This window comes from Gadus macrocephalus, chromosome 7 (assembly GCF_031168955.1).
Source record: "Gadus macrocephalus chromosome 7, ASM3116895v1".
NCBI lineage: Eukaryota > Metazoa > Chordata > Actinopteri > Gadiformes > Gadidae > Gadus > Gadus macrocephalus.
In genome coordinates this window covers 4,689,161-4,761,249 of record NC_082388.1, presented here as the reverse complement: position 1 = coordinate 4,761,249, position 72,089 = coordinate 4,689,161, and the positions used below count along the sequence as shown (strand labels likewise).

The 72,089-nt window shown below is 44.4% G+C and overlaps 2 protein-coding genes across 3 annotated transcripts; one reads left to right on the top strand and one right to left on the bottom strand.

The window, feature by feature from the left end:
* Positions 1–44,941: 44,941 nt before the first annotated feature.
* Positions 44,942–47,915, top strand: LOC132461266 (polycystin-1-like protein 3). Its single transcript, XM_060056317.1, has 3 exons — positions 44,942–45,241; positions 45,850–46,100; positions 46,548–47,915. The coding sequence occupies exons 1-3, from the start codon at positions 44,980–44,982 to the stop codon at positions 47,877–47,879; spliced, it is 1,845 nt and encodes a 614-aa protein (XP_059912300.1). The 5' UTR covers positions 44,942–44,979; the 3' UTR covers positions 47,880–47,915.
* Positions 47,916–49,929: 2,014 nt separating this feature from the next.
* Positions 49,930–64,566, bottom strand: LOC132461265 (protein downstream neighbor of son homolog). 2 transcript variants are annotated; one of them, XM_060056314.1, is made up of 13 exons: positions 63,934–64,524; positions 58,241–58,315; positions 57,448–57,477; positions 57,168–57,368; positions 55,449–55,627; positions 54,889–54,964; positions 54,310–54,412; positions 53,747–53,831; positions 53,261–53,467; positions 52,712–52,910; positions 52,416–52,485; positions 52,015–52,145; positions 49,930–50,327 (listed from the first exon to the last, which is right to left on the bottom strand). In XM_060056314.1, exons 1-13 carry the CDS (start codon positions 64,402–64,404, stop codon positions 50,184–50,186), a joined length of 1,971 nt encoding a protein of 656 aa, XP_059912297.1. In that variant the 5' UTR covers positions 64,405–64,524; the 3' UTR covers positions 49,930–50,183. The 2 variants fall into 2 exon arrangements, with proteins under 2 accessions (XP_059912297.1, XP_059912299.1); XM_060056316.1 differs by lacking the exon at positions 57,448–57,477 and having other exon boundaries at positions 63,934–64,566.
* Positions 64,567–72,089: the final 7,523 nt, after the last annotated feature.

The window sequence follows — 72,089 nt, the reverse complement described above, 5'->3', positions numbered from 1 at the left end:
GGACTTGCTTGAGACTTCAAGGTTATGACTTGAGACTTGCTTGTGACTTGCACATGAGTGACTTACCCCCACCTCTGCCCTTTATACCACAGATACTCTAGGATCTATAGCAGTGGTTTTCAAACTGTGGGGCGCGCCCCCCCTGGGGGGCGCCAGAGTACTTTAGGGGGGGCGCGACGTGAGAAAAAAATAAACCCGAAAAAAACCCTGAAAGTCGATGATTCAAATCATCAGTCGTACTTCAACTGTAGAAGTAACATAACTAAATCATTTTTCAACCGTTTATCTTCGTGCAAACCATTTAACAAATCTATACACTTGTATCTTCAATAATATCTAAACAGAATTTCGATATCATTTAAAATTTCTTCAGAATCAGTTTTAGTTTCATACCGCTTCGTTTTCAGCTGTTTTCATTGAAGACGTCAGCCCATTCTGATACACCTATTTCTAGACATCGTAACTCATTCCTTTTTCAACCGTTTACCATCGTTCAAACCATTAAGCAAATCTACACACTTGTATCTTCAAGTGTGTATGCTATCAAAATTATCTTCAACGGAATTTTGATAGCATTTATACTTTTTTCAGAATCACAGTTTTAGTTTCAAACAGGCATCGTTTTCAGTTGCTTATAATAATTTAGGTCACCATAGCAACGCCGGTAAACAAACCCCGCCGAATAGTAGAATCTCTGGACTGAAAAGGCAGATCTGATTCAACTGGCAGTTTACACAGATTAAGATGTTCAAATGAATTTAAAAAAGGTTAAGCTAAAACATGCTTAGATAAAGTTGTTAAATTGTGTTAAGAAAACGCACAAAGATTTAATGTTCCAGAATAACGTTTAAAATGTTTAAAAAATATGTTTAAAAAATATGTTTCAAATGTTTCAAAAATATGTTTCAAATGTTTGGGGGGGGGGCTCAGCTGAAATTTTTTCTCTGAGGGGGGGGCTCACTCTCACACTTTGAAAACCCCTGATCTATAGCATATAACCGCGTTGTCTGATTACAGTTTAATTAATTTTTTTACAACTTACCAGCTCTTGTTGTGAAGACTAGTCACCGCGCCATTCGTTTCAATGGGAATCAGGACGGTCTATACTTTCAACATAAAGTGTACATATTTGTCATTTGAAATTCGTCCCAGCCTTTATACCACAGATACTCTAGGGTCTATAGCATATAACCGCGTTGACGGATTACAGTTTAAGGCATTTTCCACAACCTACCAGCTTTCGCTGTGAAGACTAGTCACCACGCCATTTGTTTCAATGGGAATCGCGGCGGTCCATACTTTCAACATTTACATATTTGTAATTTCAAATTCGGCCCAGCCTTTATACCACAGATACTCTAGGGTCTAAAGCATATAACCGCATTGTCTGATTACAGTTTAATTCATTTGTTACAACCTACCAGCTCTCGTTGTGAAGACTAGTCACTGCGCCTGGCATTGGGGTTTTAGCCATTGCAGGCATTTATTTAACAATCAACTTAAACAATCAAACCATGAAGGAGGTCTCTAGGGCCTCCGTGGGCCTCTAGGCTCTCTCGCTGCCACGAGCACTTCCTTCCTGCTCCCGTGCCGTGCTGTGCTGTCCTCGACCTCCTTTTAAAATGGCTCCCCGGCCACCGGCCAGGTGTCCACCAATCACCCTGATTGGGGAGGCGAAAGGGAAGCTCTCCGTCGCCGGCTGGTGGGTGGGGGTGGTATATCCCGTCCCTCACGGTCCCTCGGGCCCGTCCAGGCCGAGGTTTATGTGGCGGGATGCCACAGTACACACTATTTGTAATAAGAAATTCGTACCAGCCTTTATACCACAGATACTATAGGGTCTATAGCATATAACCACGTTTTCTGATTACAGTTTAATGCATTTTTCACAATTAACCATTTCTCGTTTTGAAGGCAGTGTTAATAAATTTTTGGTTTATGAGAGCCTAAAACAACCGGCACCCCCACCATCATTGCTAAATGAAGTCTATTATCTTTCTGATATGTTAAACATCCAATAATAAACTACACCCCCATCCCGCTGCGTTTGGTTAAAGTGGTAATGTTGACGTTTGAGAATGAGAAACTCGACTGAACGAACAAACGAGGGAGGAGCTGAATCTGACTGACTCAGAGAACCGTGCATGATTCGATTCACCGCACCCAGAAACTCCTCTTAGCGAACTGAACGACGCAAACTGAATCACGGAAACGAATCACTAAATCCAACCCTAGAAGCTAGACACACAGGTGCAACGCCAAACCACTCCCCAGGGAAACAAAAAGGCATGCCATAGAAAACAATAACGTGGAACCAACTTACACAGGAACCAATCTTTGGGGGAGTTTACAAACAAGGTATGAACAATGATCAAAAATAAAACAAAATAAAACTAATTTAGCTCGGCTACACATGTCATTGTACCGTTATTACACAAATATATGACCCCAATTATTAAAGGTTCGGATGACTCTTCCTCCTCCACACCAATTGTGAAAAATCATATAACACGACAAATAAGCAAAGAACTTTACCAAGTCTATCCATAGCCACTTGCTGCACTCGTGGAATAGCATTCTTCTTCAATGACACTTTCTTTTGGTTCTTTGGGTCAGCAGCTCTTTTAGGAATGATGAAGTCGCCCTTATCGAAATGAGCACTGCAGACACAGTGATCCTTCTGCATCAGCATCTCGATTGGGGTCTCAGTGTCCGTATTCAAAACAATAAGCCACTGGTCTACATGAGATCGGTCTTTGTAATAATAATAATAATAATACATTTAATTTAGAGGCGCCTTTCAAGACACCCAAGGTCACCTTACAGAGCATATAGTCATCATTCAAAACTATGTAAAACAGACTAGGAATAAAAGGAAAACAGAGGTTAAACATGAAGAATAATAATAATTAATAACACTCAAAGACGCCTAAAGTGAAGGGGGGACCTCACTAACCACCACCAATATGTAGCACCCACTTGGGTGATGCACGGCAGCCAATCTGCGCCAGAACGCTCACTACACACCAGCTTGAGGTGGAGAGTTAGGGATGAGGTGGAGAGTGAGGGAAAAGAACATAATTAAACACTATCGACCATATTTAAACACTGTCGATCACATTTAAACAATGTTGACCACATGTAAACACTATCGACCACATTTAAACACTATCGACCATATTTAAACACTATGGACCACATGTAAACCCTATCAACCACATGTAAACACTATCGCCCACATTTAAACACTATCACCCACATTTAAACACTATGGACCACACGTAAACCCTATCGACCACATTTAAACACTATCGCACACATTTAAACACTATCGCCCACATTTAAACACTATGGACCACATTTAAACACTATGGATCACATGTAAACCCTATCGACCACATGTAAACCCTATCGACCATATATAAACACTATCGACCACATTTAAACATGTAAACCCTATCGACCACAATTAAACACTATCGACCACAATTAAACACTATCGACCACATTTAAACACTCTCGCCCACATTTACACACTATCGACCACATTTAAACACTATCGACCACATGTAAACACTAGCGACCATATTTAAACACTATCGACCACATTTAAACATGTAAACCCTATCAACCACATTTAAACATGTAAACCCCTCTCGACCACATTTAAACCCTATCGACCACATTTAAACCCTATCGACCATATTCAAACACTATCGACCACATTTAAACCCTATCGACCATATTCAAACACTATCGACCACATTTAAACTATCGACCATATTTAAACACTATCGACCACATTTAAACACTATCGACCACATTCAAACCCTATCGACCACATTTAAACCCTATCGACCACATTTAAACACTATCGACCACATTCAAACACTATCGACCACATTTAAACACTATCGACCACATTTAAACACTATCGCCCACATTTAAACACTTGTGGTATCCGGGAATGAAGAATGCGCCGGGATTCAGTGAAACGCGTGGCAACGGTTGGTTTAAGCCGACTTCAGCGTTTATTTCAGGGGTTAAACAGGACAAGGGTGCGCTCAGGTCTCCGTGAGCCTCGAGTCTCTGCAGTCCGTGCGTGTCTCTGCCTCTCCCGTCCATGCGTGTCTCTGCCTTTCTTATAGGGGCTCCGGGCCTTCCTCCTCCCAGCCGCCAGGTGTCCCCCATCCCGCTGATTGGGGGGGAAGGACCCGGTGCTCTCCGTCGCCGGCTGGTGGGTGGGGGTGGTACACCCCGTCTTTCACGGTCCCCCGGGACCGTGAAGGCCGAGGCTTCAGGGGCGGGATGCCACACTCCCCCCCCCGTTTGCTCAAGCCCCTGGTCTCTGGGGAACCCACCCAGACAGGCATCCCGACGTGACAGGGCGTCGGCGTTGGCATTCTCCCGGCCCGGTCGGTGGTCCACCCGGAACCGGAAATCCTGGAGAGCCAGGAACCACCGTGTCACCCGGGCGTTTGTATTCTTGGCCCCCGCCATCCACTTCAGGGGGGCGTGGTCGGTGACCAAGGTGAACTCCCTCCCCAGGAGGTAGTAGCGCAACTTCTCCAGGCACCATTTAATGGCCAGGGCCTCCTTCTCCACCGTGGAGTAGTTGCGCTCATTGGGGAGGAGCTTCCGGCTGACGTAGGTTATCGGGTGCTCCTCTCCGGCCCGGACCTGGGACAGGACCCCCCCAAGACCCACCTCCGAGGCGTCTGTGTGAACAATCACAGGGAGGTTAAAGTCAGGTGTGATTAGTACCGGTTCTGAGCACAGGGCCTCCCGGAGCGTCTTGAACGCCCGGTCCGCCGCCTCTGACCAGGTGACCCGGGCTGGGGCTGGGGCTGTAAATGATGATGTCATCGATGTATGCCGCCGCGTAATCCTGGTGGGGCCTCAGGAGCTGGTCCATCATCCGCTGGAATGTGGCTGGGGCGCCGTGTACCCCGAAAGGGAGGACGGTGTACTGGTACAGTCCCCCCGGGGTGGAGAACGCCGTCTTTTCCCGGGCCTCCCGGGTCTTGTCCATGCCCAGGTGGGCCCCCAGGAGGTGGGTGTGGGCCATAAAAAGCACTTTACTGACGTAGGAACGGGGCACCACTAGCTGTTCCCTCACTCCCCCCTCCCCGGAGGCTACTCGATACAACAGTCCCCCCCTGGTGCTGAAGTGCGGGTGTGGTGTGTGACTCACCGAGTCTCGGGCCTGCCCGTCATGAACCAGGACGTGGCTCCAGGCGTGCTTGAGGGCCTCATCCTGGAGCTGTGCGGTGGCGAACTGGCCGGGTCGGGACGAGCCTCCCCCCCCCTCTGGTAAGAAGACCGAGAACTCAGTAAGGGGGGAGCTCTCCGGGTCTTCCGGTGGGTCTGGTTGCTCGGAGGCTGTGAGGGTCTCCGTGGTGTCGGGGGTAGGTTCCGGTGTCTCGCTCCGGACGGATCCTCTCGCCGTGTGCGCCGGGGTCCCCGGTGGGGAAGGTCCGTTCCCCTCAGATCCCTCGTCCTCCGCCGTCAGCTCCCCCGGGGACGATGGACGCCTGGTGGCCCCATAGGCCTGCCGAACCCCCCGCGCCCCTCTGCGGGGAGGGCCTCTCCAGCTCCGTAGCTCCCGCGTCGGGTCCCACAACCGGTGGAAAATCGGGCAGTCCCTCCCGATTAACACGGGGACCGGTAGGTGGGGGACAATCCCCGCCCGGATCGTGAATACCCCATGGGTGGTGCGGACTACCACGTGGCACGTGGGGTATGTCCGGGTGTCCCCGTGGACGCAGGCCACCTCCATCGGGTCCCCGGCCTTCCCGCCCGCCAGGTCGGGGCGAAGGAGGGTAACTGCACTGCCGGTGTCCAAGAGGGCCTGCGTGTCCTGGTTCATCACCCGCGCCGGGATGGTCGGACTCCCAGATGTTCCCTGCGTCCAGCAGGTCGCCAACATGCACGTGTTGTCCGCCCCCGGGTCCGCGTACGCTGACGGCATCGACACATCCCGTCCCCTCGGGCAATAGCGAGCGATGTGGCCGTACTGACCGCACCCAAAGCAGCGCCGCACCTCCCGGTTCTCCGGTACTCCGCTCAGTGGGGTGACGCCGGGAGCCGGGTTGCCGATGGGGGGTCCCCTCGGGGCTTGGCGGGTCTCGGCGCGCCGTGGGGCTGGGGCGGGACCGGCGTTCAGGAGCTGGGCCACCTGCCAGTTCTCCAGCTGAAGGACCAGGTCGTCCACGGTGGCAGGGTGATGGTGGGCCAGCACGCGGCGGGCGTCCGGCGGGAGTCGCCGCAGGGTGTGGTCAATAATCACCCGGTCGATCGGGCTGGGGCCCTCCCCCGCTGTCAGCCACCGCTTCACCAGCCGGCTGTGAGGGGCGATCTGGGTGCGCACAGCTCCCTGCGCGTCAAACCGCCAATCCTGCGCGCGTTGCGCGTGCGCCGCGAGGTTGTGGCCATAGTAGGCCAGTATGGCCTGTTTGAGCGCCGGGTACTGGCGGGCGACGTCCGCCGGCAGGTCCTGGCTCGCCTGCTGGGCGGGTCCGGTGAGGAACGGCGCCACTATGTGCGCCCACTGCTCCTCTGGCCAGCCTTCCCTCTGTGCGGTCCGCTCGAAGACCTCGAGGTAAGCCTCCACGTCGTCTTCCGGTCCCAGCTTCGTGAGGCGGCTGGTCGGGGCGGCGGTCGGAGCAGCGCGGACGGCGTGCTGAGTCAGCCGCAGAACCGCTTCGCGGAGCAGGGCGAGGCTCTCGGAGGTCTCCCGCTGGTGTTGCTGGGCAGCCAACGCCGCGGCTCCGTCCGGGTTCTGCATGGTGGGGTCGTAGTAGCGGGAACGCTCAAGTTGCCTGCATTCTCCACCATATGTGGTATCCGGGAATGAAGAATGCGCCGGGATTCAGTGAAACACGTGGCAACGGTTGGTTTAAGCCGACTTCGGCGTTTATTTCAGGGGTTAAACAGGACAAGCGTGCGCTCGGGTCTCCGTGAGCCTCGAGTCTCTGCAGTCCGTGCGTGTCTCTGCCTCTCCCGTCCATGCGTGTCTCTGCCTCTCTTATAGGGGCTCCGGGCCTTCCTCCTCCCAGCCGCCAGGTGTCCCCCATCCCGCTGATTGGGGGGAAGGACCCGGTGCTCTCCGTCGCTGGCTGGTGGGTGGGGGTGGTACACCCCGTCCTTCACGGTCCCCCGGGACCGTGAAGGCCGAGGCTTCAGGGGCGGGATGCCACACACTATAGACCATATTTAAACACTATCAACCATATTTAAACACTATTGACCACATTTAAACACTATCGACCACATTCAAACACTATCGACCATATTTAAACACTATCAACCATATTTACACGCTATCGACCACATTCAAACCCTATCGCCCACATTTAAACACTATCGACCACATTTAAACACTATCGACCACATTTAAACACTATCGACCATATTTAAACACTATCGACCACATTTAAACACTATCGACCACATGTAAACACTAGCGACCATATTTAAACACTCACACAATTTGATATATATCACTATATATATATATAGATATAGATTTGTGCTGATTATATTATTACGATCTATCCTTGTATTTAAATTGCGGATCCCCATAAAGGGTATAAATTGCCATCCCCGTATTGGGTTCCAATAGGTTGACTGACTCTCCGTCCATCCTTCGTATCATCTGCTGTTCCAGCGCCAGACAAACGGCGGTGACACTACCGACGGAAAAAGCCGTTACGTCCCATTGTTTGGAGTGAAAGCAGTTTCTCCCTATCCATATATACATAGATCTACACATATAAATAGTTTATAAAAGAGTTAAAAGTTTACAAAAACACACTTAAATTACTTAAATTACTAAAAACAACGCAACACGCACGGAGCTACTGGATAAGCGCTGCCAGTCTATGGAAAGTTTCTGGGGTGTAACTTTTCATTGGTTTTCCGCAGTTGGGGAAAACACAAACACAAACCATCTCTCTCTCTTGACTTCGAGCTGGAGATGGGTCGTCTTCTCCGGTGCTTGAGCTGTCCTTCACTCTATGCGTTAACTCTGTGCGTCTTCTGTCAACAATGTGTCTTCTTCGGCCATGCTTGATTGTAGCAAACCAATATTTTGTAACTGTAACCTACATATGCAAGTCCTTTCATTTACGTGTCAACACTTGCTATATATTATTCATAAACATAAATTATATAAATTATAAATTCCAAAACTTTTCCTCCTTGAACTGAACTCTGGCGCATTCGGCAATCGACTTGTGTGGACTTCCTGTAAACACGGACCTACCGGTAATGCTTGTTAAACTGCCTTTTTAAATAAAGCCGGGTTTGCAAACAAAGTTGTTTGTGCTTCGTTTTATGTGTAGGGACCCTAGTCATGCTACTGCAGAGGTTTGGTGCTACTTTTAGCAATATTACTGGTTAAAAAATGCAGATTTGGAAGCGAAACGCAATGCCCCAAGCCAATAACATGGACTCCATTGCGCCGGGCAAACTCTAATACTCGATTTTCAATGAACAAGGTATCTGGAGGGCTTATTGGATGGGTTTTCATGCCAAAACCATGACCCTGGGTTCAATTTACACCGGAATTACACTTTAAGAGAATAGCGAGCAGATGCGTGATTAAAAGTAGCTCAATAGAGTGGGAAAAACCGCCCAATCTGGCAACACTGCCTGAACGTCCTCCAAAAGTTGCCCAATCTTGCGGGAAAAACGCCCAATCTGGCAACACTGCTGAACGTCATCACGCTCCAGCATCAACGTAAATCAATGAGACCAACTGAAAACGAAGCCGGTATGAAACTAAAACTGTGATTCTGAAGAAAGTTTAAATGATATCGAAATTCCATTTCGATTTTATTGAAGAAAGAAGTGTGTAGATTCGTTAAATGGTTAGAACGAAGATAAACGATTGAAAATTTATTTAGTTACGCCTTAAACAGTTTTTTTTTGTGATCAACATTTTTATTGTTTTTCAAATGGAGGGGGTGGGGGGGTTACAGACATATCAAAAGTCATATGTTAAATTAAGAAAGTAGAAAAGAAAAAGAAAGAAGAAAAAATATCAGGTTGGTCGGACAATACATAAAGCAACAAAAACGTGTTCAGCAGGTAAATCACAACAAAGACTGCCTAGTTGTTGTCCCTAGCCCAAGAGATTATCTTGGATGAGAAAGAGTGCCAAGCTTGAACAGTCATTGGTCGTGCGGGCAGTTGTACGTTCAAGATTGCCAAGGTTGACCAGGCTATGGATCCAGAATGATTTCATACACATATCTGGAGTAAACCAGTTTTTCAAAATTGTTTTCTTTGCAGAGGTAAACCCTGCGAAAATCATTTTGAACAGAATTTGCTTTAGATTTATAACAGAATTATCATTAAGCAGACAAAAAACAGATTAGGAACACAAAAAATATCAAGTATATCCGCTAAAACAGAATTTACATGAAACCAGAACTTAGAGATAACCGGACAATCCCAAAACATGTGTAAGAATGTTCGGTAACCCTTCCTTTTACAGTCCCCTAATTACTAGGTATTTACCCAGTACATACATGGTAAATTATAGTGTATTACTGGGTAATTACCACTGGTAATAAGAAGGTAAATACAGAGGTAGTTACCCGGTAAATCCATGGTAAATCATAGTGTATTACTGGGTAATTACCACTGGTAATAAGAAGGTAAATACAGAGGAATTATCCGGTAAATTATAGTGTATTACTGTGTAATTACCACTGGTAATAAGAAGGTAAATACAGAGGAATTACAGCTGATGTACCAAGTAAAACCTGCACTATTACCCATAAACTCAACTAAGTAGCGTGTAGTTGTAACTGTTTTAGGTTGGTAATAACTCCGATATTGTGTACTTCCTAGGAAATTAGGCAACCAATTCTTAGAAACACCTATTATCCAAGGTTTATGTTGGTAACAGCCCAAATTTAATGATGTACTATCTAGAAATTAGTACTTTCCAATAAAATACTTTTTCTTAGTTATTATTCATAGCTACACCCATTTAGAAAGGGTTTATTCGATTTACCACTATGGAATTACTTACCTGGTAACAACCTCTGCAGGAATCTGTTTTCCTCTAGTGTCATGGTACATCTTCTTAAATACTGGGTACGAAGCCGTTTGTTTCCATGGTATTACCAGGTTCTTACCATATTATTTATAATAGATACATTCCATTGTCCATGCAGTCAACACAAACTTGTACCATGTACGTTCTGCAACGTTACCAAGTAAAACAAGACAATTTACCCAGTAATTAAGCTGAAACTGTACTGTAAAAGGAAGCCTCGTTTGTTTCCATGGTATTACCAGGTTCTTACCATATAATTTGTAATACATTATTCCCTTTTCCATCTAGTCAACACAAACTTTTACCATGTACGTTCTGCGACGTTACCAAGTAAAACACGACAATTTACCCAGTAATTAAGCTGAAACTGTACTGTAAAAGGAAGCCTCGTTTGTTTCCATGGTATTACCTGGTTCTTACCATATAATTTGTAATACATTATTCCCTTTTCCATGCAGTCAACACAAACTTGTACCATGTACGTTCTGCGACGTTACCAAGTAAAACACGACAATTTACCCAGTAATTAAGCTGAAACTGTACCGTAAAAGGAAGCCTTGTTTGTTTCCATGGTATTACCAGGTTCTTACCATATAATTTGTAATACATTATTCCCTTTTCCATGCAGTCAACACAAACTTGTACCATGTACGTTCTGCGACGTCACCAAGTAAAACACGACGAGTTATTTGAATGACAGAAGCTCCGCTAGCTCGATGCTAAAGTGCTAACCGGAGCTAACAGCCTGTCCCCTCCCGTCCTATTAACTGTATTTATGGCTATGCCTTTTTCTCTTTTCAATGTGACCAAACACAATGGCCAGAGGACCAGCATCCTTTTTTAACTAATAAACTAAATAATCTTTGAGTTCTACATGTTCTAGAAATGTTCATTAATTGACAGTGCTAATGTTTATTTTCTTGTCTTCTGATTCTTTATTACAGTATGGAAGGGGAGATTTGGAGGTATCTGGTCAGGTCTTGGTCAGCCTTCAAATCCCAGATGTGGAGACTGCAGGGATACCTCACAGAGAAGACACTCAAGAGTCATCTCTCATTCATCGAGTGAACTCATTGGTTTGCGAATGACCACAAAGATGCTCCCATAGGCAGATTGCTGCATGGCATTCACCGCTTATTCAAATTGAAGAGGTTGAAGCAGTCTTCCTTGTGGTCACTTGCCATAACAATGTCATGTGTTTTATGAAAACACCATCAGTAACATTTAAATTGAGTTGATGTGGACGGCTCTTTTTTTTGTCCGATTTCTTCAGTGTTCAGTGCCTGTTTGTGAGATATGCATTGTTTGAAAGATAAGCCTTTGATTTTGTTTAATTTTAATATGCCTTTCATCAACAGTGGTTTGGGGTTTTATAACAACAATTAAAGTGCTTAACTACTGGTGAACGATGTTGCAGAACATATATGGTTTGTGTTGATTGCATGGAAAAGGGAATAACCAGTTACAACTTATATGGTAAGAGCCTGGTAATACCAGGCTCAATGGAAACAAACTAGGCTTCCTTTTACAGTACAGTTTCAGCTTACTTACTGGGTAAATTGTCGTGTTTTACTTGGTAACGTCGCGGAACGTACATGGTACAAGTTTGTGTTGACTGCATGGAAAAGGGAATAATGTATTACAAATTATATGGTAAGAACCTGGTAATACCATGGAAACAAACGAGGCTTCCTCTTACAGTACAGTTTCAGCTTAATTACTGGGTAAATTGTCGTGTTTTACTTGGTAACGTCGCAGAACGTACATGGTACAAGTTTGTGTTGACTGCATGGAAAAGGGAATAATGTATTACAAATTATATGGTAAGAACCTGGTAATACCATGGAAACAAACGAGGCTTCCTTTTACAGTACAGTTTCAGCTTAATTACTGGGTAAATTGACGTGTTTTACTTGGTAACGTCGCAGAACGTACATGGTACAAGTTTGTGTTGACTGCATGGAAAAGGGAATAATGTATTGCAAATTATATGGTAAGAACCTGGTAATACCATGGAAACAAACGAGGCTTCATTTTACAGTACAGTTTCAGCTTAATTACTGGGTAAATTGGTGTGTTTTACTTGGTAATGTCGCAGAACGTACATGGTGCAAGTTTGTCTTGACTGCACACAGCAAAAATCACAGTGTATATTGCAGAGGTGGGGGTAAGTCATTCATGTGCAAGTCACAAGCAAGTCTCAAGTCATAACCTTCAAGTCTCAAGCAAGTCCCAAGTCACTGTGGTGAGAATCAAGCAAGTCACAAGTCAAGTCATTGCTCAGGTCAAGCAAGTCACAAGTCAAGTCATACAAAAATCTGACGATCTAACCCAGTTTCCACATTTAAAAATCGGTAAAGAGAGTGGTTCATAAGTTGAGTTTTATTTCAACATTAACAATAACAATGTCTTAACAATAACAATAACTCAAACTACTCAAAACATTCCAAAACCATTATGTGCATAGTTTGAAAATGTTTTTTATGATCATTACCTCCAACCTATGAACAGAATCAAATATGACCTCTAGGTAGCTGTATACGACAACAGTTCAAGTCAATCACTCAATCTCCCTACATGTTGTAGAATATTATTTGCAACACATGGCATCAGACATGGAAAAAAAAGAATATTTCAAAAGTAATATCACATACACATACTGTAGGAAGGGGAAATAGTAATACACAAGCCTGAAACCTGGTAGCAATCTTGCTGCCTCGCAACATACATCGACTTACAATGCATTGCATTTGCAAAAAAAATAATTTGACAGTACTTTGTCACTGAGTTCTGAATGATGCGGTCACATTATCACCCCACCATGGCTGAACACACGTTCAAGAGGTGCACTTGATGCAGGGACTGCTATAACTCGTACCTCCACCTTGAACAAAAAGACACTTACAACCACTGAGTTACAAGTAGCCTACTGACATGAAAATTAAACAAGTTAATCATCTGTGGAACGGGCAGGGCTCGAAAAACTCCAGCCAATGATTTTCAGAAACACCGAGTGGCATTGGACAGTAAGTACGTCAATCAAACGGTCGTACTGCACTCCCCCTCTCCCCGCGTGTGACCTCTTCGTGCACGTGCACGTACTCAAAGCTCGTGCCAGAGCAAGCTTCTGTTTGTTGTTATCCTGCGGTAGCTACTGGAGCTAGTTTACTAGCTAATCCACATTTGGACCTAGCGCTAGAATACAACCCTAAACTCCAACCTAGCTAGCCTGCCCTGGCCCACTCTCACGCATCTGTGTTTGCGCTCTTGTGTGATTGCGCATCCGTCCATGTACTTGGAATGGGTGGAGTCAGAGTCAGCGTTGAAGGAGAGGGGGTAGGACCATTTGAGTTGCGTCTTTTCAAAGTCTGCTGGCGTATCGCAAATCACATATCCAACCTATAATCTAACTTTAGAAAAGTCATTTCGAGTCATCTGTCTCAAGTCTAAGTCAAGTCTCAAGTCATGAAGACCAAGTCAAAGTCAAGTCGAGTCTTTTATCAGTGTTAGTCAAGCAAGTCTCAAGTCCTCAAATTTGCGACTCGAGTCTGACTCGAGTCAAGTCATGTGACTCGAGTCCCCCATGTCTGGTATATTGTACTCTATGGGTGTACATTTAACACCCATTTCGGGGTATATATAGGTCCAAGAGTTCAGTGTTCACTGAACATTGTTAGAAGAGCAAAATATGTACTCCAAATTTAGAGTTACATTTGATCACTTTGAGAGTGCAAATGTACTCTATTAGTGGTACTTTTGGGCACTCATTCAGTGCTTCCTTACTTCTAGAGTGAGAATGTACTCTGACTGGTGTACAACCAAAACCTTGGAGGTGAATTATCAACACTTCATGAATGAAAATTCTACACATTAGATTCTTGAAAACATTATATTTGTATTGATGCTGCTGTTGTTGCTACAGTGCATACATATATAATATAGTTAACATTATAGTTAAACTTGAATTATTTTACATCAAGAACCATATTTAGTTGTACATTTATATGATGTAACCAACAACTTGAAAATAAATAAATAAATGTGTCCCTGTCAACCAATTAAAGGGGAATTCCGGTGTAAAACGGATTTGGGGTATGTTTTGTATGATTACGAGTTGAAACGTTCGTTTTGGAACACAAAAAACGCATATAGACGCTTTCTTCAGTTGGCTGTTTTTGGCAGATTCTATCAAAACGCTATAAACTTGGAACAATGGGGGCAGTGGTTATGGTAAAAAATAAATCGCTATTTTAAACCATTTAAAAGGCTAGAAGTAGCCTGACACTTGGTAGTACAATAAGGGTATTAACATATAAAACGAGGCATTGAGAACTTTGTAAGTGTACAGATTGTTTATTAAAAAGTATATTTTATACACACAATACCATCAGTAGATCACCCGTGGACGCCATTTTTTTGATAAGTAGATTGACGAACACAGAGATTGTGACATCCATCAGCAACACACAAGCTCTGTGTTCGCCAATCTACTTATCGAGTCTTAAAAACAATAATACACTCAGGGAGTCCATCATCCTAAAATAAACACTTAAATTACTCTACACCAGCATTATACTTAGAGACAACACCCAAGAGTGTTTCTGGTACACCCCAAAAAATGTACTTAGTGCCTATTCAACACCAAAGTGTATAAAATCTACTCTGGTCATGAATACTCTGGGATTTTAACACTTTGGCATTTGCTGTGCATGGATAATGGAATGTATCTATTATAAATGATATGGTAAGAACCTGGTAATACCATGGAAACAAACGGCTTTGTACCCAGTATTTAAGAAGATGTACCATAACACTAGAGGAAAACTGTTCCTGCAGAGGTTGTTACCAGGTAAGTAATTCCATCGTGGTAAATCGAATAAACCCTTTCTAAATGGGTGCAGCTACGAATAATAACTAAGAAAAAGTATTTTATTGGAAGGCACTATGCTAATTTCTAGATAGTACATCATTAATCTTGGGCTGTTAACAACATAAACCTTGGATAATAGGTGTTTATAAGAATTGGTTGCCTAATTTCCTAGGAAGTACACAATATCGGAGTTATTACCAACCTAAAACAGTTACAACTACACGCTACTTAGTTGAGTTGATGGGTAATAGTGGAGGTTTTACTTTGTACTTCAGCTGTAATTCCTCTGTATTTACCTTATTACCAGTGGTAATTACACAGTAATACACTATAATTTACCGGATAATTCCTCTGTATTTACCTTCTTATTACCAGTGGTAATTACCCAGTAATACACTATGATTTATCATGTATTTCCTGGGTAACTACCTCTGTATTTACCTTCTTATTACCAGTGGTAATTACCCAGTAATACACTATGATTTACCATGCATGTACCGGGTAAATACCTAGTAATTAGGGGACTGTAAAAGGAAGGGTTACCATCCGGGTGAAGCAGTGTTACATGACAGTTGACAGTAGTCTGCAATTTCATCTGAAATCTCTTATAGGGTGTGATGTGTATGGTTTTGAAGTAAATTAGTTGGTGAGCAAGGTTCTTAGAAGTCATGCTTAATTGCACCAAATTCTCTCCCAATCCAAGTTTATATTCAAACTGCCCAGCTCCCTGTTCCATGTGGATTCAATTGGTAAAGCCTTGGCCCTGTACTGAATTAGTGAAATATATACTAAGGAGACAGAAGATCTGCCCAGTAATGGTGCAATCCATCGTAACAAGGGATGTGAGGGGAGAGGAGAATTCCAGGGAACTCCATACGTTTTTAAGGCAGATCTTAGCTGAAAGTAAACAAAATAAGAGGACATAGGAAGAGAAAAGCGTGTTCTTAGGTCTTGTATGGAGCGAAGACCTTAAGCGTTACGTCACTTAATGTATTTACTCCAAGAGATGACCAAGAGGGTTGATGAAATGGCTTGTTACCGCATAATAACCTTGGATTATGCCATAGCGGTGTATTCTGACAGAATTTAGAAGGGGCGCCCATCCAACGTTCTGCTTTCTTCCACACCTGTACAGAGTTTGCAATGATGGGCCCAAAATTATTTTTTATTATTTTGTTTGTTACGCTAGAGAATAAGATTTCTTGTGGTTTGTGTGGTAATATCTTAGCAGCTTCAATCCATTTCCATGCAGTGGTAGACTTTGGGTCAACACATGTGCTGAGTGCTCTGATCTGAAAAGACCAATGGTAAAGTTCAAAGTTTGGTACTGCCAAACCCCCCAGCAGTTTGGGTCGTTGCAGTGTAGTCAAACGAACCCTAGAGGCCTGATTCCACCGGACGCGTTACGGCAACGTTACGGCTGCGGCACTTCTTGGCCGCGGTCACCGCAGCAGATAGGTTCCACTCTAATCAATGAGACCATTTCCACCGGGCGCGGCTGCGTAACGTCTCAGCAGCGTCCCAGGAGCGGCTCGCTGTGCCGCAGCGCTATCATTCCGTAGCATTTCTATTTTTGCCGCAAGCCGTTGCTGAACCGCGTCAATTTCAACAGAGCAGATCGAGCAGGGCAGGAAGTGAAAAAGTAAAACCCATAGAGCATCCGGTGAATTTTCTAAATAAAACACAATACTCAGCTCATTTAGCCTATCACAACTTCACATCAACATTATTACGTCATGACCGGCGGCACCAGGTCAGCAGTCAATCAATCAAAGGGTCTCAGAGGGTCGGCAACATGGACGACGAGAGACTCATTGTCGAAGTTCCGCAACATGAAGTCATTTATGTACCAAATCATCCTTTTTATAAGGACAATGTCAGAAAGGACAAAGCCTGGCATTTAAAGACCCACTATGCAAGATCGGGCATTTCTTCGCAGTTTTCTTGGTTTGGCAAGCACTTTCTTGGTTTGGCAAGCACAGCTTCGTAGTAGATATTTTACAACACTGTCGTAACAACTCGTTGACGACCCTTCCCCATGCACTTCTACACTAGCCATGTGCATTTGTTTTCAAAGAAGCCGGCGAATGCGTGGAGCCATGTCCGAAGTAGATGAAGTGCGGACAAAGTTATACATTTTTAAAACGGTGTATTTGTATTGCAATAAACATAAATCCATCCTTTTTTATAGTTGACGGGGAGAATTTATATCCTAGATTATAATTGTTTTATTTTAGGTTGAAAAGAACAATCAGTGTAAGAGTGTTGGCCAACATAATAATCTAAATAAACAAGAACCCGGATTCGGGGATTCAGCCTGTATCTGGGGGACGAGACAGACGAACGGCAAAACACCCATGGAAACAAAAGAAAGGAAACACACAGGGCTCACAACAAAACGGTCGAGAAAACACATTTTTACAGGGCTCACAACAAAATGGTTGAGCAAACACATTTGCACAGAGACTATCAACATCAAGAATACCACGAAGACGAAGTTCACCAAAGGGTACTTTCAATTTCAAAAGCAACACGGCCAAGTCGGCGTCTGATTTGCAGTCTTCTTTTCCTTTCAGTTCACGCTATTCCTGAAAAGCTTGCCCAACGTTTACTCGTGTCTGGCCTCTCTGTCGGTCAGTCTCCCTTTTCTCTTATTCTGTTCCTCCGACATGGGGTTTCCCTGTCTCTTTCTAGTCGGCTGATCTATGATGAATATAACAATCCCTTAGTTACTTGTATTTATATCGAGCCGGTTCCGTGTTTGGGGGTCTGTGCCGTAAAGCAATTCGTTACTTCGCGAGTCTCGGCAGAGAATGTCTGATATGAGGAGAACTGGCACTCGCGGGTTAGTTCCGGTTTTCTGGACTGGTTGCAGTAATAATCTTTGACCACGCGGGGCGCTCGTAGGCGAGTCCAGAATGAATGGGAGCCAACGGGGTTTTATCCTCAGAATCCACTTTTCTCATGATGTAATTTTTTGTCAAGTAATTTGAAAGTTGCTATCAAAGGGTGGGGCTAAGATAATAAACTCAGCTGAATATTGCATTTTTTAAGGTCACGTATCTGTTCTAAAAAGGCGTTAAAAACATGCGATGACGTCACACACTGTAATACTGTCAGAGGTACTGCTTTACGGCAGTTTCTAAAGCACTTCCCTTTTCCCGCAACGATAACACCAGCTGTTGGAGGTAAGGCTTTTTTTTGCTTAATACCCTAGTTACAGAGTTTTAGTGAGCTAATGTAAAAAAAAGAAATGCGCGAATGTTTTACATATGTATGTTACTTACAGAGAGTGTTTTTTCTAATCCTCACTAGTGCCGATGATAAAGCTTTTTTTTTTAGTAACGATTATGAGCCATTTCTTTCTCCTAAAATAGAAACCTGGATTAGAATCATAATTTTAAGACTGCATCAATTTAGTTTACATCAGTAAACAATCTGCTAGAGAGCAGTGTTCTGTTGTTCTCCTCATGCCTCTTCCTTTCTTGATCTCTACAGTCGGACCTTGATGCTGTGACAACGGACAAGTCTTCTTCCTCTGTCCTTTTCCCCTGCCTCTGTTCAGTATGTTCAGTGTTGTTAAATCATTTCTCTTTTTTTTTATTAGTTAGGCCTACTGTTCTTATTGTGTTCTTGTTAGTGTGATGTTTGAATAAACTTGCCTGTTGCAATGTTGGTATAATGTTTGTATAATTACTGTTATACAACTGTTACTGTTTCAATGTGACCCAGACCATATTTCTCATTTAACAAACATGTGTAGCTTATAATGTGTTGCATGGCAGAGCAATTATATTCAATGGCTTAAAACAAACCCATCTGTAAAGATCAGTGAATGCATAGAAATCAATGACAAGTGGTGTAGATGGTTTTCCCTCTGTGCAAGGTCATTAGCCCAAGTCCTACAAAAAAATAACGACTGTAATAGCAGATGTTGAAGTTGTTAAATCGTTAACTGACCATTTGTTTGGAACAATCGGTTAAGGTGAGTTAAGTGCTTGAGTCTCGACACTTTAGAGAATGTCTAGCGCGCAACTTGAATAAGCCATGTGCGATATTACCCGGGCTCCAGCGCAACTTTCCTTACCAGGTGAAGCCTCAGGTAGCCTAGGACCATTTATACAGGAGCAAGCAAGAACGTTACCTTTTTCTGTCCTTGGGAAACGAAAAGACGGACAATCCGTTTCCACTGTAAGTGCAGTTTATCATTGCACATTTACGAGGCATTTCTTTTTTAAACTGTCTTTATTTTTGAAAAATAGACAATGACAGATTAAATGATATTGAGCGGAATATTGACTGTATTATTTAAGGTGGTCATACCGTACCTACCATGTATATAACACATTGAACATTGAACACAAGAAATGGAAGAAATTCCATTTATGCCCATGTACTTTCACCATGCATACTATATACTACTAAAAATAAAAGGGCCTGCAGGAAAATATAAATACAGTACGCAAAAATTGAGTTAACACGTTTCTGATTGCTCTTCAGCTTCAGATGCCGTCAAGAGGGGTCTCTGGTCGTAATCAGTCGCAAGTCCGTCCCTGACCGATCAGCATTCATTAGCAGAATGCTAGCGTGTATGGCCAACAACGGCCCAAACTGTAAGAAATCGAAAGGACATAAGTACTCACTCATTTGACTTTTGAACCATAATCTATATTGAACTTGCGGAATCTACAATAAAATTTGCGATATTTCAACGACAAGCAGGTGAAAGAGGCATAATTAGCCGTTTAGCCCCATAGACTCCCATTCAATCTGGACTCGCCCGCGATCACCCCCAGTGGATGTCTCATGGAACTACAACCAAAATCGGTACAATGGGGCGTATAGGGAGTGCCCAGGCTCTTCGTAGACGGGCTCTGGTCTCGGGTCTCCCCGAGAGACTCCCGCGAGTCTCGCGAGACCCGAGACTCCCGCGAGAGTGGGCGGCGGGTCGCCGGCAGAAACCTATTCCCTTTCTCCGCCAAGATGCCCAAGGGGGAGTCGAAACAACGAACAATCGAACAAAAATGTACAATAGAACCATCGCAATGACTCTTAGCTTGTTATATTAAGGTAAATCAAGCCAAAAAAGTTGCATAGTTCCCCTTTCACTCGTGTCTGGTCTCATAGTGGGCCTTTAATATCAGTAGTTTTGGGAGTGGAAGGTGAGTACATTAGGTTTAGGATTATCGCGTGATCTCGTGATGTCGCGTGAATGCGGCTGGCTCGCAGCCGTTCCGTGCCGCAGCCGTAACGCGGCCGTAACGCGTCCGGTGGAATCCCCGGGTAGGCCGTCTCCCATCCCAAATAAAACTGGAAATTATGGAGTGAATGTCTTGGAAATAATTCGGAGGGAGGCAGAGTGGTAGCATAAAGAAAAGGAAATTGAGACAGGGCAATACGTTCATTTTAACTGAATTAATTCTACCTTGAAGAGATGTCTTTAGATTCCTCAATCTATGAATGTCTGACTTTATTTTGCTTAAAATAGTGTTGATGTTGTCTCTGTTAATTTTATGTATGTTTTTATAGATTGTAATGCCCAGATATGTAAAAGAGCTTTTGGTCTGAATATAGGTGGTAATAGGAGCCTTTGTTTGCATAATATTTCGATGCATAAGTGCAGATTTTGTCCAATTAATTGTATAGCCTGACAGGCTGCTGAAATGACCAAATTCCTTGATGATTGGGTGAATAGAGGTGTCAAAGATATCCCAGAACAAAATTACATCATCCGCACATAGAGATAGAATATGATTATGATGACCAATTTTCATAGGGGAGCTGTAGATTGCCTAATGGCTTGTGCCAGGGGTTCCAGAGATAGACAAAATAAAAGTGGCGAGAGTGGACACCCCTGTCTTGTTCCACGCTGCAGGGTAAAAGGAGAAGAGATTATGCCCCCTGTTAGAACACTTGCTAAAGTTGAGTGGTTTTGCGCCTTGATCATTGCTATAAAATTATTTCTGAATCCAAAACTGCCCACATATAGGTAGTTCCACTCTATCCTATCAAAGGCTTTCTCGGCGTCAAGTGAAAATACGGCAAAAGGATTTGGGTGTGTCTCTGCTACATCTATAATGTGTAGCAGCCTTCTCATGTTATCAGATGCATAGCGTCCTTTGATAAAGCCTGTTTGGTCTTCATCGACTAGAAATTGAATAATTTTTTCAAGGCGCAGAGCAAGAACTTTAGCATATATCTTAAGATCACTTGTAAGTAAAGATATTGGTCTAAAACTAGAGCACTCCAAGGGAACTTTTCCTTTTTTCAAGAGTACGGTGATGAGTGCTGTTTTTTGGTCTCTATGAAAGGTCCCACTCTTGATTGCAAAATTAAATGAATCAAGCATGAGTGTGCCCACCATGTCCCAAAGCTCTAAATAAAGCTCTGGTGGGAGGCCATCCAAGCCAGGCGATTTGCCTTTATTGAGACATTTCAAAGCACTATGTTGTTCATCCAGCTCTAAAGCAGCTTCCAGATCATCTTGGTCTGTTTGTTCAAGGCAGGGAAGCTCCAATTTGTGAAGATACTGTTTACAGTTAGTGTCGTCATAAGCAATTTCTGATTTATATAGATTTTCATAAAATGTTAAAAATGAATTGGACAGCAGTTGTAATTTTACCAACAGGCTTATTTATTGCTGGGATGTGAGCTTTCGTTTCACATTTCTTAAGCATAAGAGCCAGCAGGTGACTAGGCCTCTCTGATTCAAAGTAGTACTTTTGTCTAGTTCTATGCAGGATAAATTCCGCCTTTGATACAGCCAGTGCCTTGTATACATCTTTCAAAGATATCAGCAGTTTAGACTGATCATCTGAGAAGCTATGTTTTTGTACGTTTTCTAACGATTCTATTTTGCGTTCAAGATTTGTGATCTGGGAAGCTTTTGTTTTAACTAGAGTTGAGGAGAATGAAATACAGAAACCACAAATCAAGCACTTTGTGGCCTCCCATAAAATTTGTGGAGTGGAGCATTCCTTTGTGTTAATATCCCAAAAATCTTTTAATTGAACGTTGAGTGAACTAAGAAATCCAGAGTTAGTTAGTAAAGATGTGTTTAAACGCCACCTGGGGGCCATTGTCCTAATGTTGGGCAGATCAACGTTGCATAACAGTGCAGATCAGATCGAAGAATTGGTAAGGTAGTAATGGTAATGGTATGTCCGGCAATTAAGGTTGTGCCAGGAGTTCCAGAGAATGAGAAAGGGAATGTGTGCGAAAGATTCTTAGGATCAGTGCAGAAAGAGATGCCGCGGCTTTAACTGAAGTTATATTGGGAACATTAAGAAAGTACAATCCGTAGGAGAAATGAATATGTCAGACATATGACGGCGCCAGCATCATGAGTGGGCAGCACGGAGGCGTGAGGGCGAAAGTAAAAGCTCTTTGCCCTTATGCGCTCTTCATTCATTGTTATGCGCACCGCTTAAATCTCGTGTTGGCACAAGGTAGCAAAGACATTCAAGACGCAAAACTCTTCGTCGCGGGGCTGGAGAGTTTCCACAACCTTTTCACAAAGTCTGCTAAACTTACTGCTTTACTAACTGAGGCTGGTGGAGCGCGAGTACCGGGAGGCTCGGCTACACGCTGGCACTTCAAAAGCAGAGCAGTTGAATCCCATTACTTGGCTCACTTCAAAATCTCAGCCCTAACCCTCTCTGTTGCGCGTTCACGCGCCGTGGAGCCAAGGGCGTCAGTTTGTTTTTAGAAGTGGTGGGGACAATAACCATAAGCTTGAGTGTGGTCTGAAAAGTGCTGGGTACCCTTATGTAAGCTATTCATCCATTCAACGCTGCATTACAATATGCTGTACAGTGTATTGTCAGGTGTTGAAATTATTCGAATACTGGTTCGGAAAATTAGTATTTGAAGCTTAAATCAGTATTCGGAGCTTCGTTATTTTTTTTTTTCCACGTACGTGACTTTACCAGAGCGAGGGAGGGAGGCAAACTATAAGCGTCAGCGACACCAAGCAGAGAAGCGAGAGAGGTGGAGGAAGAATAGATATCTTGTTTCCCTTTACTTTATAACACAACATTAGCGGGATCTCTGGAAGAAAAGTAATACTTAAAACCTTAGCTTAGTTGTTTGTTTACGTTCGCTGTACAGCGCCGCGCCAATCAACTGTGACTGGCTTGCTGCAGAGCGTGAGCGTCTTGGGAATACCCGGTCAATATAATGGATATAATATGGACACATAAGACAATCAATATTCGGTATTTGTTATGGATTTATTGTACAAATTCCCTGAAAAGATGCACGTTCCAGGATGAATTGAAAAGCTCCCGTATGGGCTGAGATGGCAGAGAACAGCTGATTTGGAACGGAGCAACAGCTGTTCGCTTTCACGGGGAAAAACGAAGGAACTTCAACCTACTTAGGCCTACTAATTAACGTTAAAAAGCTATTAAATCTTCAACAAAATATGCAGATACTGTCAAAATCGGTTCCAGGGAGTATATAAGGATTATTAATGTTGTTTTTGATGGTGTTTTTTTCTGGAACGAGTATTCGAATATTCGCTCGTAAAAACCAACGAGTATTCGAAGCCTGAAAAATGGCATTCGGGCCAGCCCTATGAAGATCCTATTCGAACAATAAAAGTTGAAAACCACAGTTTGTGTTTTGGCTTGTTTTGCAAAACGGCGTTGGAAACACCAGGGTATTGGCTCGGGATATGTAGGCCTAATACTAATACACACAGGACAAAGAACAGTGTTGGCAATTTAACACTTATCTTGACATCAACAAAGTTTACCAGACAAACAATGCCAGACTGTAAAGGGGGTACGAAATGAAACGAGGTACTGAGCATCAGCCTTTTGAAGACGAGCAAGGGCTGCTGGTAGCATATGTTATGCTGCATTAAAAAAAGAAGAAAAATTCAAGCACCCAGAGGAGAATTGCATCTGCCAAATCCTGACCACCAGTAAACACTTGCGAAGGACCAATGTAGACTTCACTCGTTACAACATCATAAGAAAATTGTCTGCAAATAATATCCCCTTCAGTTTAGGATAATCACACAGGTTATGCGAGAACATATTCATGTCAGGATAGGCCTACCGGGCTCCAAGTCATCACATATCTCAATCAGACAAAACCAACTATAACCACATTGGCATAGCAATCGCACCGTGTGTAGCTGCTACTAGCTGCAATCTATCTATACAATGCATACTAACTGGAGCACCAACCAGAATCAGATCACAATCGCTTCGGACCGTGGGTAACCTTTGGCCAGGTCATCACGATTCACGAGCAAACAGAACCAGCAGCAAAGTTTACGTAAACCAATTTCTTACCTTATGTGGCCCTCCACATGCAGGCTAGATGACGTATCCATATCGATATCCAGTGTCACAAACATGCTTTTTATAGGAAGCAAAAGGACCGGCTATTTTCTGAATAAAAATGTCAATTTTGGCTGTCTGTCTTGAAACTTCTCCAGTGCGTTCACACCAAACGCAACGGGACGACAAGATCCCATACAAAGTGAACGTATAGACGCGTATCGGGCGTCGCCGTGCACAGGCGAGCGCGTTCACGAGGATTTGTGGCGCGACAAATTTAAACTTTGACACGAATTTCGCGTGATGACAGCCAATCAGCGTTCAACAGCGTGGCCACTGAGTGACATGTGTAACGTAACAGCCAATCAGCGTTCAACCGTCAAACTGAGCCCAGTGCAGTCCGGGGTGTACTGCAGCATGGAGGAGAAAGTGATTGTTGCCGTTTGCGACTCTCAGAGCTCTATATATAATAGTATATAATATAATATAATTGTATATATAATATCACGGCCAAAAGCTCTGTGTGCCTCCGGATGGCCGTAGCGCGGGGAGCTCATAGGGATTGGGCTTCTCGGGAGTCGGGGTTTGTTTACCGGCGTTGCTATGGGTTCCGGTCTCACAATACCTTGCGAGAAAACGGAAAATCAAGAAATATCCTAGACAAGATGGAGGGCGAAAAGATGCGACAGGATTGTAAAAACACAAATGTAAGTGTTTTCTCTGTAATTAACTAGTAATTATTTTATTAATTATACTCTGCAGCCCGGCCGCGGACTCTCGGAAGATTGCGAAAGTCTGTGGCCGACTTTCGCGGAAGATCGCGAAAGTCCGCGGCCGACTTTCGCGGGCCGCCCGACCCCGGTTCTCGGCCGGGCTACAGAGCCCAATCACAGGCTCTGCAGCCCGGCCGTCGCCCGGGCTACAGAGCCCAATCACAGGCTCTGCAGCCCGGCCATCGCCCGGGCTGCAGACCGGGCTGCATACGACCGGGCTGGATATCATGTCGTATGATATCCAGATCTTCCATGTTCTAGTGACTCCAGGTTAAAAATAAGCTTTATACTAATATATTATATTATATTAGTAATATTCTATAAGTAATATTATATATACTAATATATTATATTATATTAGTAATATTCTATAAGTATTATTATACTAATATATTATATTATATTAGTAATATTACATTACTAATATAATATATTAGTAATGTAATAACTAATGTAATCAATGTATTTTTTGGCAGTACTATATTGTGTACATAGCTATTATATATTGTACATAACATATGGCCATATCAACCAGTTCTGGCATATAATTCCTATTTCCTTCTTATTTGTTTTCTTTCAGGACTTCGTTGAGTCCACTGCCACCAGCCCCCCCACCTCTCCCTCATGCTCCTCCACCCCAGGCACCTCTTCCACCACCCCAGGCACCTCTTCCAAGAGGAGAGTGCCAGGGGGCAGGCGAGGCATGAGGAGAGCGAGGCAAAGTTGGCGGCTACGGTACAGATGCCTTCTTTCCCATTAAACGGTAAACATCGCGTCAAGCGGTTCAACTGTTGGCTTGTTCTCTGTGTTGTTGTCCATTGTTGTTAAAACTCTGACTGGCGGCAGACTTTATTATGGTCCATGCAGCGGACGCTTGGTGATGACGTGTTACGACGTGATGACGTATGTACAAGAGCCTTCCGTGGCCAGGCCACAGCTGCGACGGCCAACGGCCACGGCCAGATGGCCTAGTGTGAGTGCAGGCCAGAGAACAATGGGGCCATTTGAGCACGGCCAAGGTGTGAAAACGGCCAACGGCCACGGCCAGATGGCCTAGTGTGAGTGCACCCTAATACCACCTTTAACATGTAGCTAAGTGACATTCAAAATAAAGGTATATTACGAGGGACAAATTGTATTTTTTTTTTTTAACACTTAATCTAAACATGCCAATCACAAAATATAAATACCATTTCAGGTTAAACATCTTTAGAATGGGTCTTGCTCGTTGCCCGAGACAATGGCAGCCGGTCTGTCTCTTGTAACATTACCAGGGGTCTGGTTATCTGCTAGGGGGCACGGGGAGGCCATGATGACGTCACAGGGTAGGGTTGTCCCATTTGGTAGGGGATCGGTTAGGGGTAGCAATGAGGGGTAGCAATGAGCATGAGCAATGAGGGTTAGGGTTGAGATGTAGGGTTGAGATGTAGGGTTGAGAGAGTGAGCAAAGAAACGGGATCGGGCCTTAGTGCAATGTATGAGGGTAGGGACACCCTGATTAGGGCCCGACCGATATGGTTTTTTCAGGGCCGATACCGATATTTATGAAAATGGGAGGCCGATAACCGATATGTGCAACCGATAAATAGAAGAAAAAAATTCTCAAATAAATTAAAAATGGCACACACTGACTCGAACTTCCATTAAGTGTTTTTAATAGTAAACATTTTAAGTACAGGGAGCTGCCAACAGCAGTTGTAAAATAAAGCCGAACTTAACTTAGAATAACTTAACATAGAATAAAACTGGGAAAAAATAAATAAATCAACAAATAAATAATCATCAATAAAAAATAAAATCACTCCCTGCTATGAGAAATTAGTAAAACATCACTGTAGAACTACTTTGCAATGAACCATAGGCTGGTTCAATGCCCAAGCCTAATATTGCCAATTAAGTAAAAGAACATTATAGTGCAGGAAGCACAGCTGCTCGGCATGTTGCCCAGTGAGGCTTCTCCTGTTCTTCGAGTAGATCAGAGAGATCTCACTGAAGACTCTCTCACTGGGAACCGATGAGGGCGGTGCGCACAGAAACTTCCTGGCTTGTTTAGCCAGAAGCTTAAATCGTTGTTCATTCTGCTTCCACCACTGGAGTGGATCCCCCTTTCGGCGGTCAATGATTGGCTCCATGAGATTCAACCTCACCTCCTCATCAAGCCCAGCATCTGAGGCCGATGCCTCTCCCGCATGTGGTCCTCCTAGCAAAGAGCTGAAGATGGCATCTATCCGGCTGCCAGATGGTGCCTCATTTCTCCTCTGTTTTTTTCGGGCCTGTTGTTCTGCAGTGTATTCTTCTGCTTCGGCCTCTTGCGCCACATCAACCTCCTGTGCTGTTTCTTCATCATGTGCCTCCGCCGAGGCACTCTCTACTTCATCCTTGAGCCACTGCTTCGCCTTCTCTATTGTGTGGTCAGAGGAAAAGGCATTATTCTTGTAACGTGGATCTAGCAGACAGGCCAGAACAACATGCTTGGTTTCTTCAAGCTTTGCAAACCTCTTGATGAGGCTTTCCTTCATACCTTGCCGAAGAGTTTTGATCCCGGTTGTTCTGGGTCCTTCATCCTCCAGCAGCATCTTCAACACACTGACACATGGAATGATTGAGGACGCAGAGGAACTGCTGCTGCTCACCTCCAGCGTGACCTCCTCAATGGGAATCAGGGTCTCCACAAGATTAGCTACCAGGTCCCACTGGTGAGCACTTGGAGCAGCAAACCCCCCATACTCCCCAGAGTAGAGAGTTAATGCTCTTTTCTGCTCCAGTGCTCTCTGCAGCATGTTCAGTGTTGAGTTCCACCTGGTTGGAACTGCTTGTATGAACTGGTGGACTGGAAGGCCAAGTTCTTGCTGAATTGTTTTCAAACGGTCCTTGGCCAGGACAGAATGATGAAAATGTGTGACACAATGCTTCACTGTAGCAATTGTGTCAATCACTGCTCTCTGACAGGACAGGCCATCATTTACAACAAGCTGCAACTGGTGAGCAGTGCAGCTGAGGTCTGGCACTTCAGCAAGCCTCATGCCTTTCATCATATTGGCACCACTGTCGCGAAGGACAAGGGCTATCCGCTCTATGTGCCATTCCTCAATCATTTCAAGGAATTTATCCTTGATGTACTGCCCTGTATGGGATCCTTCCATGACCGTCGTGTTCAAAACAACTTGCTTCCTCTCCCACTCATTGGTAATGAAGTGGCATGTCAGGCTCATTAGGGACTCTGTTGTTCCAGACCAGCAGTCTGTGGTAAACGCCAATGGGAACCCAGCATTCTCTTGTTGGATAAGGGTTTTTATCTTTTGCACAACCTTTGCATGGATTGCAGGTATCTTTTCAGTGCGGTAAAACTTCTCGCTTTTAAGTGCATATCTTGGATTAAGAGCAGCCACAAGGCGCTGAAAAACAACATCAGAGACAACGGAAAATGGCTGGTTGTCAGTAATTATCATTTCTGCAATAAGTTTATCTATTTGCTTAGACTTCTCATCTGAATTGGCCCACTGTTTTTGTCGCTGAAACAGGTCTGCCACTGTAGGCTGGTGTGATGGTGCTTTCTGAGATTCCATTTCGCGCTGCTCCTTCTTTGCCGCTTCATATAATTCTTTATGGTGACTTCTGAGATGGGACCATAGATTAGATGTATTGGCCGTTTTAGCCACTGTAGCGCCAGTGCTGACCGAGACTTTGCATGCATTGCAAACTGCTTTACCTACACCACCTGACTGGCTGTAGTAGTCCCACACTGCACTTTTGGCTCGTGTCTTTCCTGTTGGCACATCCATCTGCATTGGAGGAAAATAATGTGACACAAGTTAAATTGGGTAGCATAAGCAGTTGCAATCTAATACATACATATTTAGAAAATAAATATTTGATACAAACTAAATCTATTTTCAGACATTGTAAAAAAACAAACAAATAATAATTGTACATATGAATTGTAAATAATTTATAGTATGTCTCTATATAAAAATAGTCTAAATCATATAGATAAGCCTGTATATTTCTGTAAATATACGGCACTAGTAGTTTAGTTAAAGTAAAAAAAAAAAATGCAAACTACAGCACGTATAACCACCTCCTGATTCAAGAGTTTATTTTACGTCTAGTGGCTGTGCTGGGCTGCTTGTCTGCCTCTGGGTGGCGAGGTGAAACGAAAGCATTTAGGTATAATGTTTTCACGTCACAAATAAAGGCGAATTACAAAGAAGTATTTGGATCATTGTACCTAGCGCACATCAAATGCCAGCACTTTGAGATCACACCAGGCGTGATTAAATGGTCAAAGGGCCTGGGAACGCACAATAAAGAAACTAATAGACTGAACGTACAATGTGCCTTTAGGGCCTGAGTCGCGTAGCGTAGTGTTCATGAAGTTGTTTACCTAACACCAAGTTAGTTAGCGCAAGCCAAAATTAGCTACCAGAGATGCTGTCGTATCTCTGTAGCTACTTGCTGCTAGCTACTGCTAGCCTGTCAGTCTACCCGTAACAAGATGTTACACCAGTTTGAAATGCAGCGACTGGCCAAAACTTAATTCTATTTAACTTAATTTGAGGGACATTGCGACCAATCACCGTTGGTTCTACCGTGCTGGGTAACTTGTTAGGGAACAAGGCTCTCACCAGAGCCGTAGATGGGAATGTATATAAGGCTCTGGCTGCAGATACTCGACCCTCTATGCTGGCTCTTACTCAGGCAGGCTATAAAGTAGCTAACAGGCTATCAAGTAGCTAGCAGGCTCTAAATGGTTCGTCTCGGGAACAAACACAAACACGTTTTATTTGGTCTTCATTGACCATGGCTTTCAGTCCACCTTTCGTGTAGAACTACAGACACGTTCACGTTTCCATGTGGGGTTTTAACAATAACTGTAGTAGGACTATACACCATGTTGAGACTGCTCTATGGACAACCTTTTCAGTGAGGAGTATTCGCGGTCATTCTGGTTGTCCTTGCGTGAGCTAAGGTTTGTGTCGTTATTACACAGATCAAATGGATCGGTTTCACAAATTAATAAACACCTTGTGGTGCCGTGCTTCTGCAACGTTGGTGTGTTTGTGACATATTGCAGGGGATATTGCTTCGTATATGCTTACCTCGAAGGAAATGTGTTTTCTCTGCTTTAAGTTGTATTCGCAGCACCGTCCTTTAGCCCCACTTGGCCGTCTAGAAACCGCTCACGAGTCACAGGGAGCGTGAAGGCACCCCGCCCCGCTTGCAGCCTTGCGTGTTGATTGGTTGTATTCCGTGTGCCAAACAAATCAGATGCTGTGACGGGCGGGGCAACTTGGCAAGGCTCATGAATTCCAAGTGGCAAGAGCGGAAGGCGCGTTCAGAACGAAACGGCTGCAAAATTGGTTGTGAAAATTATATGAACTTATCGGTGGGAATTTATGGAAAGTATGGCCGATACCGATATCCCCAAAATGTTAAATATCGGCCCGATATATCGCCCCGATATATCGGCCCGATATATCGGTGCGGCCGATAATCGGTCGGGCCCTAACCCTGATTACTGTATTTGACCAGATCATGACTGAAAGAGGCTGGTATAACGACTCTATTAATCAGAGCAAGTCACTTAAAGACAAACTGCATGACTTCAAGTTCATGTTTCTTTTAAAAGTGTTCTTGAACATCTATCGCCATACAGAGGTCCTATTCACCATCCTTCAAGCGAGAACACTTGACTTGCGTAAGTCTAACCAGATGGATGCCACCATAGCTGCTATCAAATCCCTGCGCTCACAAACCAAGTTCCAGGAGATTTATGAAGACACCACGACCACGATTGGACATGAGGATCCCAGCAGAATCCGCTGTCGCAAGGGCTGGCAAGACTACGAGGAAGGCCTCAGTCATGAACAACATTCCTCCGATTCAACAGGAGCAAGTGATTCTTATCGGATTCTTTACTACAAGATCGTGGATGGTATCATCACTCAGATGACAGAAAGATTGAGTGATATGCAAAACCTCCAGTTTTTCCGTCTGCTTGACCCTGCAGCATTTACTGATTTTGCAAAAACCAATGGATTCCCAGCTACGGAACTGGCAAAGTTGTTGGATGTTTACCCCTTCTTTGATGTCCACAGGTTAAAGAATGAACTGCTTTTAGTTTATGAGAACACCACCATTCTGTCCTTACAACTGCGTCCTTGCAAGGCGTAGACAGATAGCTAACCAGAAAGAATGTGGAATGAATGAAGCTCCAGAACGTGTCTTCGATGCAATGTTCTTTTACTCTTTACAATGTTGCTCTCATTCTTTTTTTTATAGAACTATAAAATACACAGAAAGACTATGTCAAATTACTATCGCATCAACTTGTGTTTTATATTCACAAGCAACATGCTAATCATATCGGACGATAACCACGAGCTACATAGTTAGCGAGCAATGAGTTGAAATGTGTTCTTAATCAAACGTATAACAGTAAAGTATAACAGAGACATTTTCACGAGTGTTAACATCGAATAACTCAAACAATAATTGTGTACAACACTTACGGACGTATCTACTCCAAGGATCTGACCGTGAGAAACAGCTTCGTTGCACACATCTCTCTCAAGACGTTAGAACTAGATTCTCACGAGCGAAGTAAAAAACAAAACCAAGGCACGTAGGGTGCGATACCAGGGTACACCAGTAGGTGTCCTTCTTGTACAAGTTTAAACAGCAAAGAGGAGCAAATAGATTAAGTCAGAACAACCACATTCCTCAAAAGGCCTAGTCAACTACTTGAGATGATCATACAGGATGACCTATCTGAAGGCCTGCCAGAGGCAGGCCTTCATATTCCTGTTACCAGTCTCAGCTGAGAGGTCATTCTCGTGTTTAAGACGAGTGAAGACATACCTACGGAACACCTGTAAACAAGAGAGACTGACAGACCTGTCAATAATTTCTATGGAGTCATCAGTAATACGGGAGTTTAAGAGCAAAGGAACAATTTATGATGCTGTCATTTACATTCTCAGCACTGAAGGATAGGAGGGTTGAATTTCTGTCTAGGTAGGCAGTAATAGCTAGCTTTCCACCCACCCATTGCTGCTTTTCTATTTTGTTTTCTATTATGTTGCTAATCTGTTCATAGTAGTTGTACATATTTACAACAGTTGGTTGCATGGTTTTCGTGTATAAATATTTATTTTCAACATTATTCAAGAGAAGAAGGCCCACGTGTACTATATACTACTATATATGTTTTGTGACAAATTACTCATGTCCTTCTGGAAAATAATTGGCTGTTTGTCATAGGAAATCAGGCATGTTTTATTTCCTTCATGGTACCCCCGTTTGGGAAAAACAGAAAAGGCTGATTTGGAATAATTATTCACAACACATAAAAAAATCTGTCCGACTGCCTGCTGCCTAAGATTTCATTAGTTATATCGTAGTGAATACATATATCATAATTCACCTTTACCTATGTTGTTAAGTGTTGTAGAATCGACAGTGTTGTATGCATATCGTTTACTCTGTCTTGGTTGTTCAGGGATCGCTGTCCCATTAAATGTTAGTTTAATGTTTTGGTTTTCTAACGAAATAAACGAGTCACGCATTTGTGTGCTCAACGTGAGAAATTGTCTCTTTCCATTTGATGCAATTTCCACAATATTATATTTATGATTGGAAGATACGTGTCGTTGACCCTGCACGCTGCCATGGATTACATTTAAGCAGCACGCACCATGAATGAACTTTACTTCATGAAGTTTAACTTTGTCTACACGTTTGATTAAAAGTTTAGAAGCATTGCACTCTGCTGATACACTGTTAAGTCTAGTTTATTTTAGTTATTATCCTCTCCCAAACGACGCGTCACGCGAGTATGTTTTTTTTAAAGTTGTGTAGGCCTACGCTTTAGAAAAGACATGCATGTGCGGGTGCACTGCGCGCGTTCAGTAATGCGCGTTCATGTTTGCCTCCCTGGTGAGCTCGGCCAGGAATCGCTAGGCCTACTGGTTCTTCAAGGGCTAGCTGCTTTATCCAATTTGCTATAGCTTCATCGAGTTCGTCCTTGGAGATGGCCGTATCTCTGAATTTCTTCTATATAGGCGATTGTTCATTCTCCCTTTTCTGTGCTTCTTTGTTTGGGGAAGGATTCATGATGAGAAATATGTCTAAGTATTCGAGATATATGATTAGGATTATTGAAAGAATAAGACTGTGAGAGCCAAAAACTATGCTGGCATCGATGTCGATGGGTCACGTGATCTCCACCTCTTTAACAGTTGAAGTACCAGATTGACTCCCATGTTAAAAATAGATAATATTTTAAAAGAATATCTTAAAAAGTATAAAATATTAAAAAAATCTGAAAAGAAGCGCGCGATTCCAAGCTATTCTGAATATTTTATAACTTGAATGAAGTCTCTAGGTGAAAAATTAAGGTTACAAAGTTTGTAGAGAATAATAAAGAAAGAAAGAATGAATGAATAAAACTTATGAAGTACAATAGTTGAGCGCTGCATGCAGCACTCACCTAAATATAACTTAGGCAATTATGTGTCGAGGCTAACGATTTCTTAGGTGCATCTATCAGTGCTACTGTTTGTTCAATCTTTGAGCACATTTCTTGGGTCAACGGTGTTAACACAAGTTCAGTCGAATGTCAAACAAAATGTTGTTAATTGAAATTTCAATGGAGAATTTAGTTGTTTCTGCCAGTAGCTTTCAGAAACACGGGAAATGCATCCTGTCATGTTTAGATAAATAGCGATGCCTTTAAATGCTAAATCCCCTGCTAAATCATTTCCCCAGAATAGCATTAGTTTCTATTTAAATAGTCTTATTTAAATAATTGCTTTTAAATTGACTACTATATCTGTATGTTTAAGCTTGCATCCTAATTTGTTGCCAATTTGTTGTTTTTGCCTGAGTGATTGAATAGAATGAACATTCACTGGAATAAAGGAAGATACAGCTATCTGTCTCACCCCTCCCTTTCTCTCCGCCTGTGTGTCTCTCACTTTCTCCTTGCCTGTCTCCCCCCTCCGTCTATCTCCCCGTCCGTTTATCTCCCTGTCCGTATGCCTCCCCCCCCCCCCTCTCTCTCTCTCTCTCTCTCTCTCTCTCTCTCTCTCTCTCTCTCTCTCTAAATATATATATCAGAGCCACTCTCTTCACCTGACAGCGAGGTAAACACTGTTTGTGTTTCCGACTGACAGAACCCTGATAAAGACGCTAGAGCACAATGTTTACATTCCCCCGTTCCCAGTTCCCACGCAGGAATCGATGAATCCCTTTCCCCTTATCCCTTATTATTATAAGTTTGAGGCAGATAATGCCTGTGATGCTTTTCTAGTCTGTTGACGAAAGAAAAAGAGTCTCGAAGGGGACGACCAAATATAATCTGCGCTGGTGAGAGGTTGCAGTCGGGTTCAGGTGTGTTGCGCAACTGCAACATGGCACGCAAAAATCGATCATGATCAAGACCGCCAGTTGGGCCAGTGTTCGACACCAGAAGACGCTTAGCAGTCTTCACCGCAACTTCCGCCCTCCTATTCGACTGTGGAAAACCGACCGAGGACACGCGATGTCTGACGTGCCATAATCGGAGGAAGTCCTCTGTATGGCTAGCTTTGAACTCTGGACCACCATCGCTCGAAAGTTCCTCCGGCACGCCAAAGATGGCAAAGAACGTGCGCAGGTGGCGAACCAAGCCAGCCGAGCCTCCCAGATCAGTGCCTGCTGTGGAGCAGAAGACCTCCACCCAGCCCGAGAGTCGATCACCGACAACCAGGTAGTGGCGGCCTCCATAATCAAATAAGTCAGCGAACACCGCCTCAAACGAGGTGGATGGCGGTGAGGATGGTAGGGGGGGCGTGGATGCCTGTGATGGAGCATTGCGGTTACAGTCTTAACATCCATACCTGGTGGCTCGGATGTCCCTCGACATCCCGGGCCAGAAGACTATGGCACGGGCGTGCTGCTCCATCGCAGAAGCTCCTTGGTGGGCGGCATGGAGGTGCCGAAGATCTCCTTCACGGAGGGACGGTGGAACCACGACACAGTCGTGATATAGGAGGACGCCATCCTGCGCGTAGACCGACCCACAGACTGGGGAGAGACTCGCTAGGGCAGGGTCATTAACATCAACCCTACCCTCATGCTCGATCAGAGACAGAAGGTGGCCGAGGCACGCATCAGCTGCCGTCTCTCGTGCGAGAAGGGACCATGAGATGGCTCCTAGTTCTTGTGCATCGTCACGGATGGAAGCCATAAGGGCGGATTCTACAGTGTCAGGTATCCTAGGCGATCCCAATGAGAGGCCGTTCGCAGAGCACGAGAGGGAAGGATGCCTCGAAGTCGCATCAGCAGCATGGTTGCTCTTGCCAGGTAGGTACACAATGTCAAAACGCCATGGGAGGGTACGCTGCTTGAGTCTGAACAGGCGTGAGTTCGTTATCTCATCTAGCGTGCGGTTGTGTGACCACGACGAGGTTGTGACATCCTTGTGTGACGTATCGTGTCTGCTCCAGGCCCCAGGCCACGGCCAGGGCCTCTCCTTCGATGGCCGCATAGCGTTGCTCCGCCGAGGATAGGAACCGCGAACCGGCGAGGGTGGTCCTCCATCCCCCTGGGAAACAGTCAGGTATGCCCGAAGTGCAGCTACAATGTTGTTGGAGCAGGAAGTAGCCAATGCCACGCCTGGACGGGCTGTGGTCCGGGGTGGGGAAGTCCCGGATGGCGTCCAAGTACTTCGGAAGCGGCTCTATGGTGGCTTCTGACACCGTGAACCCAGCAAAGTCCACGCTCCTCTCCGCAAATTGGAACTTATCTGGGTTCAACACAATGCCCGACCGGCCGACACGTGTCAGGAAGTCGATGGTCCTCCACCAATGATTCTCCTGGTCAGTGTCATAGTGGATAGTGTCATCCACACAACATTCTTTGCACTCGAAGTCCGAGAGGACTGAGTCAAAACGACGGCTGTAGCCGTCCCCAGATGACAGGAAACCTTGCGGCGCCCTGATGTAGCGCCAGCGGCCGAAGGGCGTGACAAAGGTGGTCAGACGACGGTCTGACACATGCAGGGACACAGTATGGTAGCCGTTCCAGGCATCCGTGACGGTTTTCCAGGTGTCCCCCGGGATGCGACGTGCGAGGTGGAATGGGGATTCAGTGGCGAAGGTTTCACGTTGGCAGAACTTGTTAAGAGGTGAAAGGTCCACGGTCATGCGGGGGGAGCCGTCGTGCTTCCTTGTGACTACCATACGATGACACCATGTCACTGGCTCACCGTATGGCACACATTCAATGACTCCAAGGGCTTCGTCCCGAAGGAGGTCGTCGTAGACTCTTTGCTGCCAGTGCAAAGGCACAATAGCCGCAGTGTGGCATGCCCTCGGCGTGGCTGCTGGGTCCACGTGCATTTTTGATAGGGGGCCCCTCCATGCAAGGCAAAGCTTGATGAGGGCAAGTGTTGAATGTGGATGAGGCGTATCTCTCTAGTAGCCAATCTTTCATCCGACCATTGTTCTCCGGTGAGCAGGGGAACGGTAACGCCTGAGGCCATGGTGGAGGGGCTATACGCTTGGGGCATGAGCACTGAGCGTCCTGGGGATTACCCTGGTCTGTGCAGCCACTGTCGGCAGACCTCGTAGCATTCACATACAAGGGCTTGATTGGTATGTCACGTGCGCCAGGGCCATGCTCGTCTCTGGGTCCTCCACTGTTACCCGATGGGAAGTCCGCAGGGAAGAGGCCGAGGTTAAGCAGTGACTCGTAGGAGAGGTACATCGCTCGAACTGAACTGCTCACGTACACCATCGAGCGGCAGGACGTGACACCACTGTCGCTGGGGGCTGTTGAGAGCCTAGCGAAGAATGCTCCCTCAATGGCTATGGGGGAGCGGTTGGCAGCTGACAGGCTAAGATTGACAGGACGCAGGTCATCACGCGAGAATCCGCAGGCGAGGAACTCCTCAAGAGACCACAGATCAGATTGTGCGCCAGTGGCTGCGATGGCGGATATGCTCACCTCATTGTCCGAGCCTCGGTGGTTGATGCTGCCCCGCAGCCCGACTGACCTGTCGACCGAGATGGTGATTAAGACTCGGGGGTGGTCTCTTAGCTAGGCCTGCCTCCATTCCCTCCTGGAGAAAATGTGGTGCCCGAGCCTGATGGGTGTGGGACTACTGATAGTGCCGTGTGTCATCCGAGCGCGGCGACGGCCCCTGCAGCGTCGGCCAGGGCGTGCTCTGAGTTGAACCGATGAAATCTGGGAGATCGGCACCGATTCCATGGCAGCCTGCTGACCGTCGGTTGATGGCTGTTGACGCCTCTTCTGTCGGCGGGCCCTATAGCAACCGACACAAATCTGGTGAGGCTTGGTATTCCAACCGCGAGATCCCTCCGTGAAGACCTTAAAGGTACTTTTACAGCCCAGGCACGAGGCTTGCCTAGCCCTGTCTGTTGGGGCTGGGGTTGGGACGGGGCCCGTCTGTTGATCTCTCCGTAGGCGCTGGAATGACGACATGGCCGATAGAGTGGGCGACGGGATAGCATTGCGGGCCATTTCCTTGTTTTCAACGACAATTAAATCGTTCACTGGTTTTGTCAGAATGTCAGGTATCCCCAGTGTCTCGCGACGTATGTCTGAGTCGTAAATCCCGTTGATTAGAACATTGTGGATGATGTGGTCGGTATAGTCCACATCCTTGCCATACTCGCAGACTGCAATGTAGGCGCATGTCTCCGCCTTCCCTCGCACCCTGGCGGTGAAGGCACAATGCTTCATCACGCTCCTGGTGCAACTGAAGCAGCTCGGTGCGCAGGACACATGTGGCAACCGGAATGACAGCTAGTGAACGCATGGCAGCGATCAGATCCACCAGGGGTCCGGAGGTGATGATGGGATTGGCCTTCAACATGCTATCTCCAAGTTCAGGCCCAGCGCACTGAAATAACTGGAAAGGGGCGTGGGCAGCCCCGACGCCTGAGCCGGTGCGAAAGACGTCCCAGCGACAGATGAAAACGTTCCATTCCTCTATCGTCACGCCAACATCGACCTTAGGCCGATCAAGTTTCGGGCCATGTGGAGTCGGGATCTCGGCTGGCGGATTCCGATGGACAAGTCTGTGATTCGTCAACAGCGCAATGGCGAGTGCTTCAGACACATCTCCTGTCTCGAAAGCGCAGCCAGGAACAGTACATCCAACGACAACCATGACTTCTTCATGAAGAAATACACTCCTCGATGTCAGAGTTTGGATTTAATGACAACGATGAAGAAGTCCTGCAGCAATCACACACAATAACAATGTAAGCTACAAACGTAATAACAATAGTAATAATCAGGAATGACTCACATGAATCATGCCAGCAGCTCATCATGCTATGCAACGGGAACGTCTGCGATGCTAGCGAATACAACCAGGTAGACCGTCAACTCACCCGGTAAGCGGTCTGCAATGCAACACTATCCCCTAGCGGCCGGAGGTAAACTCTGCAAACACTTGCTATATATTATTTATAAATATTAATTATATAAATTATAAATTCGGCAATCGACTTGCGTGGACTTCCTGTAAACACGGACCTACCGGTAATGCTTGTTAAACCGTCTTTTTAAATAAACTCTGGGTTTGCAAACTAAGTTGTTTGTGCTTTGTTTTATGTGTAGGGACCCTAGTCATGCTACTGCAGAGGTTTGATGCTATTTTTAACAATATTAGTGGTTCAAAATTGCAGATTTAGAAGCAAAACTCAATGCCACAAGCCAACAACATGGATGCCAATCATTGTGCCCGGCAAACTATAATACTCGATTTTCAATTAAAAAGGTATATCTGGAAGGCTTATTTGATGGGTTTTCATGCCAAAACAAAGATCCTGGGTTCAATTTGCGCCGGAATTACACTTTAAGTGCAGCGTTATTGTTATAAGTTTGCCTCTGAAGTTAAAGCAGACGGCCAAGAAACAAGGACAGTAAAAGAAACTTTAAAGAACCTCTTTTCACAACAAGCGGCCAGCGAGGTATTTTATCTTGCCATTTAATGCAGTATATTTCCTGTTTTATGCATGTCGTTTTCACGTGCCAATTAATGTCATATTTGTTTTATTTCGTTCATATGTTAATACTGTATCATTTGCTGATGTGCCGTTTTGTTATGTTTATTTGTGATAGTTTTCACGGCGTGAAGGAGTAGAGTGCCATTAAAGAACGCCTGTTTTGAAAGAAGCCAACCTGTGTCTTTGTGTTGTGACGAGAGCTACAATGGACGTGTGAGGACTTGGAAAATAAATACTAAAGGCAAAGAAAAGGGAAAAGTCCCATACAGGCCTGTATGTACAATTAAAAAAAATAGTTCTGCTATTCATTCATTGTTCTTTAATATTAATTATCTGTGACATTTTTTCGTTGATGTTTTTCAACCAGTTTGTTGATAACCTGATGTGAGTGGAACTGTAGGCATCATGCACCTACCTGTGAAGAACAAGCCTAAGCCAACACCTTTTTTTTTTTACAAACATTGCCAGGGCAAGGTATTTATGTTTTGTTTTGTGGGCCTAGCGTTTTCTGTTTTGATATAGCCCAGTATGTTATTGCTTGCAGTGGTTTAAAATCTGAGTAAAGTTTTGGTGAAAACTAACCCAGTCATCTCTCTTACTTACTGGGGATTTGCGGTGGATTGTGTGTGCGTGTGCGCGTGTGTGTGTATGTGTGTGTGTGTGTGTGTGTGGGGGGGGGGGGTTGGCTAGAGGGAGGGGGCGTCGTGCGTGGGGTGTCGGAAGCTCCCTGAAATGAGTTTTTGCAACTTGGGAACCCTGCTGTAATGAATTACTTTATTCTGTAACGCGGTAATGTATGTAAGGCATTACAAAAGAAAATACGATTTTTTTTTACTCTACAAATCTCAGTAACACGTGCTACCATGCAAAACCCAAAATTAAACCCAAAATTAACTTATTAACATTAACTAATTAACTCAAAAATCTGCGCAGATGTTTACTTCCTCTTACTGCTAGAGGAGAAGATCACGGCAGCAGCAGAGTCCAGGGGGGCTGGTTGTAGTCTTTTCGCTTGGTTCTCCGTATCAACAGTAGGGCTACAACGGAGCAAAAAGACTACAACCAGCCTGCTTTTCCATTTCCGGTCAAGGAGCAATAAGTCTTCCAACCGAAATCAATGGATTTACAAAATCCCAAATTAAACACAACAGAAACTAGTTGTAATGCATTCATTGTGTCTACACTTGAGATAAATATTTATTGTTTTTCTTTTATCACAGACACATATATTGGTGGATGTTATTTTCTTTACCTTAACATGTTTCGACGGATATACTTCAGTCTTCATCAGACGGTCACTCGGGTGTATTAGGCTGTGTCTCAATTCAGGGGACGCATCCTTCGAACGGTGCATTCGAAGGTGAAATGCGTCACTGGGACGTGTCAAGGCTATCCCATTTCGAAGGCTCCTTTAAATGATGTGCTGTGTCTGAAATTGCGCACTTCTATACTTACACTTACTTTTTTGAGTGCATTTTGCGCAAAAACTGAGAGTGTGCCAAAACGCAGTGCACTGGAAGTACCTTGGTGGCGCACTCAAAACTATCTAAAACTTGAGTGTGGACCGATGGACACTTTCCACCCTCAACGGCCGCCATCTTGTCTATGTAGCGGCGGGGCCGAGAATTTCAAATCTGAAAATGGAGGACATTGTAACAGTTGAAAAAAACACCAATCTAAATCTTTACAATTTGAGTTGATTAGTAATATACAGCGCTAAAATAAATACAGATAAAATCGATAGAAATGTAATGATTGAAATTGATAGCTATTAAACTGATGGGCGAATTATGGAAATGATCAAGCAGAAAAAAAAATACCACAGAAGATGAACCGTCAAACTGCAAACTCATTTCTGGTATAGGTGCGCGAAGGCTGTTTTGACAGTGCACTGTAGAAATGAGAGTACTGCGCCTATAAGTAAGTGTACTGTAGGGATAATGAAGTGAACTCAATGTAAGTGCACTTATAAGTTTGCACAATTTCAGACACAGCAATGGACATATTATAGAATGGACACCGGGTTCCAAAATGGCGGCCATTCATTCCTATGTAAACTGCTCAATGGCGCAGGGCAACATCAAGGAGAGATATGCTTCCGCATCACGGGAGCCTAGCCACGCCCTACTTCATGACGTACCGGATGCAGAAATATTCTTGTTCTTTAGCATTGTTAGCATTGTAGCATCAAAAGCGAGAAACAAAACCTATTTTGAATCTCGATTTAGATCAAATCTGCAATAGTATGGTACTCCTACTAGTATGGAAGTATGGGTGATGAAAAGCAGGCCCAGAGTGTGGGTGGTGACGGCTGGTTCAGCCTGCTGACCCCTGATTGGTCAACGAGCAACAGGTGTGCAGCTTCCCCCAGCCCCAGAATCCAGTCAGACTCAGACGATGGCTGTTTCCCAAAGTGAAGGCTGCAGCCTTGCTAGGACGCGTCCTTGCTAGTCGCGTCCTATGGAGATGAGACTAGAGTGCTAGCTCGAGTGCTTCCTAGCGTTTGTAACGTCGGACTTTGGGAACGACTTGGTAGTGTGGAAGCGCTTCCGCTTTTTAATACTGTGTGTCCGCTTGTAAACACATGTGCGCTTATGAATAAAACATGGCAGCAATCAAGCTGATCGATATTTATTTGACTTTTGTCTGTTATGAATGCGGTCATGTCTCCTTCGCATGGAGCCTCTTTGGGGAAGTCACAAAAGCTTTGTTGTGGTTGATCGAATTGTCTATTAAAAGGAAAATCCATTCAATTTTTATAAAACTAAGTGAAATTGTCTGAGAACTTAATTCATGCATCACATTTACAGTACGGTTGATTACTATTATGCAGGGGGAAAAAGACAAAGAAAGAGATGATAAACGTGAATATATTTGGATATATTATTTAACTGATCTGATTCATTCATTTATATATGCCTACAATCTACCAGTGCTTTGAACACATAAGTATATCATATAAAATACAATTATATACGTTCATTAAAAATTACAAACATTGCAAATGATCGGTTGTGCATTAATTTTACAACATTGGATAGTGGCACTATCCCTTCCACCGGTAAACAAATGTTTGTGCGCCACCCAAAGGCGCACAAAAGCCTCCGTTTGCTGGGCTGACCCTAAAAAAAACGATTCAACACAAATATAAATAGGTATACATAAATAATGTAATCTTGTGAGCGAGTAAATTGACATTGGTGACAGTGGTGTTTAACACCAGCTACGTCCATGCAAAATATAGCAACGTATCATTAAGTTGCAAAAACGTTTGAAAAGTGGCACAGGTCTTTAGGCTTGATTATTTGCATTAACATGATGAATCTATAAAAAGCAATACGGCACAAAATATTTCTGAAAACTAATATAACTTCACTTCGTTTGAACGTGTAGGCCTACTGCTCTGCCATTTTCAAGAACCCGCCCAGTGAACGCAGAGGATTGTGGGTAGTTTTGGCTCGTCTAGGATGCAGCGATGCATCCTTGAAAAATCTCGGAATTCTCAAAAACAAAGGACGCATAAATGGCGCGGCTTTCGAGTGTCCTCAACATTGGAACAGTGCTTGTCGGCGTTCTATGACGTAGCGTCCTTAAAAGGGCGGCCGTTGAGCATGCTTCCTTGACATTGGGAAACAGGGTGAGTGAGGCTGCTGAGACAAGCCTTCATCCACTCACGCACGCACATTACTCATATCATTGAGTGTTATGGACAGCTTGAGCACAGGATACAAATCCATAGATAAATCTAGATTTGTCATTTATTTATTTATAAAATCCCATTCTTTGAAAGTATGGAATGGCATGATTGTGATGGACCTTCGATTAAATTGTAACAATTACTAAATAGATGTAGATCTATTCAATTACTAATTTTAATAAAATTAAGTTAACAAAAAACAAATTGTGGATCCTTACTTTTGTTAATTGTAATTTAATGGGACAAAATGAATGAAGTGTTGGAGCAGAACAACACGCACGCACGCACACACACACACACACACACACACACACACACACACACACACACACACACACACACACACACACACACACACACACACACACACACACACACACACACGATGCATTATGCATCATCTTCAACCCTTTTTTTAAATATTGAATGTTCCTCGCCAAACTGCAATTCACATATGTCTATTTAGCGCCATCTTGTGGCTGAGGTGACTTAACAACGCAGTCCACTACAGTGGACTTGCAATGAGGAGGACGACCACAATGTACCATCAATATTATAGCCATGAAATCGACATATAATCAACAGAACTACAATTGCATATAAGTCCTGAACCTCCAAGTTACATTTGTATTAATAAAAATGATCCCAGATTGGGTATTTCTCCTCACCAGATTGACCTGGACTCAAAATTCTTTCAGAATATTAATCTCTAGAATCAGACGCATTTATAAAATCGGGGTTTTATGCCCTAAAAATGTTTACTTTTCCCACAATTTCATATTAAAGCTAAACATAATAAAAAGATTCACAGGCTATCAAAAATTCCACAATCGCCACATAAAATCTTTAGACCAAGCCTCACAAAAATCATTGAACTGAATTTGTTTTACATAGTTTCATTTGAGAAATATTGGCAGATAAAGTTGGAGCAGTTAGCCCATTTTTCTTATATGACCATTTTGTTATTGTATAAAAAAAACATTGGACTATTATTAGGTGGATACCAATACCCCCCACTACTAATAAACCCAAATTGTGGTACTGCACCCGAAGGTGGCACTATTTTAAAAAGCCTTATTTCTTCTTACGAGATTGACCTGGACTCAAAATTCTTTCTTCATATTAATCTCTAAAATCAGATGCATCTTTTTCATCCGGGTCTCCTGCTCTAAAAATGTTTACTTTTCCCACAATTTCATTGAAAAGCCAAACGTCCACAGTCTCAACCCATTTTGCCTAAATGACAATTTTGTTATTGTATAACTACCATACGGCTATCATTAGGTGGATACCATTAACAGTGCCCTTTTTCCGATCTGTACTCTTTTAAGAAAGCTCTTAATTCTCTTGTGAAATGTGTGCTTGGAGTTTTCTTGATGTTGTGTGCTTATCAATCGATATTTTCCCAATGTGAATGAGGCTTCATGAAGTAGGCTACAGGCATGTCCGTGGCTCAACGGGATAATGCCGTGTACTGGTGATCCCAGGTTGAGAGTTCGAATCCTGATTAGAGCAATATGAAAAAGCAGAACATGACATACTGTCATTGCCACTCATTTAAGAATCACAACATTAAACAGCACCTGAAATTCATCAGGCAATCAACATTACGGCTCAATATTTTCCAAGAATCTGACACAGTAGGGCTATGGCATTAAGGGGAACTTCTTCGTTAACCATTTTTCCTTCATAATTAATTCTGTCATAGTTATATTTCTTCCGTTAGTGTTCTTGACTACCGATGTTTAATTTCCCCAGAATATTTTTTTTTTTTCATGTATTTGCTTTTAAGAAAGCCCTTAATTCACTTGAGAAATGTGTGCTTAGAGTTTTCTAGATGTTATATAGACGTTGTTATATATATCTATAGACAATATTAACCCTGTGAATGAGTCTGCAGTTCAGGTTTATCAGTGGCTCAATGGGATAATGCCAAAACTTCCCTTTAAGAAATCTACTTTCACGGTCTCCGTCTATGTGACGTATCTTACCAACAACCTGGTATTTTTGTCAAAATCCATTTTACATACTATGTTTTGGAACATACATCTTATTCTGGCATTCAAACTAGTATGGTAGTATGTCCACTTTAAGTAATTGTTTCCAGGTGCGCCCAACCCTCGTGAGCCTATCACGAGGAACATGGTTAACCACCGATGGACTCTGATTGGCTAGTCTACGGCAGGAGATAAATACAAATACGATGTGTGGAGCTCTCACACTCGATGCATAGCAGAGTTTTCAAGGAGCATGGCGTACAGAAGAACAATTAAGACGTGGCCCAGGCCTTCTTTAGTCTTCGCATTGGCAACGACGGTACTATGTTGTCTGGTGTCCTGTACTCAATCACACAGTTTGAGGAAAGCCTTCCACAGAAGTGTGGACCCTGAGGCAAATTATCAAGAGGGGAAGATTCTGTTTGGCAACTTCTTTGACCAAAATGGAGCCCAGCCTGATGTTGTTAAGTCTCCCTTCACTGAAGATGCATCGGATTTCCAAGAAGGATCACCAGGTTTGAGTAGATCAATTGTTTTTTTTTTGTCAACTTTTCTTCTTTTTCCCATTGGCTATTTTTTTTCTATGGGGTTAATGGCTGCTATTTATGTAATTAAAAAAAAAAAAATACTAATTACTAAAATAATCAGTGTTGAAACTTCTTGAAAGTATTAATTTTCACTAGCACTGGTCAACACCAGATGGGGGCATTCCTCAAGCTTTTAAAGGAGACTAACCAAAGAGTAAAATGGCTAACAGTTTTATACTTGGATAGATCATTCGTACAGTATAATGGGGCTGAACCTTTTCTTAAGTTTCGTATGTTCTGTATTATTCACTAGACAAGCAATAAATCATTCTATAGTATGACCAACACTACATTAGAAGCAGTCAACATTTAAACTGCCCTTTCCTTTAGGCCAGGCCTATGTGTTGAGATTAATTTATATTATGACAACTTTATTTAACTATTGAATTCTAAAAGTAAGAGAAATATGAAACTTAAAAACAATAATTGCAGACTTCGCAAATCGCGCTTATTAACATCGCCATGTCGGTTAGAATCTGATCAATCATTCAGCCCTACAACATAAACATCATCTTAACTTCAACGTTTGTCTGAAGGCCTTCCTCTAGATCCCAGGGCCATGAGGCAGTGGAGCAGCATGGAGCCTTCCTGCCAGTGTGCCCCGAACCAGATGTGGCTCCTAGCGAAGGAACCCGGGGCGTCACAGCTGGCGTTGGCCCAAGGCGACAAAAGCAGCGCGGCACTTCCTCTCGCCAGTGTCCCCGAGTCCTGTGGTTACACGGTTAACCAAGACTCTGCTGGGCTTGAGCTGACCGTGCCGTACGACGGCTGTAAAATCACGGAGAAGGTAATGTTAATGTCTTTCTGGTGCTCGAGACCAGGGGTTTTCGAAATCTGAGAGTGATCAGAGAATAAATTGAAAGATGCGCCCCCCCCCCCCAACATTTCCAAAATCGTTGTCTTGAGAGATTATTTGGTTATTTTACACATTTTAATCATCATCGTGCATTTTTGAGGATAATTTAATCATTTTACACATTTTAACAACCTTTTAAACCTCTTTACATTTTTATCCTTGTGAAAATATGTTAACTGCCAGTTAGCCTCCTTTGTGGCTCCTCTATAATTTAGTGGTTTCAATGAGTGAGTCTTAATCTTTTTTTTTCCTCACGTCGTGCCCCCCCTGAAGCCCTCTGGCGCCCCCTAGGGGGAAATCCCACTCTCACACTTTGAAAACCCTGCTCTATTCTATTCCCCCCACCAACGATTCAAATTAACGTTTTTTGTTCCATAGGATGGACGATACCTACTGCCAATGCTTTGGCAAGGAATTCCCATCATGCTCTCTTGCCCCAAAGCTCAGACATCCAGTCCTAAGGGGCAACAACAAGTAGTCCATCCACTACAGATACCAACTGTGACGCATCCGCCAGTTCAGGCAAAAGAGCCGCCACAAACTACTGCCACTCCGCCAGCTGATCCATCCTTTCCATTATACCAGCACCCCTGGCACCCTGCAATGATGCCTAATTACCAAGGTTATCCAAACTGGCACCACATGGTCAATCCTCCCCAGGTACCGACTGCCCCCTCCACGACTTCTGCCCCTACGACTGCAGTACATCCGCCATTAATGCCATCCATTCCATTATACCAAAACCTGTGGAATCCTGCCTTGCTGGCTCCTTACCAAGGTAATCCCTATGGGCACGGAAAACTCAATCCTCCCCAGGCACCCCCTTCAACTGTAGCCCCTACGACTGCTGCACATCCGCCAATAAAAGGCAAAGATCTGCCACAGATGATTCCTCCAGCTGCGAAACCATCTGACTTGTACAAGTGGAATCCTCTATTGATGCCTCCTTACCACGGTTTTCCATACTGGCCCCACATGGTCAATCATCCCCAAATAAAGACGGCAGCACCTACGACTACAGTACGACCACCAGAAACGACTCCACCAGCTGCTGACACTAAACAATCAGACTTGTACCAGTGGAATCCTCTATCGATGCCTCCGTACCATGGTAATCCTTACTGGCAGCACCCGTGGAATCCTCTTTTGATGCCTAAATTCAGCAGTGATCTAACTGTGCCGCAGCATCAACGATACTCTGCCCCAAGTCCCCACTACCAACTCCAAGGCCCCCAAACCACGATGACTGATCCGGCAACGGCGGCGCATCAGCCAGCTGGTGCCATTGCACCATCTTATCCATCTCTGACCCCATTCGACCCATTACTCCAGTCGAATCCTTCAACGATTCCTCAATCTGAAAGTTTTCCAAATGGGAAGCAACAGTGGCATCCTAGTCTAAAGCCTCAATCCTCAAACAGTGATCAAAATGTGCAGCAACAATTGATTCCTCCATGGATGCTGCCCTCAAACAGTTATCCAATTAGTCCTCAACATGGGATCCCTGCATCGATGGCTCACCCGAGTGCTCCAGTTGGTCAGAAACAGGGGAACCCTCAATCGATGCCTCACCCGGGGAGTGCTTCAAATGGGCAGCGACGGGGAAACCCTCCATCGCTGCTTCCCCGCAACGGTGATCTAAAGCAGCGACCGTGTAACGTTCCCTTTATACCTCGCTCTGACCATCTTCCAAACTGTTGGAACTGGTAATTTCCTGCAGTGTCTCAAATAAAACATTGAACTGTTTCTGAATGTTGTCGCTTGTGTTTTCATTCAAACCTGCATTATGTTTTATCCAAAGCGATTTACAACGGTTAATGCACACATTGACAAACTGACGGCGGAGTTGGAGTGTCAGGGTGACATCCAGCTCCTCAGGAGTGGAGAGTGAGGTGCTCAGGGACACCTCAACACTCTAGGAGCCAGGGATTAAACTAGCTAGGTTCTGGTTACAAGTCAACCTGCTCTACCTCCTGAGCTAAGCCGACCCCAAACTTCCTAGTTCTGCCGTCAATCTATAAGTCGCTGAGATTTTAAACTGACATCACTAGGGGCCATTTCAAGGAGTATGTAATTTTCAGTGCAGATATGGTTTAATTATGGCTGAACTACCTGGTCCCAGTCCAAACAATCGGGCCATAAATCTTTGTCAACGCAAATTAGGTACTATCATTGCCACTTTTAAGTACATGCATGATTTCCACTATGTAAAGCTTGTGTTTAAATGAACTTGCTCCTCCGCCTCTCTACATTAAGAGACAGAGCTTCAAGTGGCACTTTTCCTGGTTACAAGGGATCACGCATGCACACTTCAACAATTGCAAACCAGCTTTACAGCTCAGCAATTCTATATTTTATCTCAAATGTATTTAAACTTTTTCACTTTAGCTATTTGTTAACTTCACTTTGTTTCAAACCATTTAACTTTGGTTAGGTAACAATTTACATTGTTGCATTACTTTTCACTTGATTCATGCCATTAGACGTTTCTTTAGTATGTTTTTTTAGACGGCTAATTGGCCATCATGAGCAAAGTGCTTCCATAAATGTAATTTGCTCAAGAGTAATGAGTAAGGGACTGAAATCGGCATTGGAAGTGAAAAAGTGATAGACATCCCTAGTAACTGACTATAGCTTTTGATTAGCATTTGCTTTCCACTGACTTGCAGAGTTATGATAGCCTAGCTCCTTATTATGTGACGATGACATGTTTATGGCCAGTAAGACGGGATCCTATATACAACTTTTAGACCAACTTACCATCTGGGTTGAATGGAAAACAGTGCCGAATTAACTGTTTGTAGACATGCTACAATTTTGCTGTGTTACTGGCAATAAGGTACTTTGCGGAACAGATTGCACATTTTTGTAAAGTAATTAAAAGCGTATTGTAATGACATGAACAGGAGCTAGGCTAATGTCCCTGTGCAAGTCAGTGGAAGCGGCTACTGGATAACCAAATGCTAACCCAGCAAACAATTCTCGGGAAGCCCAATGAAACATTTAAAGGGGACCTATTATGCTTTTTCGACTTTTATGACCTATAAACGTTGTTATAATGATTGATAGTCATGTTTAACCATACAAAAGTGTCAAATAATGGCGTACATGCATTTCAACGTATTCCCTGCTGACAGTCTGGGGTGGCTGTGCAGAGCGCTAAACACTCGGGACAACGATTGCGATTCACTTGTTCACATTTCCGGGAAACATCTACGTAGACGTACTCCTGCCACGCCCCCATATGCCTGGTCAAATCTGCCCGCGTGCACGCTCCAAGGAAGGTAACCAATCACAACGGAGTTGAGTTGGCAGGAGGGGGGCGAGGGGGTGGAGAAGGACGAAACGGAGCGTTGACAGAGAAGGCTGAAAGCGCCCAGATGAGAGGAAGAGTTTCCCAAAAATCTACACCGTTTTTTGTGTATGGTTAAACATGACTATCAATCATTATAACGTTTATAGGTCATAAAAGTCAAAAAGCATAATAGGTCCCCTTTAAAGGTGGCATATTATACCACCAGGTGTGAGTGTGATTAGCCGTTACAAGCTATTTTAAAAACTGCCTATTCTGACATCACAAGTGGGCGTGTCCCCCTAGATGTATGCTGGAAAGATCAGTGTACAGGCCTAACCAGTGGACTGTAGAAAACGTTGCTCATCTATATCCATCACATCTAGGTGGGAACGCCTACTCACCTTCAATATCATTTGGAAAATTTAAGGTATGCAAAATATATTTAATACAAAAACAGCCCAATGGTTATGGTCAGCTGTTTATTTCATTTGATAAAAAAGCTGTTTAAAGTTAAAACGTGGTGTTTTCTGACAATTTAGGATTATTTCATAATATGTTATGCTTAAAATAGACACTCAAATCAGATCACAATATAAACTAGGAAATATATTCAAGAGATGGACAAATTATTATAAAACTACCACACTATTCAAGTACTGAAATACAATTCCACAGAGTCTAACACACAGACAGACACACACAGTCTCCCACACACACTTTCAGCTCAGCCAGGTGTAGTTGTAGTTGCTCATATGGAGTTGCCTCAGGGAAGTCTTTCCCAGAGTTGGGGGCTGCTGGAGCTGCTGCACACTGGTGGGGTGGAGGCCGCAGGAGGCCAGCTCAGCACCCTCAGCCTCACCCACCTGGAGAGGGAGGGAGATAAGAACTTTATTTCATCCCATCTATGAGCAATTGACTGGTTAGAGCATCCCATGGAATTTAAAAAAATGCAGTAATAAAATAAATAAAGTTATAGTGTGTCCAGCAAACATACATAAACACTGATTACAATGCCATAGGGGCAGATACACATAGGGCATGCCTAACGCCGCGTTCACACTGCATCTGTCCGTCTCATTGACTTTGCAAGGGGCGCTCTCGAAATGCATTGTGGGTCCATCTGTTCAGTCGGTTCCGTTGCCTGCGTCCAAAAGTTGAGAAATGTTCAACTTTTCAGGCAGAGACGGATCCGTCGGCTAATCAGATCGCGTTATGCAAATACAATGGCCAATGAAATTGCCTTTGTAATACAACCCGGACGGAATTGGATATGCCAAAAAAAAACAATACCTCTGTCATCCGTCGACGGATATGTGCAGTGTGAAAGTGGCTTATGGATTAGACAACAGCTGAGGGTTAGGGTTAGGGTAAGATTCCTTCAATAAAGAATAAGTACTGGAGCATGTGCACTTTCCACTTTTAGTGGACATTTTTTTCCACTTTTAGTGGAAAGTGCAAATTATTTACAGTGATTAATGATGAGTGATAGCACCATGTTTCATACAATTTACATTAACTGCATCTAGCAGACGCTTTTATCCAAAGCGACTTACAACGGTGAATGCACACATTCACCGTTTTCACCGCACACACCGACGGCGGAGTCAACCCCTCAGGGCGACAGCCAGCTGGTCAGGAGCTCAGCATGAGGCGTCTTGCTCAGCAACACCTCGACACCCAGCTAGGAAGAGCTGGGGATCCAACTAGCAACCCTCTGGTTACCAGCTGACCCGCTCTACGTCCTGAGCTAAGCCGAACGCATATAACAGTTGTGTTACAGAGTCTTATGGGAGATGGACTAAAAGACTTTTAAGAATTCATTCTTACATGCTGGGTGTAATAGTCTCCTCCTAATGGAACTGCTTAACTACTACCCTCAATATTAAAGAGGGAGGGAGATGAAGACATGCCCCCACTGGATGCGTTCAGAAGAGGATTATATGTTGTATTTTCGAAGTGGTCGATCCACAGTACTGATCTGTAGGCCAGGGTTTCTCACAGCGCTTTACAGCTTAAGCAACACACGGCTGCCACCGTAACTACCTCTTCCATTATTTTTTTATAATAATAGTTAGTTTAGAATACTTTCAAAGTTGAAATTGCATTCAAAATATGACTGTTCTTGTTCCTATTATTCTGACACTGCTGTTCAGGCACGTTATTTATCTTTATAGTTAAAATTTCACATAATATACTGTTATTTTGAAAAGCTGCTTATTTTACTAATTATATATTATTATTTAATATTAAGTGTTTAATAAATAGTTGTTGAATATAGTAGTCTAGTCTATCTCACAAAACAAAACGTTTTCGCTCTTCTTCCCCACTGCGAAAAGTTATATATCGGGTCACTTTTAGGCAAATGCACGCTTGCATACACCTCCAGCGACGTGATTGGTTGAAATAAAACACGAAGCGGGGAAGAGAAAGCGAAATTTCGGACCAAAAGCGAAACTTCGATCCAAAAGCGAAACTTCGATCCAAAGCAAAATCCGTCGGACGGACCCTGAAACGTGCTCGGTGTTTGGCGTTGCCAAAGCCGGTCCTTACTGAATCGCGGGCGGTGTGTGTGTTGAGGACGGCGGTGGGGGCGTGGGTGTAGAGCGCAGCGGAGAAGCCCCCTCGCTGGGCAGGGCGAAGGAGGCGGGTCACGGCATGCAGCGAGGAGGGGAGGATGGGGCCTGGAGAGGAGGGGGGGGACATGTTAAACTCAACTATATTAGTAAGGCCCTGAATCACAAGTACAGTCTCAAAGGGCGAAGCGGGCAGTGTTTATGGCGGCCCCCCTGACCCTAGCCCCCAGAGGGCAAGAAAATACTTCCCCCCCATCTCTCTCCTTGTCTCTCCCCTCTCTGTTTCTCCCCCCTCTCTCTGTCCCTTCCCCCTCTGTCTGTCTGTCTGTCTGTCCCTATGTCCGTCTGTCCGTCCCCCCCCTCTCTCTCTCTCCTCACCTGTGAGCTCCAGGCTGCAGACGTCCTGGAAGGTGGATCGCACCTGGGTCTTCACGTTGACACTGCGCGCCTTGGAGGGGGTGAGAGGGTGAGAGTGAGGGGGTGAGAGGGAGTGAGAGTGACAGGAAAGACGAAAGATGGAAAATGAATCTTTTCATCATAGAAGTAATGGGAGAATCCGTTGCTTTGAACGGAATCAAAACACATTTAAAAAAACGAAAAACAGTTGAACGTGTGAATGAGTGAAAAAAACAAAGATTGCGTTGCCTCCCTCTCCCTCTCCTCACTCCCCCCACCTTGAGGGTCATCATGCTGGCTCCCTTGAAGGCGTTTGGGGCCAGCAGGGTGGGGGGCAGGCCGGCCTGGGACCCCGACACCGCCACCAGACTTTTGCAGTTGATGAGGAAGTTGATGAGGGTGAAGGTGTGTGGACCCTCGACACGGACCACCGAGTCCGGCAGGTGGTCCAGGGAGACGGCGTGGCGGTCCTTACGCCTGATTAGACAGGAGGAAGGATACACATTTAGGTTGGACCAATGGGACACACGAGAGCGAGAGCGAGCGAGAGCGAGCGAGCGAGCGAGCGAGCGAGCGAGAGAGAGAGAGAGAGAGAGAGAGAGAGAGAGAGAGACAGAGACAGAGGATCCTTACGCCTGATAGGACGGGAGGTTAGACCAATGGAACGAGAGAGAGAGAGTAAGTCCAGGCAATTAGTTTAGTCCAATGGGACAAGAGAGAGACAGAGAGTTAAAGAGAGAGAGACACTCACATTGTGACGTTTGATTTTAAACGCATTCATTCTATTTTATTCTGAATTAAACAACATGAATAATAGACAAACGTACAGCTGGATGGAGAGACTGTCGGGCTTCTTGATCTTGTCTTGGACGCCCATCTCCATCAGCCACGAGAAGCCCCCGTCGTCGTCTTCATCGTCATCGTCGTCGACGTCATCGTTATGGCAACCGCCTCCCGCCGCCCCCCGTTGTTCAGACTTCTCCCCGTCAATGACGACCTTTTGACCCCGGTCCCCTGACCTCGACTCTGAGGACCTGGAAGAGAAACAATGAAACACATCCAATGTTGAGGGGAGACTGGGTGACCTTTGACCTCTGAGGGTTCAAGAGAAGGAGTGTGAGAGGCAGAGAGAGAGAGAGGTAGACAGAGGGAGTGACGGAAAGAGGGATGAGAGACACAGAGAGAGACAGAGCGAGATAGAGGGACAGGAGGGAGGAATAGAGAGACAAAGAGAGACAGAGAGAGGAGGGGAAGGGGAGAGAGAAAGACAGAGAGAAAGAGAGAGACAGAGAGAGAGACAGACAGAGACGTACTCTGTGTTGTCTTTGGGGGTGTTGTTGTGGTGCCGCTCTTTGCTCTTCTTGTGCTCCTCCACTAGGGGCAGCGTGAACTCAATACCTGGAGCAGCAGGAGAAGGAGCCAAGGGTCAACAACAACAACAACAGCTTACCTGGAGAACCCAAACAGTCGTATGTCCTAAGATAAGATCTACCTCAAAAACACAGCCAGCTCTGCACCTTAAAATGGCAGAGTTAAAGGCGACATATTATACCCCCAGGTGTGCTGGGTAGATCAGTCTACCAGCCTACCCAGTGGACTGTAGCAAACGTTGCTCATCTATCTGTCATACATCTAGTTGGACACGCCCACCTGTGATGCACATTTTCAAAATGGCTTGTAACGGCTTATCACACTCACACCTGGTGGTATAATATGTCCCCTTTAAAGTTAGGGTGAGGATCAGAGATCCGATTGAATAACGTACGTGTGTGTGTGTGTGTGTGTGTGTGTGTGTGTGTGTGTGTGTGTGTGTGTGTGTGTGTGTGTGTGTGTGTGTGTGTGTGTGTGTGACTGCTGTGGAGCTGCGGGGGCTTACCCTCAGCTCTCATGGCCTCTCGCAGCCCCCTGGTGGTGGGGGAGAGCAGTGCGGTGATGGAGTCGGCGCCACTCAGACCGGCTGCTCTGAACAACACCGTGAACTGGGGATGCACAAAGAAATTAACTACGAGTTGTATCCGACTCTTTTCATAATAATTTATCAGACTATTCTTAGAATAATATATCGGACTCTTTCGAGAATAATATATCAGACACTTAGAATAATGTATCGGACTATTTTTAGAATAATATATCAGACTCTTTTTATAGCACAGATTATGTGGTGCATGCCGGAAGTAAGAGACCATATGGGATACCAAAGTGGATGAAACACAAATGTGCAAACACACACACACACAACTGCAACACACACACACAATAACATCCACACGCAATTACAAATGAAACACAAATCTTACTTTGTCTACACAACAGAACATGGGGGGGGGTTACACACACAGTTACAACTTCGACACACAGTCTGCCACACACATGCAGTTACAAATAGAACACACAAAACTTTACTTTGCAAGCTTGTCCTCACAACACACCATACAGTCGTGTCACAAACACCTACCTGATAGGAGCAGAGGTAGAAGTAGGGACAGAGTCTGGCCTTCAGCAGACTGTAGAGCGAGGACAGACTGGCAGACCTTCAGCGGGAAACACACACGGACACCAAGACAGGAGGGCCACGTTCATGAGTAAAGCATTCTGGATCCAAATAAAAGCATTTACATATGTATTATGGCCCCCATTGCACTCTTGTACACCTATGTAGTTTCCAGCCAGAGCAGTCATGTACCACATTCCTCTCTCTCTCTCTCTCTCTCTCTCTCTCTCTCTCTCTCTCTCTCTCTCTCTCTCTCTCTCTCTCTCTCTCTCTCTCTCTCTCTCTCTCTCTCTCTCTCTCTCTCTCTCTCTCTCTCTCTCTCTCTCTCTCTCTCTCTCTCTCTCTCTCTCCTTGTGTTAGCGGCACTGGCGTCGATGTATGCATGGGTGAATGCGTGGATGAATGGTTGTATGTGTGGATGAATGGGTGTGTGAATGTGAGGCAGTATTGTACAGCGCTTTGACCGGCCACTGGTAAGAAAAGGCCGGTATAAATTCAGTAATTCGTTCATTCATGAGCAGTACCATTCGCTCATGAGGCTCTGCTGCAGTACCGGATCCTGAGCCCAGGGGGTGCTCTTTCCTGAGAAGCTGCGCTCTGCGTTGATGCGAGGGAACAGCGACAGCCAGGGCAGGGAGGGGTGCTGCCAGTACACCAGGCTCTGCTGGAAGGCGCAGCGCAGCTCCGAGCACGAACGCGGCTCCTGGGAACACAGAGAGGTGCATTGTGGGACTGTTTTTCAGGATTTTGAGAGATCTGAATCCTGCGGGAGTCGGCGGTCCGTTTCTTGCTGCGGATCAGTCTGACCTCGAGCCTTAGCTCTGATTTGAGCAATCAGAGCTAAGATTTGACCAATCAGAGCTAAGGGGATGGATATACGGATTGTGGAGGAACAGTCTGTTGCAGACTGCATTAAAAAAACAAGGTTGGCTTCGCTCAGGAGGTAAAGCGAGTTGACTGGTAACCTGAAGGTCGCTAGTTGGATCCCCGACTCATCCTAGCGTAGAGTGTCAAGGTGTCCCTGAGCGAGACACCTCACACTGACTGCTCCTGACGAGCTGGCTGTCACCCTGAGGGGTCGACTCCGCCTTCGGTGAGTGAATGTGTGTATTAACCGTTGTCAGTCGCTAACGCCTTAACTGTAAATGTAATGGTAGAGAACCAAAAATGATCATATATCATCACAGGGCTCCAGAGTGCGCCTAATTTGGGCGCACATGCGCCTAGAATTCGGGGTACTGCGACCAAATATTTTATTTGGGCGCACCGGTGCGACTGAAAATGTATCTGGTATTATTATTATTATTTATTTTTTTACAGAGCAGTCTATTCATAATATTGTAATAACCACGGAAGAGGCAGTGAATGAAGTATTGATTAGACAGCGATTTATTAGAAACCTAATAAACCGTTGGAACACGCAAGACCGGTAACAATAGAAACGCCGGGAAACAAACCCTACAGTAGTACAGGGGCCTATACTACGAAGCTCGATTAGAGGGTTAGCGAGGTATGTTGAGCTGAAAGCCTGGGTTAGCTGTACCATGAAAGTCGATCTCTTTAAGCGTCGCTGTATCACCATGGTGACTTACGCTCGCAACCAAACCTGGTCGGGAGCAGCTTTTCAGCGATCGGCTACTTATATCGGCGTGCGCAGCTTCCTAGCCCCTCCTCCGATAATGGCGTCACCATTAGTGGGTGTTCCCATGGACCTCGACGCACTTATTGTACAGGCGTCTCTCCGGAGACAGAGGGTTTTTCGGGACAGAACCGATCCCTTGGCATTGTCTGACGATATTCTTTATGAGAGATACAGATTCCGCATTTATTTAAGGCATTTATTTAATGGTCAAGATATTATTAATCAATGGCGTAAATATCGACGGTGCAACCGGTGCAGCTGCCCGGGTTGCCTTTTATATGTTGACTGCTTCCAGTGTTGTGTTGGTCATACTAAAGAATAAATTATTGCATGTTTAGTGAATAATACAGAACATAAAGAACTTAATGAATTAAAAATAAACGCAGATTAAATTGCAATCGCAATATTGGTCGAAATAATCGGAATTCGATTATTGCCCCAAATCGTTCAGCCCTAGTCGTTACCTGTATGCTGTGTGTAAATAAATAAATAAATCTGCTCCATTTCGGAAGTCTTCAAATCCTATCCAGATATATCTGTGATAGAATCATCCGATAAATTCGGCCCTTCTGTCCATCACTAGGACTGTGTTGGTCGGTACCTGCATGCTGTGTGGGATGGCTGAGTGCTGGGCCCGGCAGTGCTGAGCGAGGCCGGCAGCCTCCTCCTGGGCCTTGGGTTTCTCGGCCCAGGAGAAGGCCAGCGGGGAGGTGAAGAGGACGCGGGTCTTGAGGCTCCAGTCCGCGGGGTACTCCACGCAGACAGGGGGCGCTATGGAGGCCTGGCTGCGGGAACTTGGGCTCTGAAAGCGTTTCAGGGGAGGGGTGGGGGGGTTGAGAGATTTTATTTGTAACAAAGTTACAATTTAAAACCTGACTCACTATAAAGCTGATTTCCAGCAGGTTCCTGTTCTGCAGTACATATAACAGAAACAAGGCACATCAAATGTCAAATTTACATACAGCACATAACAGGAACAAAGCATGTCCGAAATCAGTAGGACAATTACATCGGCAACAAACAGATGTTATAGGTCACGCTAGTTGCTTCTGGAGCTGGGGCCTCTGAAAGTTTTTCAGAGGAGAGAGATGGTGTATGGGTCATGGTAGTAGTCAGTGTTTCCCACAGCACTTTACAGTTTAGGCGGCCGCCTAACGCCTTCTGTTCTGAACCTCCCTAGGTTAACCCATTCCCCGTATAAATGTTTTATTGTGAGTCGCTTTGGATAAAAGCTTCTGCAAATGTCCTCAATTTAATCGATCGGGTCTTCTGCTCCCAGGCCAAAGGTTCCAAGTTCGATAAAGCATAAACCCAATGACTTTACAGTTATTTAATGGGGGGATTTTAAGACATTGATTTTGACAATCAGAGGAAGCATTCAACAGATTTGGGATCGACAGATTAGGCCGATGCCGATAACGATTTCGTTTCATCAGCCTTAGCCAATGACCGATACTGCTTTTCTTCTCTCAATTTACATCATGAAAAATACACAATGATGAGAAAAATATCTTACAAGTCTCAATTTAAAAAATGAACATTTATTGAACTGTCTGTCAGTAAATCATGCCAGGAAAATTAAGTAATATATTTTTTTAAAGAAATCTGTAAATCCATAAAATATATGCAAATATCGGCCCGATATATCGGTCGATCAATAAAACAGATACAGACCTTTGGCAACGGTATCTTCTCCGCCTCTTCTTCCTCGTCAAACAAGGAGTCGTCTTCTGAGAAGTCCAGACGCTTCTGAGAAGGGAGAACGAGATGTTAGGAAAAATAATGTGATGGAGTGATCACAAAATCCATCACACCCGCAGCATTATTGTCCATTTTTTTTTTACTAATTTGCAATATGTCTACATTACTATATATATATATATATATATATATATGGTGAAAACCCTCGGGGAGAGGGAAAGCCCGAAGGGAAGTACCCTGAATTGGTAATGCCTGCCCCGATAGGCAAACCTCAGGAACCGCCTGTGCAGGGCTCTAAACTAACTTTTTTCACTGGTTGCACTGGTGCGCCTAACTTTTTTTTTTAGGTGCACCAGCGCAAATGTTAGGTGCACCCAAATTTTCGACCTATCGCATTCAACACTGCAGTTTCACAGGTTCATGTTTTTTAAATAGCTGCCCATATGGGCATTATTGACTTGTAAATGAACTAAGAATCTGGTCAACATAAAGTTCTTTATTTGAATGTTTGCACAAGAAAGGTAATTTCACTGAAAAATGTTGGTGCTTAAAGTGCTTCACTGAGCTGAAATCTAACTAAAAACATCTCAAGATAAATTAAATAAAAAGAAAATCTAAATTAAAAGTGCAAGTGTTTTAAACTGAAACTTCAAACTGAACATCTCATGGCTCTATGTCTTATGGACTATCCTCAATTGCAGTCACATGCCGTGAAACACGCTGTGAAAAATCATTAAATATTATCATAAATAAATATCGTAAATATCATCAAGATGTAATTAATAATAATGACCAAGTCAAAACATATGAGTATATTAATATTATAGGCTACATGACTCAGGGCATCAGCTAATCAGATGGTCTGCATTTATAACTACTACAGTCATTAGTTACCCACACAGCCCGACACAAAATACAGAAGTTAGCCTAACACACACAACTATCAACCATTGATTTATTATTAATTAATTTATTATTTTTAACAGTCTCATGTTCCTATGCCTACAGGAAAATCATATGTTACCAAAGCAGTCTTCCACCTCCCCCTCTTCCAAAACAGAGCCACATACAATGTCATCATCTGGTAATCTCATGCTAACGTTAACGTTACAGCGTCACTAATGACAGATATGAAAACATTTTCATAATGTTAACGTCCACTGACTTTTATAACGTTACGTTAGGTCTTCAGTTCAGATAAACAACTTACTTTAACGTTACCACACACACACACACACACACACACACACACACACACACACACACACACACACACACACACACACACACACACACACACACACACACACACACACACACACACACACACACACACACACACACACACACACACACACACACACGATAAATAAGTTCATACACAACATACCATTTATGAGCGGGGACTTTGACCGGGGACAGGTCACCCAAAACGGGGATGTCTGGTCACCCTCCTCCACATCCACTCTCTCTGTCTAAACTGTGTGTTCACACCAAACCCGACGGGGCGACAGGATCCCATACAAAGTGAACGTATAGACGCGTATCGGGCGAATTTTTTGCGAGAGAAAACCGGCGACAAGTTTTGATTTATCGCGCAACACTTTCGCCGTGCAGCGTGCACAGGCGAGCGCGTTCACGAGGATTTGTGGTGCAACAAATTCGCTCGAGTTGAAATATTTGAACTTTGACGCAAATTTTGCGTGATGACAGCCAATCCGCGTTCAACAGCGTGGCCACTGAGTCACATGTGTAACGTAACAGCCAATCAGCGTTCAACCGTCAAACTCAGTGCAGTTCAGTCCGGGGTGAACTGCAGCATGGAGGATAAAGTGAATGTTACCGTTTGCGACTCCCGGAGCTCTATACATAATATAATAGTATATAATATAATATTTGTATATATAATATCACGAAGACATGCAATGGTGGTTATCTTGGAGGTTTTTTCTTTTTGAACAGCTGGTTGCACCGGTGCGACCTCTGATTTTTTTTAGTCGCACCATTGAGAAATTAGGTCGCATGTGCGACCAAATTGGTCGCACTTTAGAGCCCTGCGCCTGTGGTGTGGCGCAACCGGCACATGAAAATAGGCGTCCTTCAGGTCTATGGTCGTAAACCACTCCCCCCTGGCAACTACCTTCAGGGTGTCCGCCGAGGTGAGCATGTGGAATGGTAAAACTTTTAAAAACGTGTTCAGGCCCCTTAGGTCTAGAATGGGCATGAATCCGCCGTCTTTCTTGGTTACCAGAAATTACGCCGAGTAGAACCCCCCGGGTTGTAACTGAGGGTCCACTGGCTCGATCGCACCCTTGGCCAGGAGGGCGGATAGCTCCTGGGCCAGAGCTGCGGCCTTCGTCGGGTCGCGGACGACTGTCATCCTGACCCGGCCGAAGGCCTGGGGCCGGCGTCGGAACTGTAATTCGTACCCCCGGGTTAAGGTGGAAACCACCCAGGGGTCTATAGTACAGGCAGCCCAGTAACTGATCTGCTGCTGGGAAAAACAGCCGACGACCGGCCCCGTGGTCCTAGCGCCTGGCCCCCCGGCCTCTGTCGGCTCTGGAGGGGTACCGGTGAGGCTCCGCGGCCCGAGGCTGCCCGGGCGATGGGCGGGCGGGGGCGCGAAAGCTATCAGCGGGCTGCTGGGCGGGCCGCCGAGACCTACGTAGGCCCTCATCTCGTACTGGGTAAGAGCGTGGTGGCTGGTAGCGGCCCCGGTGGGCAGCCGGGGGGGCTCTAGGCCTGCCAGGAGCGGACACACTCCTGTGAAGACCCGACAGCTGCAGGTTGGTTTGCCTAGCTTGGGCAGCTCGCTCCAGCGTCTCCAGGGCAGCTGACCCAAACAGCTCCCCCGGTACCACTGGCACGGCTCTGAGGGCCTTCCTGCATGCCTCCGTCAGGGGCGACTGAGCCAACCAAACCTGGCGGCGAGTCTGGACCAGGGTGGACATAACACGCCCCAATTCCCTGGACATGAGGGCAAAGGCCTGTAGGGACGCATCGCTCAGGTCCTGCGTAGACGGCTCAACTGCAGCTTGTTGCAGCGAGGTCGAGAGCGCCAGCATTAGGTGGGAGAGGGAATTGCCAATCCGCCCCATACGCGCTGCTGCGTCATAGGCCTTCGAGAGCAGGTCGTCTGTGACCCTGCACTGGGGCCGAGGACACCTGGCATCCGGCCGCAAGGCCTGATCGGGGGTTAAAATGAGGGAAGCAATGGCGGGCTCAACGGGTGGCATGCGACCCAACCCATACTGCGCTGGATCCCGCATGGCAGCCAAGGCCCGAGCACTGGAAGAAGGACGGGGGAGAGCCTTGGCATCCTTCCAGCAGACGTGCAGCTCCTTTAAATACTCCTCCGAAGGAGGGACAGAGAAAGGGGCTGTGGCAGGGCTGCGCCTGAAAAAGGCGCTAGGCTGAGCCAAGTCTGCCTGAGGAGCATCAAGCCCCAGGCGAGCCAGGGCCGTACGGATGACGGCCCCGATGGGGTTACCCTCTGTGCTGTGCCCAGAGCTCTGAGCAGAGGAGCGGGAGGCCTCCCCAAAAGCGTTTGAGGCTTCCTCCCCCGTGACACCCTCACTGAAGAGGTTAGCCGATGCCGCCAGCGACAGGACATCATCCGTGCCCGGCACATCTCATTTGTAACGAGGAGTACTCGAGTAATCGATTCCTCACGCCCATCCCTACTATGTAACAGCATATTGTTGTAATACCATGGTCCATAGTTTCGGTTGTGTGGGGTCTTCAGCATCAACTAAAAAATCCTTCAAAATAAGAAAAGATATATTTTTCCAAAGTAATGGTTGTAGTAAGACCATAGAGAGGCCATGCCTATATGGAACAAGTTTTGGAACTCTAGATTCAACAATGGCGACGCTACTGAAATTGTTGCCAAATAAAAATTCCTCAAAAACAGGTGGCGATACATTTTTCAAAAGAAAAGGTTGTAGTAAGACCATATAGAGGCCATGCCTTTATGGAGCAAGTTTTGGAGCTCTAGAATCAACAATGGCGAGACGCTATTGAAATTATTGCACACAAAAATTCCTTAAAAATACGAGTATACGTATTTTTCCAAAGTAATGGGTGTAGTAAGACCATATAGAGGCCATGCCTTTATGTAGCAAGTTTTGGGGCTCTAGAGTCAACAATTCATACGGTTCATCTACGTCAGGTTTTCTGGAACGCCGCCATTTGCACGACCGATCTCGCCAAGTATGGCCGCCTACACCGCTCATCTGAATGTTAGAGAGAGACAGAGATTTTAGGCTCGGATCCTTATTAGTTACCCCTAGTTTTTTTTAGTCCATTAGTATCGGCCTCACGCTTGCCTCAAATCAATCTTCATGACATATATATTTATTTAGTCCACAACCCCTCCCCAATACAGTGGAGATATCTTGAAAGCGTTCAAGAGCACTGATGCCTACCAATATGCTGTTGCTGGATGGGTGAAGGACGCTAAAGTGAGGCCCTTGGCCACCAATAATCTTTATCTGATAATGGCAAAGTACTATATATTTGTGACTTCTTGTGAACAGTTTGTGGTGGGTTACTATCATTGATCGTTGAAATCAGTCATCAAATCATAGACGATAATTTCGCCGGGGACGCTTGGGACGAGTGTTCTTCAAGATTAATTTTGTACCCACAACAAAACCCGATTTGAATTATTATGGATTATTTGACAATGAATGAGGTATTAATACCAATACTCTTTGGCTGGGACGATGTCAACATTAGCTATTGAAATTGTGCTCAACAAAAAAATCCTTACAAATAAGCGGAGACATATTTTTCAAAAGTAAAGGTTGTAATAGGAGGACCATATAGAGGCCTTGCCTCTATATGGAGACCCTACTTTGCAGACGGTCCCTAAGCTCGCGGCTGAAAGCCGACAGCTCATGGAAGCCAATGCAATTCACCGTTCTCTAAAGACGGCTCGTTTGGATGAAAACAAGGTTGTAGCTGGTTCTCTAATGGTGCGTCCCAGAGCCCATCCAAACCAGTGGGACGTGGGACTTATCCTACCTCCAACTAAGAAAAGTGCACTGGAATGCCTGTCGAAGTGGAACATCCCACCGTCGAAGTGGAACCTCCTACTATCGAACTCGGGGGTGATCGACCTACCCCCACTTCACCAAGTAGGAGCTAGTACAGTTCAGGTAGGATAAGTCCCACATCCCATTGCTTTGGATGGGCTCTGGAACGCACCATAAGTTACTACATTTAGCTAGAGGGGTCATTTGTGTCGCAACGATGTTTCAGTGATCTATTGAACCGCAAACTCCGAATCTGGCAATTTCTTTCCAACTTGACGGAAGTCAATATCTCTGCTGTGGTCATCTTTCGTGTGTTATTGTTCCATGGGTTTCGGCAAATAAATATATTCCATTGATATATTTAGCACCTTAAACTGTCTAGTTTTAACTTTTTGACAGTTTTTTCATGCCGTTTGATGTTTGAATTAGGATTGCTTACTACTCATTTCCCTGAACTCTGTGTTATATCATATTTCATATATCTACACGTGACGTAAATGGATGATCTTTTCACATTTGCCTTTACAATGTTTTAATATGAAAACAATAATATCCTTTAACAAGACACATTTATAATGCAACATTGAAAGGGGAGACATTTTTGAGATTATTCTAAATTGAATTCACCTTGCTGAAGGTATGTTGCATCCCCTGCAGCTGCGCCTCCACCAAGCTGTCACTCAAAAGCAGAACCTTATTTGTTGACAACTCGCCATCCGCCATCTTTGAAGTCCCTCCGTCCATAATCTTTGTAGTTTCCGCTACCCCAAGAACAACACTTTCCGTATCTTCTTCCTTTTCATCATCATTGTAAATAATAAGTCTTTTCTTCGCGCTGTTGCACGTATTTTCAATACTGGCGAATGGGTTCCGGCGTTTCACCCCTCCGCCGGAACGGTTCTGGAGGGTCAGCAGCGGGCCCGGGGAGAAGGGCCGGACGCACCCAGGCGAGGGGTCGCTGTCCCTGGGTACGAACGCGGCGGCGCCCCGCTGACTGGAACAGGACCCCTGGCTCTCACCCTGCGTTCTCTTCCGCCTCAGTCGCATTATCTCCGCTGGTCGCTTGAAGCTGGGCGAATAGCCCGGTTGTTGTGACATGTTTTTGATGTTAATCGACGTTATTCTGCCCGAAATGCAGTGTAAAAAGTACGGGGCTGAAAGAAGCTGTTGTGTATAGCTCCCATGAACGAATGGATTTGGCGCGTAACGCGATGACGTCAGCGTCCTGCGTAGTGACATTAAACGCGTCAAGGACGGAGGAGCCAAAACGACGCGATGTAGTCATCCCTTTTGTTAGAGTTTGACAAAGCAGGCATTTGATATTGTTTAAGATTAAAAGCTTTGGGTAAGGGTAAGGGTTAACCCTAACCCTATTTATACATTTGTATTTGTAATACATACAAATATCAAATTATTAAATACTCAATAGAAAGTCAAATGTGGATAAGAGTGTACAAAAAGTCCAGTATCTCCTTTAAACAGATAAATTGAAGATACACACACACACTCTCTCTCCCTCTCTCTCTCTCTCTCTCTCTCTCTCTCTCTCTCTCTCTCTCTCTCTCTGATTGAGCGGAAGAAGTAAGTTTTGCGGAGCGCGTGTGAGAGCGATTTTGGGACGTTTTTGCGAACCTTTTTCATAGTTTTTTGCGGTAAATGTTGTATATATGGTTGGGTGAAGGTTTTTGGTGGTTTTTGGTGCTACTTTGGGGTGTTTTTTCGCGATCGACCAGCGGCCACTGGTCGGTGCGCCTAGAGCAGGGATGGGCAACTGGCGGCCCACGGGCCGCATGTGGCCCGCATCCTCACTCAGTGCGGCCCACATCCTCACTCAGTCAGGCCCGCACATAATAAAAAAAAGAATAATAAAAAATAAATAAATAAAGAATAATAATAATTGATCGAGTTACAGAAAACTCGGTCAAGAAAGATGAGAAGAATTCATAGAATTCGAAGGCAAACCCATGCGTCTAGTTTGCCTAGAAGCGATATCAGTCATTAAAGATATCCACTTAAGTCGCCACTACAACTACTACAACTGCTTGTTGGGTTTGAGTTCATTGAGTTGTTGCACTTAATGTTGGGCCACTGTTTTTCAGTTTTTTGACTTCATTGAATGATGATGTATGTGAGCCCTTTGCACTAATAAAAATACTGATCATTCATGTGGCTGTTTGAGCATGGAAAACATGAAATTAATGTATGTTGGTTCAATTAACATACCGTACATAGGTTATGATTCTGGATGATATTTTAGGTAGTGGCCATCCCCAAAATGCACCAGAATACAGGAAATCATATCTACCAAATTCAAAATTGTGTAGCTTCTCTCAGCTCACGTTTAGTTGAAGTGTGCAGTCATGTGGCCCTCCGATGGTTATGATGAAAAATGTGGCCCTCTTTATCAAGAAAGTTGCCCATCCCTGGCCTAGAGTATGGCGGTGTTCGAGGAGCTCAGCCGCAAGCATGGCTTCAAGATCTCCACCACCTTCCCGTGTTCAGTGGAGGACTGCAGTCTGGCAGTGGCAGACGTTGTCGGGCACAGCAGCATCAAGTCCGCGGCCCGGATGAACGGAGGGGTCGTTATTTTTGTGGACAGCGTGGCCAAGGCATACCAAGTGGTGGAATCTGGGATCGTTGTGAATGATTTGTTTGTGTCCGTGTCTCCGCTTACAACGCCGGCAGCGAGGATTACTATTTCTAACATCCCTCCGTTCATCTGCGACGAGGTTCTGGTTCGGGAACTATCGAGGCACGGGAAAATAGTGTCTGCAATCAGGAAGCTGCCGTCAGGCTGCAAGTCTCCCCTGCTGCGGCATGCTGTGTCACACAGACGGCAAGTGCACATGATTCTGAACAAGAAGGACAGTGAACTGAGTTTAGTTTTTCAATTAAGGGTGGATGATTTTGACTATGCTGTGTTTGTAAATTCTGGAACTCTGAAGTGTTTTGGCTGCGGGAAAGAAGGGCATTTAGTCAGAGCTTGCCCGGAAATAGCCCCCAAAAATCGGGCTGAGCCTGCTGAGGCGACAGCAGGCCCCTCCAAAGATGTGGACGCTGTAAAACAGCGGGCTGCAAGCATTGAGATCACAGAAGAAAATGTTGTAACTGCAAAGCAGTGTGGGGAAAATCCAGAAAAGGCTTTTCTATTATGTGTTGACAATGGAAAAAAAGAGTGAGTGCGTTGTTCAGGAGAAGGGGGACAATATTATTACAGAACCAGCAGAGAGTGTAGAGCAGGGATGGGCAACTTTCATGATAAAGAGGGCCACATTTTTCATCATAACCATCGGAGGGCCACATGACTGCACACTTCAACTAAACGTGAGCTGAGAGAAGCTACACAATTTTGAATTTGGTAGATATGATTTCCTGTATTCTGGTGCATTTTTGGGATGGCCACTACCTAAAAAATCATCCAGAATCATAACCTATGTACGGTATGTTAATTGAACCAACATACATTCATTTCATGTTTTCCATGCTCAAACAGCCACATGAATGGTCAGTATTTTTATCAGTGCAAAGGGCTCACATACATCATCATTCAATGAAGTCAAAAAACTGAAAAACAGTGGCCCAACATTAAGTGCAACAACTCAATGAACTCAAACCCAACAAGCAGTTGTAGTAGTTGTAGTGGCGACTTAAGTGGATATCTTTAATGACTGATATCGCTTCTAAGCAAACTAGACGCATGGGTTTGCCTTCGAATTCTATGAATTCTTCTCATCTTTCTTGACCGAGTTTTCTGTAACTCGATCAATTATTCTTCTTCTTTTTTTTTTTTTTTATTATGTGCGGGCCTGACTGAGTGAGGATGCGGGCCGCACTGAGTGAGGATGCGGGCCGCCAGTTGCCCATCCCTGGTGTAGAGGCTGGGCCCAGCTCTGCTGCAGTAGAGCAGAGTGACAATGAGGGTGGGTTAATGGAGGAGGAAGACAGTAGGTGTAAGGCTCCCCTTCTTAAAAGGAAACAGACCAGTGAAACCTGTGGCTCTAAAGCCAAGAAAACAGCAGATGGGGAGGAGAAGGAGGTGCAGACAGAGTCTAGTGGTGAAGAGACAGAGTCTAGTGAGGAGGAGGAGGAGATGGTGGACTGTGTAACAGACAGCCAGCCCCTCACTGACTCACCACTGGCTTCTGCTTCACAGCTGGATGGGATGTACTCAGTACATAGTATACAGGTGTTATTGAAAAGAACAAAAAATATGAATGATAAATATGATAAACATTTTGCAGACAAAAAAATGCTGTTGCTATCTGTAAAATCTCAGATGAACATCAGAGGGGAGGGAGGTTTCACTGAGAAGGAGTATTACAGATTGAAAAAAAATTGGGCAGAGACTAGCAAAAGAGCCCAGCAATGTTGAAGATGCAGAGGGTATATAAAGCAGTGTGCCTGCTGTCTCTCATAACGTCAGCTTGAACGAGTCACTTTGCACTGTCAATGTGTTGTTGTTGTTTTTTTAACTGCGTTTTATTGAGTGTGTTTATTTAGTTATTTATTATTTATTGCTGTCTAACCTAAAGTCTTCGTTGTCTGTGTTAAAAGGTTAATTGTTGAAAGAAACGTTGAATAAAGTTTTTTTCAAAATCAAAAGAAAATCTCTCTCTCTCTCTCTCTCTCTTCCCCCCCCCCCAGGTGGAAAGTAGCAGTTTGCTAAAAACCTGGTACAATGCATCTCTCCTTGCTCTAAACAAGGTTAATGTTTATTTTGGACATTGTCCCTGTTCAAATAAAGTTACATTACATTTCTCTCGATTCAATTCGAAAAGCTTTATGTTTATTGTGGTAAACCAAACAGTGTTGCCAAAGCATTACAGTGTTACAAATATTATGTATAATAACAAAAGAGAACGTCAGAACAATGTGTACAGATAACAACCTATAACAATATAAGATAACATACAGATGTACGTACATATATAAATAATAGTAATAGTATAGTAAAATTAAATGAATGTAAAGAGAAGCTACATAAAACACGCTATGAATAATCATTAAAATAAGACAAAATAAAACAGTGAGGCCTTGTGTAGAATGTCATCCTCTCATGTTGGGGCAAGCTGAAATAAACTGTCCTGTGAGGACGGAGCTCTCTTTTCTCTCTCCCATTAATATTTTTAGTTCTACGTGGGAGTTTATAAAATGTGGGTGTTCGTGGCCGAATTTGCTAAAATATACTTTGCAGACATTTTTGAATTTGGGGCAGAGGAGGAAGTTCTGCTCGGTCTCTACAGCAGCTTCTTCACACTGCTGGCACAGCCGCTCCTCTTTGGGCAGTCATGATTTCCTATGTCGGCCTGTTTCTATCGCCAGGCTGTGAGTGCTCAGTCTGTACTTTGTTAACATCACTCTGTGTCTAACATCAGTCACTGTGGTCAGGTAGGGGGCCACAGTGTACTGTCTATTTAGGGCCAGATAACACTGCATTTTGCTCTGTGTTTGTGTTTTAGTGTTCCAATGGGTGAGGTAGGTTTGTTTCTGACGTTTTATAATTTGGTTGATTCTAATTTATATGTTCTCAGGCTGGTCCAGAGGCAGAGCAGATGGGGAACCTGTCTGTGGACAGAGCCTCAGGACCAGATGAGTGAGGGGACTCCTGTTAATCTCTTGGCTTTGCAGGGCTTTGTGCTGGAAGGAGTGGGGGTCACTTTGTTTTAGATGTAGCCAATATTTAATTTATCGTTTTTGGATTTTTAATAGCAGGGGATGCTGGCCTAATTCAGCTCCTGTGTACCTGCAGAATGCTTTTCCAAAATGCAGTGTTTGCATCTCTCTCTCTCTCTCTCTCTCTCTCTCTCTCTCTCTTTCTCTCTTTTTCTCTCTCTCTCTCTCGCTCTCTCTCTCCCCTCTCTCTCTCTCTCCCTCTCTCTCTCTCTCTCTCTCTCTCTCTCTCTCTCTCTCTCTCTCTCTCTCTCTCTCTCTCTCTCTCTCTCTCTCACTCTCTCTCTCTCTCTCCCTCTCTCTCTCTCTCTCCCTGTCAAAGTGATTAATACCACATTATGCTAATTCTTCCACTCAATTCATGTTTTTTGTTGTTGTGTGTTTTATCTCACAGTCCACCAATCAGCGCTCATCAATCAGCCGGGGGAACGTTGGCCAGCAGAAATCAATGCGGAGTTAAAACAACCAACTGCAGCGAGGGTCGCGGTTGGTTGGTCAATTGATTAATTACGACCTCCCCACGCGAAGGGCGCTAAACCCCTCCCATTCTCCCTTCCTCGTGTGTCCAACACGTCAACACGATCTGACATTTCTTTCTCGCCCGTTTATTGGACATTTTTATCGATCAGGACATCATTGTGTTGGGAGGGAGCCATGCTATATTATACAAGTGTATATTATACAAGTATATATATATATATATACATATATACAGTTTAAGGACTTTCTAAGAAAGAATAGCTCGCACAAAATTAAATTATTAAATTTAGACATTTGGCTGAATTATTATATATTATTATATAGAATAACATTAAATTGAATTCAACAGGGAAATATAGGGATTATCTAATACATTTATTTCTGTCACAAATTTGACGGAACAGAAGTTCAACTAAAACCAGTTTGTAGTTCCCTTGTCCGCCATATTTGTAGTTCTTAAAAGCAGTTTTAGCTACAAATCACTCTTTTAGATTTTTTATTATTATTTTTTAATCTTATTTCGAACTGTTGATCTACCTGGCACTTACTAAGGACAGCTATTATATATCATTTATTCTGATGTCATGTTGAGAATAATATATACTCAAATAAGGCCAGAAAAAAGGGTACCCTTTTCTACGGATATTGATTTTGTGTCTAGTTCTGTGTGATTGTTGTGTGTGGCAAATTGTGTAAATGATTAGTTCATTCATGTCGCTGCAGGTTTTGAACGGAAGAACTATTAACCGGACAAAAACACACTCAAACACACAGATATGCAAAACACACACACACACACACACACACACACACACACACACACACACACACACACACACACACACACACACACTGTCCGCTGTCTAGTTGTGAAAAACGCACCTTTATTTAGCAACTGTCTGTGTGTCTGTCCTGTGTGTGTGTGTTTGTGTCTGTCCTGTGTGTGTGTGCGTGTGTGTCTCTGTCCTGTGTGTGTGTGTGTGTGTTTGTGTGTCTCTTTGTGTCTGTGTGTGCTTCTGTTAGTTTCTGTGTGTCTGTCGAGGTGGGTGTGATTATGCAACCCTGTCTCGTCAAAATTACGTTCCCATAGAACTATTCGGCATTCTCAATTACGTTTGTCATAAAACGTATTTTGTCCGCGATTACGTTTTATTGAACGTATTGCAAATACGTTCGTCCTCAGCCTATTTTTTGCCATTCATTAACCTCTAGGATTATGTTTGGTTGAAACGTATCCCAGATAGGTTAAATGTCAACGTATAGCACATTATTGTCATTAAGGCATATCTTCCTTTCAGGGAACGTTTCATTTAACGTATTTTGTCTGAAAAATGTATCTTGGCCGTGAATACGTTTTATTGAACATATCGCAAATACGTTCGTTGTCAGCCTATTGTTTTGCCATTTATTAACCTCTAGGATTAGTATCCCAGATAGGTTAAATGTCAACGTATAGCACATTATTGTCATTAAGGCATATCTCCCTTTCAGGGAACGTTTCATTTAACGTATTTTGTCTGAAAAACGTATCTTGGCTGTGGATACGTGTTATTGAACATATCGCAAATACGTTCGTTGTCAACCTATTTTTTGCCATTCATTTACCTCTAGGATTATGTTTGGTTGAAACGCATTCCAAATATGTTAAATGTCAACGTATAGCACATTATTGTCATTAAGGCATATTTCCCTTTCGGGAAACGTTTAATTTAACGTTATTTTGTCCCTGATTACGTCTTATTGAACATATTGCAAATAGGTTCGTTCTCAACATTTTTGTTGTTATTTATTTAAACTACCTCTTGGATTACAGGCTACATTTAATTGAAACGTATCCTTAATAGGCTACGTTAAATTTCGATAACACATTATTGTCAGCATATAGGCATAGGTCTACCTCTCGGGGAAGCGTACGTTTGATTGTAATGTTAATAGTCCAACGTTATATCAACATGTCACAAGAGGAGAAATTAGCTGCTGACGGGGTAACTGTAGGAGCGGGGGTTGCTTTGTTGATTTCTTTATCTAGGGCTATAGCTGTGGTCAAAGCGGGAAGTGTGCGTTGTCTGGGCGGCTGCCTGAACTGAGCTGCAGGAAATTATGTCCACACGTTTCTTCATTCATTCATGAAGGCTATACCGGTGAACGGTGACGTCAGACTCACGCCCACCTACAAACCAATCAATGTCCAGTATCAGCCTGTCCTCTCGGAAAATACGACCACGTTGGTTTGTTCCGCCACAGATTACGACCCATTGGAATTTATCCAAAACGAGCGAACGAGGCCCTCTACATGTGCGGGCAACCCTTTCTCATCAAAATTACGTTCCCAGAGAACTATTCGGCATTCTCAATTACGTTTGTCTAAAAAACGTATTTTGTCCGTGATTACGTTTTATTGAACATATTGTAATGACCTCGCAGGTGACATAACGATGTCGAGTCATTAGTAATTGAAGGAACTTTTAATGGACCAAAACCAGGTCACTGAAACCCGTAACCAACGGCAGAAATCCCACCCAAAACAAACTCCGGTTACCCCGGCAACCCCCAACACGGTCTCACTCACGTGCAGGCCCCCACCCTCGTGTTCTTCCAAGGCCCTCCCCCAGCTGACCTAATGATTCGCCCTC

Coding starts and splice junctions, on each gene's coding strand:
- LOC132461266 (XM_060056317.1), top strand. CDS start 44,980: ATGGCGTACAGAAGAACAATTAAGACGTGGCCCAGGCCTTCTTTAGTC. Junction 45,242..45,849: donor TTTCCAAGAAGGATCACCAG/GTTTGAGTAGAT, acceptor GTTTGTCTGAAG/GCCTTCCTCTAGATCCCAGG. Junction 46,101..46,547: donor GCTGTAAAATCACGGAGAAG/GTAATGTTAATG, acceptor TTTGTTCCATAG/GATGGACGATACCTACTGCC.
- LOC132461265 (XM_060056316.1), bottom strand. CDS start 64,545: ATGTCACTACGCAGGACGCTGACGTCATCGCGTTACGCGCCAAATCCA. Junction 58,316..63,933: donor TGCAACATACCTTCAGCAAG/GTGAATTCAATT, acceptor CTCCCTTCTCAG/AAGCGTCTGGACTTCTCAGA. Junction 55,628..57,167: donor CCATCCCACACAGCATGCAG/GTACCGACCAAC, acceptor CTGTGTTCCCAG/GAGCCGCGTTCGTGCTCGGA.